At 37.9% G+C, this 72,089-nt stretch overlaps 1 protein-coding gene across 1 annotated transcript; it reads right to left on the bottom strand.

The window, feature by feature from the left end:
* Nucleotides 1-5,871: 5,871 nt before the first annotated feature.
* Nucleotides 5,872-56,219, bottom strand: LOC146003114 (homeobox protein MSX-1-like). The gene is made up of 2 exons (XM_083141290.1): nt 55,615-56,219; nt 5,872-7,615 (listed from the first exon to the last, which is right to left on the bottom strand). Exons 1-2 carry the CDS (start codon nt 56,120-56,122, stop codon nt 7,170-7,172), a joined length of 954 nt encoding a protein of 317 aa, XP_082997416.1. The 5' UTR covers nt 56,123-56,219; the 3' UTR covers nt 5,872-7,169.
* Between the last annotated feature and the right edge of the window lie 15,870 nt (nt 56,220-72,089).

Raw genomic sequence — 72,089 nt, forward strand, 5'->3', positions numbered from 1 at the left:
AAACGCTGAGTTAAAACATGCCTGCAAAAAGTTGTCGGAGGTCGCAATTCTATAATAGCGTCCAAGGCCGAAACTAACCACCTCTTTCTCTTGCGAATTGGCGCCGCAACCTTTGGCCTTGACAGATAACCAGTTCCAAAAGCTTCTGCCAGGCTGCAGCACCCGGGAGCGGTGATAACTCCAAAACCCATATTTAAACCTTCGCCCTTAGACCTTCTCCTCTAGTAATTGACCATTGAGAAGATACAAATGTGTATCCAACTTATTGCAAAACAATACCGCAATAAAACCAATGGTATATACATGGGCGTATATATAGTTCACGTAAGGGGGGGGGGGGTTGGAGTATAATCACATTTTGGTATCATTAGGGTTGCTATATTTCATAAGTGAAAACCCGACACACTGCTGACCGGAAGCTTGTTAGGGAGCGCGGGGGCGGAGTTGGACCCGACAAAGTTGTATTATGTACAATATAATTATTGTGTACATTTGTACAGTCCCTTTATCATATTTTTTAAACTTCAAGCACTGACTATTTACAGTAAGCAGCTGACTATGCAATGGAACAGACGGCGGCGTCATCGCGACGTCAAATATCTTTTTGCAGCATCTTCTTGTAACTCGAAAACTCTTGTATTATCGAGAGGGACCAGTTCAATGTACAGTTAGATTGTTTTGTAAAATGAGCAATTTAATATAACGCATTTAAATATACATAAAGTTCAGGAAAGTACAGTCTTAATCATTCTTCTTTCCCACCCGATTCCAGGACATTTGTGCATCCTGAAGAAACTATTCGGGACACCAGGACAAATAATATCATTCCGTGATTGTCCCGGAAAATTCGTGACGTATAACAGGTCTAGGTATGATGAGGCTATCAAAATCCAATCTATCAACCACGCCATCCAACATTTTGACTCACTGTTTCATTGAATGAGGGATAGCCATTTCAATTTTTTATAATATGTTATTGCAATTTTGCGATGTGTTGACTGTGTTAACAGAAACGGGAGTTTAATTCTACTACAAGTCGGTCCCCGTGGCGGAGTGGGTAGCACATCGCGCTACGACGCCAGGGGTCCCGGGTTCGAATCCCGGCCTGGGAATGGATGTTTGTGAGTGTCCATTCATCAATTTCATCACTCATCCTAATCTTCGGAAATTAGGCGAAAGTGGCACAAAAGCAAAGTAAAATAAAGCAAATTAATCAATCGAATCAGTTCTTCTACAAAATGCTTAAAAAATGAACGATAATGGTTTACTTTGTAATATTCTTATGTGCTCTCAGCTGGTGCATTATTCATCCTATTTGACGGCTGGGTGTTCTAGGTCTCTTCATTTCTTCATCATATACCGGGTGGTCCAAAAGTTCCGGAACGGTCACATATCGTGAGAAATACTCATCGAATCGGAAAACGAAAAAATACGTGTTTAATAAGTGAAAAAAAGCTATTCAATGATATCACACTTGATTCCCCACCCCCGCGCCCTGCGGATTGGTCGGGGGGCAACTGTGAAATTTTAAATGGAAACCCCCATTTTGTATTATAGAATCGGAAAGAGGACTTCATTCCGAGTCCAATGAGCTATCAACCATCCTCCGAGCTCAATTAGGAACGGAGATATGGCGATTTTAAATTTTCGCAAGGAGGAAAAAAAACAAAGAAAAAAAAAACGAAAATTTCATAAAACCCCCAAAAAAATTCAAAGGGATGCTCTGCCCCTAATTGAGCTATAGTGAAAGCGATTGTAGATTCGGAATCTGCATGTGATCGTAGACTCCCCCCCTTTCCATATACTCTATTGAAAGGTCTTGACGTGCAGATTCGGAATCTGCAATCTCTTTCACTCTAGCTCAATTAGGGGGCAGAGCGTCCCTTTCAATTTTTTTGGGGGTTTTATGAAATTTTCGTTTTTTTTTCTTTGTTTTTTTTCCTCCTTGCGAAAATTTAAAATCGCCATATCTCCGTTCCTAATTGAGCTCGGAGGATGGTTGATAGCTCATTGGACTCGGAATGAAGTCCTCTTTCCGATTCTATAATACAAAATGGGGGTTTCCATTTAAAATTTCACAGTTGCCCCCCGACCAATCCGCAGGGCGCGGGGGTGGGGAATCAAGTGTGATATCATTGAATAGCTTTTTTTCACTTATTAAACACGTATTTTTTCGTTTTCCGATTCGATGAGTATTTCTCACGATATGAGACCGTTCCGGAACTTTTGGACCACCCTGTATATACGTAATATCTAAGTAGTTTCTCTGCTTTGGAGTAAATTAAGTGAAAGTTCTCTGAACTTTCTCTTAGGTTTTTTTTTTAAATATATCTTTTAGAATACTGACATGTTCACAATACTGAACAGTCCACCTTTTGAAGTGCCCAAAATAGTTTGGAAACAATTTGGTTAGAACAAGTGGAGATATTTCAAACTCCCCCCACTTAAGAAACTGAAGAGCTTGCTGAAATGTTTCTTTTGTACTGGTTAATTTTAAAGTCTGTAAAGTTTCTACATTTCACGCTACTTATAATTGAAACTTTTCTGTCCATCTTGTGTCGAACAACTTGAGAATGTTACGGTGTTTCGCGGGAATTCTTGCACTGAGTTTATTTAAAACCACATTCCTTTGAGAAGACTACACTCAGAGGCTTGAGTCAGTGGCGCACGCACAGACATGTCGTTTGGGGGGAACACGTCCTGTTCTATTGCTCATATGATAATAGTGCAGTTATTTTCTTGTTCCTAACATGCCTGCCATTATTCCCATGTGTATTTTGACAATGTCCTGTACTTTGTTGTCCAGTGAGGGTGGTGGGAGGGGTTTTATTTTTCAGAAATTTTGGAATTTTCCGGTTCCTCCCCTCCCCCCGCATCCATATATACACTCAATGTGCATAAAATCTATGTAGTCCGAATCTATGGTTCATTCTGCGTATAACGGTACTCCATTCGTCCGTCTAGGGCAATTAGCCTCCGATCTACAGTCATCTAAATGAAACTCTGCATTTTGCTAAAAATTGGTCCGGTCCCGGAGGGCTTACATGACAAAATGGACTCGGTAATCAATAACCAGATGCAATTAATTACATTTTCAACAGAAATTAATCAAATCTGAAAGGATTTCACTGTCAATAATTAGAATTGAGGAATAGCGTTACTTAATTGTTGAATGATAATACAACATATCGGGAACTTACAATGAATTGGTATTATTCGTGCTAAAATTTCACAAAGAACTGCTTAGGGCAGAAATTACATGTGAAATTATAGAATTTGTGAAACATCACAAATTTTCTGAGCATTTTCAAGAGAAATTCCAAAACGATCACTTGTGTGTGGAATTTATTTCTTCCCCATCTGTATCCCGTCCTATACGTCTCTAATTTAGAAGAACAACATAAGTTCGAAGAAGTTCTTATGAACAAGCGGATAAAACAAGTAATCTGGTAATTTTACTAAACCTAAAAGGGTGGAGTGGGAGTTGGATCCTTTGAACCCCCATTAGATGCGCCCATTGGTATATAGTGTTGTGTAATGTGGCTACGCTAACATTTTTAATTATTCATTATCATGAGGTTGATTTATGATCAGATGAAAGACAACACAGTGCCTGGTTGAGACTCAAATCCACAATATACAAAGACAAGATAACCTAATTCAGGAGTCAATGTGCCCAGCATTGTTCAATCACATAAATTTCAACAATGATGAGTGGTTGTCGCCGCTCCCTCATAAGAAAAAGAAAACAGGTTAATGAATAAAGAGCTGAGTAGTTCATAGCAAAGAAAAAGTTTTTTAAGATCCTTAAAAAAGGGCGAAAAGACTCATCCCACACTATTTTCTGGTTTTGTAGAAAATTTTTGGCAGTAAACTTTCTCTTTCACTGCAAATCTGTTTTTGAAGTTAAAAACTTAAAGTAATATATAATACAATAGTGTATAGGTGCTGTAAAAACAGTGGCAGGTAACCAAAGTAATCGGACACCCTCCAGCCATTCGTATAAATACAAAATTCAAATATAAAATATATTTTGGTTGAGTCATATTTATTAAAAATATCTTTATCTTTCAGATAAACATCACAAGTAATCTACTCAATTTTTTTCACATTAGCACAAATGTTTCATTGTTGGTAGATCATAATTGTTACTGATAAAGGATTATTACAGTCCGAGCCCGGCTGTAGGTGTTTTATTAGTGAAAAAATTAAACTACTGGCTCCCTCTTATAATAACTTATTGTTCAAGGTTGTCTTTATAAACAGCGTTAAAAATGTACGTTCTCACTAAGCACAATATTTGTACTCGTACAACTAATATTTATAAGCATATGTGTTTGACGCCAGCGGACACACGTTTCAATTTTCCCGTAATTTCACGCACAGATTTTATTATCACTAACGCACATTTGCAACATGTTATGAAACACTAACAATATACAGTAAACCCTCGTTAACACAAATCCCAAGGGACCGAAAAATCAAGAGTTCGTGTTAAAAAAATTCGTGCTAACCGGTGATTTTCAGTTTTATTTGCAGATCTATGCCTGTCTGCTTCCTCTTCTCCATGACTCCCGTCTTACTGCTTGCAATTTGATGTTACTCGTACTGGCTATGTTAAAAAAAAATAGAAAAACACATCTGAACACACAACTGAATTTTTTGGTTAAATATGTATAAGCTCATTGTTGACACGATGATCGCTATCGTTGAGCAATTGCACCCAAGTTTTGATCTTGATGTTACTCGTACTGGCTATGTTTTAAAGAATAGAAAAGCACATTTGAACACATTGTTGATCTGAATCTGTTGGTTACAATACTGTATAAGTTGATTGTTGACAAGATGATAGGGATTGTTGAACAATTTCTTACAGAGGAACGACAAAGGAACAACAGAAAAAAAAATATGAAAAACTTTGAAAGTTCGTGTTAAATGAGATCTAATGACGCAACGGACTAAAAAGCAGTTAACCGATAAAACTTTCTATAAGATATAATACATCCCTGCCGGGACCAACATGTTCATGTTAACCGAGTGTTCGTCTTAAGCAAGTTTGTGTTAACGAGGGTTTACTGTAAGGTGTTCTAAAGTCAATCCGAAATGTTATTTTCTGTATTTCAAAATTTTCAGCATTTATAAAAACAAACTTTTTACATTTTGCGTTTGTGTCATGCTCAATATATATATTTTTTATCTTGTATCGAACCTATAGATTAAATTAAATTATCGCAGAATATGATTATTTGTATTATGTGTCCAACACATTCTCTGAAAAACCAAGGTCAGAGCAGGCTGAAGATTGATAATTCAATACAGGCTACTATTCAAGGGATAGCTTAACGAAGGCCGTAACTCCGAAAGCACAGTTTGGAGATAATGAACGAGAACTATTTGCACCCTTGCTCTTGCTGGAATATGACAATATCCATGTGTATTGTAGACAAATATACATGAATATCGTCATACTCCAGGAAGAGATGCAGGATCCAATTAGTTTTCGTTTATTAACTCCAAACTATATTTTCTGTTATGCCCTTCTTCCAACTATTCCTTCAAATCCATACAACAAAGAGAATAAAACTAAAACTTCCATGAGTAACGTTGCTCCAGAATACTCTAGTTACGGAATATTCCCTATGTTTACCTTGTCATTTTTCAAATACCTTATTTTCTTGTACGTCTTCGTGTTTGCACTTGTACATCTCAAATCTATCACTCAATTGGTATAATGTACTTCGGAAGAAAACATTGCATAAATTTCAAACAATTTTATTTACAACATTTCCATTCTGACAGATATCCATACATGCTCTGAGATAAAACAATCATTTGTACATATTTTATTTTTTCTATGTAAGAATGAACACACACACACACACACACACACACACACTCGCGTACACACACGTGAAGTTTACATACGCAGACATAAATGCTCACGTTCATTCATCCAAACACAATAATTTGGTGATTTTTTTTTTACAAGAAATGTCAACACTGCTTGAATGTGTGTATTTTTCATCGTAGTAGTTCACGCATTTTAATCAAATTATTCTTGAATTAATGCTGGGTGTTTTGTTTTTAATCTATGTGATAAGAAATGTCATGTTTAACACAGAAGTAAGTGATTTGACTGCACTATACTCCTTGTGTATTTGTGACATTTTCTGCCACAGTATTTTTAAGTTTTGGTTATAATGTTTACCATTTTTCCCTACATCATATGATGTAAGCAGATGTGCTAGAAAGAATGTCACATGGTGTGTTTTAGGCTCAAGTGTACATGAAGAAGGTACGAAAGTAACAAGTACATGGTGCCTTAAGGGTCACAAATGTAGTGAGAAGCAGATATTATTGTGCAAGTGTAGAGCCTTTTCACATCTGACTGCACTTTCCTTCGATCCATAAAGCACCACAGGACTGTGGAAGGCTGCTTGATGTGATGTTAAGAATGTGAGCACTGGTTACTCTTAATAAGCCTAAAGCTGCACGTCTGTCTTTGATAAACAAGCTGATACAAATAAATACAAGAGCAGTGGACATTTCATCTCGACAAGTATACATCACGCGAACTGATATCTTCTAGAAATATTTACAACTAAAACTTCATACAACATAGTCCCTGTAGTCTTTTTTGCTTCGAAACGCCAGAACTATACACTCCGAAATGTCTGGAGAACATTTTGGCACTTTCCTATGTACACGATCACTGATAGATGGCACTGGTGTGGAATTATTCTATCTGAACCCTAACCTGTTGCACTAGTGTCTTGCTAGCAGAGAGGTAGGTCTCTGAAGTAACTTTGGCACAGAGTATATGCAGTTGAGAGCTGGGGCACGGCAACTCTAGACTTAGTTCTTGGTTTTAAGCAGATCATATCGGCTATCTTCGGGTTTTTGTAGACGTGGCCTCTTCACCAAGCGGATTGGTTGTTGCGTTCGTGGCGCTCGGAGTAGTTGATTTCCTGGTTTTGGATTGGTTTACTACAACAATATGGCCAGTGCACTGCTGCGGCGTAGAACGACAGCAACATCGGGATTGATCGACAGTTTCCGTCAACAATCACGAGGATTAACGGAAATGCCCGAAGGAGTCTGCTTAAAAGCTCGTACAAGGTATAGTCCAGTCAGGATTCCAGTTGATGCTGGATGAGCACTAAGTTTTGTTACGAGAGTCCAAGGCTCGAAGATGGCGCTGACGACGAGGGGTGCGGGGGGTGGCAAAGGCTCGCGAAGGGGTTGATCATAGCCCCCAGCTGGGAATGTCTCTGCAAGGGGACCAGATGGTGAGGGCCGAGAAGCGGATGACCCGGGAGGAGACCGAACGTGGGTGGGTAGAGGGGTCTGGTGGCCATCTTCAGCTTCTCCAGCTCTGCCTCCTGGAGCCTCTTGGCCTTGGCCCTCCTGTTCTGGAACCAGATCTTGACCTGCGTCTCCGTGAGATGAAGGGAAGAGGAGAATTCTGCCCTCTCTGCGATGGAGAGGTACTGCTTCTCCCGGAACTTCTTCTCCAGCGCCAGAAGCTGCTGCGTCGTGAACGGTGTCCGGGGCTTCCGGTTCGGTTTATGTTTTCTTAGGTTGCACTTCAGCTTTGGTGGCTCGTTATTGGAATCTGAAAAGAAAAATATGAAAAATCCATCATACACACCGTATATATCTCACAGAGTACAATAGCATTGCATATAAACATGTAAGGGTTCCTTGTAATGGCATTGCATTATAATAAGTGACATCCTCTCTTTAGAATCTGCAGGTGAACGGTTGGTCAGCAGTCTCTCAGATTGCTGGATTTCAATCACATGATATATTCCTTTAAATAATAAATGTATCAATAAAATTTAAAGAATAAAGCAAGGAAAATAAGTAATAAAGAAGGCAAATAACGTCCTAGTTTATTTATTAAACCACTAGGACATACGTGGCACCAGTTTGGCGGCTGGTTGTAGATTTACACCAATAAGCATCATGTAAGGGTGAATCGCACGTAAGAGAAAGTATTTTAAGGGCAAAGATGACGTAGACTGCTGAAACTACACCAAGAATGGAGCATCTCACGTTAATCCTAAACTATGTTGAGAATGAATTATGCTCTATGAAATGTATTAAGCAAATTGTTAATGATGCAGAGTGTGAAAGCTATAGGAAAATTATGATTTTAGTAGAAACAGTTAGAGAAATGCAACACAGTGACAAGAATATAGAACCACTAGCACAGTTCCTCCGTAAATTGGAAGATACGATAAGCAAAGAAGGTAGAGGTGGAATATTTGAAGTGAGTAGGGAGACAAGTAAATGGTGAGTGGCAAGAACAGTACAATTTTAGTGCAGGGTGCACGGGACTTGAGCAGAGCAATCTAAGGGGGTTGAGCACTGGGAAGAATTCCAAAGTTCTCCAATATAGAGAAATGTGGGAGGTCACCTCTCTTCGCTCAGGGAGTGTAGTGAAGCTGTAAGTTGCTTTCGAGAAAGTCATCTAGCGCTACTATTGTTGCCAGATGCGATAACTTGTAGACTACCACCACACTTCCATGTTTCAAACTCGTAGAAATGCCCACATCAACGAAATCGGGAATGGAGTATGTTGCATTAGCTCGAAACAAGACCGAGAATGAAATACAATGCATTAGATCCAAAGTGAACGAATCTAAGAGTATCAACCCAAAATTAGACAGTGAAAAAGTGTTGCTTGAGATGAAACCGAGAACTAAGCAGATGTGTGTTAGTACAGTCACGAACAGTTCTGGATTGTTACGATCCCAATGACTTTCAAACGGATAGTTACAATCCAGTTTCAGTTACTTTACAAGATGAGAACAAGACTTCGTTTAGTTGCCATATTAGCTAGACATTTGTGATGTATGTGGACACATTATTGCTACAAATCGATATCTTCCATTACACGATATATGAATAGAGTGTGTCACGTACAATGCAAGCGATTCAAGCATATCTACAAGTAAAGAAGTCAAAACTTCAAATTACTCCCACAGTAAAAAAAACTTTGCTAATAATAGAAAATATTCAGGCAAAAAATCGTGAATCCACTTAGATAAATCTTAAGAATGCTCTAAATATATTTCATCAGTTCTAATACTTCAGGACCCAGAATATCTTGGAAACAACATAGGGATGATGTACGACTTAAGAGAGAGATAGAAATGCTATATTTAAACACGACAGAGAAGCAGGACATGACACAGAGTGGGATGAGGCTAAGCAGATAGGAAGGGAGAAGATAATACTAGTGAGAAAATCGAAGGAGGCCAAGGAAATAGAGAAGAAAGGCGAAGAAGACACAATGAACTGGAATGGGGGACTGAAGATAAACAATGAATGGAAGAAGGTGTTAGAAAGAGTGGAAAGGACAAGAGAGAAAGAGAAGAGAAGAAGGAAGAGGAATGAGGAAACAAAAGATAAGTAAAAAGAGTGTGAGTAACCACTTTCCAGAAAGGAAATGTCTAGCTAAATTGCCTGTGAGGTGAAAGTACAGTTAACAAGGGAAGGCCACCTGCTAGAATGTTCCAGAGAAAAAACAACCTTTCTAATAATCCTGTGTCTGGAAGGAAATTATTTTTGTGTATATATATCTTTCTGTTTTGTACCTTGTTTCATTTGTACTTGGTACAGAGTCTGAAGAAAACCTTGCTAGAAGGTTGAAATGTTACGTTTAGTTTATGTTTTATAATAAAATTAATTTCTGCCTTGGTCAGCATATTGAGTTTTCATATCATGGAAAGAAGGCTTAATGGTGTTATACTTGAAAACATATTTTTTCTGAAAAAATTGTTTCCAACATAGATAAGAATCGAATGACGGTTCGGTAACTATTACCTGGCAGAGTTCCCGTTAAGAAATGTATATTTCAATATGTGATGTCGAACACATTTTGCAATACCTAGTCCAGAGTCTCAGTGGAGTTTTGTCTGAATGATCTATTAATAACCATAAAATGTTTTGAAATTCGTTGAACATTTTCAACCCCGTAGCTAGATATTTTGCCGCCCTAGGCAGGATTGTGGTTTGGCGCCCCCCCCCCTTACACACACACATTGCCATCCATGCCATCCACAAACATTTTAAAATTTGTTCTTATGTCATGGTTTATATTTACATTATACAAATTTTGAAATGAAGAAAGAAAGAAAAAAAAACATTAAACGTTTCTTCTTCATCACCTCTTTCTTTCTCTGTTTCTATATCTTTCTTCCTTCCCCTGTATCTTTTTCTGTTTCTATATCTTTCTTTCTTTTTCTGTACCTCTTTCTTTCTCTCCTTCTATATCTCCATTTCTTGCTCTGTACCTCTTTCCTTCTCTGTTTCTGTATCTTCCCTTCTTCCTCTGTACATCTTTCCTTCTCTGTTTCGATATTTTCATTTCTTTCTTCCCTTGTACTTCTTTCTGTTTCTATATCTTTCTTTCTTCTTCTGTGCCTCTTTATTTCTCTGTTTCTATATCTCCCTTTCTTCCTCTGTACCCCTTTCCTTCTCTGTTTCTGTATCTTACTTTCTTCCCCTGTACCTCTTTCCTTCTCTGTTTCCATATCTTTCTTTCTTCCTCTGTCCCACTTTCCTTCTCTGTTTCTATATCTTTCTTTCTTCCTCTGTACTATTATTAGGTTATTAATGCGTTATATGTTCAAAGATTTGTAGTTTGGATTCCTGATTTTTTTTAAAAAAAAGTTTAGCATATTTAAGAATGTTTCAGTCATGTCTTAGGGGAGAGGGCCCTGGGTTCGAATCCCGGCCTGGGCATGGATGCTTGTGAGTGGCCCTTCATCATATCATCACTCTTCCTCATCCTTGCAAATTAGCCAAAAGTGGCACAAAAAGCGAAGTAAAATAAAGCAAATCAATCTTAGGAGAGTGAGAGAAACTTTAAAAACGTAGGGACTATTAACACTACTTTTGTAAAGAGAAAATTCCAGCAGTGTTTTACCAGAGTGACTCTGCATATTCTTTAATGTCATTATTTAAAAAAAAAAATAAAAAAAATTGAATGGCGCCTCTGTGCAAGGCGCTCTACACTTAAGTTCCCCTAGCCTACACTCAGAGAACTAAATGCATCATATCGATTGATGCACCAGAATGCATCGATTGATGCACTAAAGTGTGTTTTATGGCTTCTTCAAAGAATCAGATTCACATTTGATGCATTTGTGTTCATTTTTGTATGTGGTGAAAGAAACACCAAATTGAATCATTTGATTCAAGTGAGGATTCCTTTCAGTCGAGATTCACTTCAATGCATCAATTGATGTTCCTTGATGCAGCTTCCTGCATCTCTTTGAATGATGCACTTAAACGTTTGGTCTGAGCTACAGAGTTTATGTAGCTCAGACGAAACGTTTAAGTGCATCATCAAAGAAGATGCAGGAAGGTGCATCAAAACTGATCAACTGATGCATTGAAGTGTATCTCGACTGAAATAAATTCTCACTTGAATCAAATGATGCACTTTGGTGTTTCTTTCACCAAATACAAAAATGCACCCAAATGCATCAAATGTGAATCTGATTCTTTGAAGAAGCCATAAAACACACTTTAGTGCATCAATAGATATGATGCATTTAGTTTTCTGTGTGTACGGGCTTGAACGTTTTCAATTGTTTTAACATTAAATTGGAGTGTCTCGCACAATATGTTCGAATTCATTAATTGATTAATGTTAATAGTATTGGAAATATTGGTCTATTTTTTTTATTACGATTGGACTTGTTAGAATTGTACACTTTTCTCCTGGTTACTGGAGTAAAAATCAACATCGTAGCTTATTTCCTCAAAAAAACATGGAAGTTCCTGAACATTACATAAAGTCCAGCAAAAGAGAAAAAGAAAGCTGTAAATCTTCAAGCAATAGAAAGTGTAGAGAAAGAGGTTATCGGGAGAAAATGCTTCTCTGTTGCTACACAGTCACCTCTGCACCCAGGCGATAATTGTGAGGAACCTTGGTTATTATTCTTCAAGTTCCCTGGCCGACATTTTCGTGTCGGAGTAGTTGGGATTCCCAGTTAAGAACCAGGTGGCAGGTTGTTAGCACATCATACTAGAAAATATGGAACGTTTAAATAATAATGCCACGTTCCTTTATATCTGCCGAATGGTTTGCCACTCGTCTCAAGCTAATGCAGCCCAATTCGTTTTCTATCTTGTAATGCGCTTGATTCCTTTTGGTTATTTTACTTCGCTTTTATGCCACGTTTATCTAATCTTGAAGATGAGGATGAAAGATGATAAGATGAGAACAATCACTGAAGATAATAGTGGCCGAGGGTTCAGACGCCACAGCCTCGTCAGTCTACAAAATATAGTCGTCCAGGGTGTACTGCGTTGAATACAGCACCGTTAAGCACCTATACCCTTGTGCAGGGTCAACGAAGTTAGTAATAAGATGTGTTTTATACAGCGTATATTGATACACGTGTAGGTTTAATTGTATCGTCTGCAAATATACTGTATAAAGAAACAAACTGCCGGAGTACTTGTTGAGGCCAGTGTACAACACACTGTAGTTTAATATATCCGTGATATGTATAGTTATTTCAGAGTTTATTACTTCGAAATATATAAATTATTTAGAAAGAAGATCTGTTATATAAAAAAGTTGAACTTTCTTTTTCAAAATAAGCTAAGTGAAACGGGAATACACGCGGGCAGCAAATAGGTCAGGCTGCAACCCACCAGAAGAGCTACAGCTCTACCAAGGTGAGAAAACCCCTAGCAAACTACGAACAAATGTGGACAGTCATTTGTTTTCTTCTCTCGCTTGTGCCCGAGTGCCCCCATGTTACCATATTTATAACCTCCCTCTCTTGTGAAAATATTTAAAAGGTGCAGTTCTCTCCTTCATGATGATACAAGCACTTGGCTGGCATCGCAGGGGCAGAAATGCATGGCAAGCTACTGTTGCCCATGCTCCCTCCGCTCTCATTTGATAGAGCTGCACAGAAACGGAGGAAGAAAATAGAAAAATAGGTATAAATAAAAAGAAAGATATAGAAGCAGAGAAGGAAAGAGGTACAGAGGAAGAAAGGAAGATATAGAAACAAAGAAAGAAAGAGGTACAGAAGAAGAGAGGAAGGTATAGAAACAGGGAAGGAGAGAGGCACAGAGGAAGAAAGGAAGATATAGAAACAGAGAAGGAAGGAGGTGAAGAGGAAGAAAGGAAGATATAGAAACAGAGAAAGAAAGAGGCACAGAGGAACAAAGGAAGATATAGAAACAGAGAAGGAAGGAGGTACAGAGGAAGAAAGGAAGATATAGAAACAGAGAAAGCAAGAGGTACAGAGTAAGAAAGGAAGGTACAGAAACAGAGAAGGAAAGAGGTACAGAAGAGAGGAATATATAGAAACAGAGAAATAAAGGGGTACAGAGGAAGTAAGGAAGATATAGAAACAGATAAATAAAGAGGTACAGAGGAAGAAAGGAAGATATAGAAGCAGAGAAAGAAAGAGATACAGATGAAGAAAGGAAGATATAGAAACAGAGATAGGAAGAGGTACAGAGGAAGAAAGAAAGGAAAATATAGAAAGAGAGAAAGAGGGAGAAGAGCTGAAAAGATAGGAAGAGGAAGCAACAGATAGGCAAGGGCATAGGTGACTATATCTTAGTATTCAAGACTACGAAAGCACCCCATCAGAAAATATTTCTTCCACCCTTGAACACACTCCCAAAGAAATTCTCCCTCGATCCCACGCTTCTTGCTTCAGTAGCGCCTCTGCCGAGTACACGGGCATTTCCAATCTAATTCCTCTATTTCTGTGGTTACAACACCGCATTTAGGTGTACATGGCACGAACCCCCTCTCAAACCACAGCCCCCACATCCGTCAAGCCAATGAAGTGACGTAATGACTAAGATAGCTGCTGAAACCAAGCTTGACGCTTTACAGAACTGTCACGATGAGGATATTGGAAGCTTGTTTGCAGATGACACGCGTTTCCCTCTTGAGGGAATGACAGCGTGGTAAATCAGGCTTCAAAAGGGGTTTCCAACCGCCATATCTGCAAACACTGTTTCTTTTCCAGCACCCTCGGAAATCAATTGAGTTTAACTCCGCCCCTCCGCGCTCCAAAATATTATCTCCACAGTTGTGCGATTGAACCCGGTCCCGAAAGTGAAGATAAGACAGATTATTCGCACCGTCAGGTGAAACGGGAGAAATTTCCAAAAATCGGTCGCCATGGAAACGCGATAACAACTTAACAATCGACTTCGGTAATTATCTACCTAGTCGGTGTCGTCTCCTGGAATCCCATCCCCCTCCTCCAGTTCCAAAGCCTCCAGCAACATGAATTTGCATCAATTGTGGAGAGACAGGATTTGGAAGGCGCCTTTTCCAGGACCCACAGATCAAAGGAGAGACTTATCTGGGCGTTTGCAAGGCTTCTGTGATGAATGGTATCGTGCTGTCGGAAATTATTAGTTAAGAACACGGCCCCCGGGAGCTCGAAAGCTAGACAACAGGTGGCTGTCAGATGGGGGATGGTAAACGCCGCAGAAGCAAGCGATAATGGGAGAAGGGGGCGCCTGATAGGGTTTGTCGAAGAGCGATGTGCCACCAGGAAATTAAATAATAGATCTCGAGAGGTGGGTCTCTGTGACAAACTGGGATGGCGCTATCAAATCACACAGTTCCGTGAAGGCTTCGTTTGCCACTATCTCGCTGAATCTAGCCAAGGTATCGAAAAAGAGAACAGAGTATATCGAGCGAACCGAGAAATACAGACTCCAAAAATGAGACATCGGGTTTTACCCCGCTGGTATGACAATTATTTAGTGGTCTGTGAGATATTTGTCCTTTGAGACATGTAGTTATAAATGCTACTAGTACCTAGGTTTCAGAACAGTATTAAAACACGAAACTCATCATGAACGGTCGACACAGCACGGCTCGGCTCGACTCAGCCAGCCACGGCACAGCACAGCACAGCACGGCTCGACTCGGCTCCACTCAGCCAGGCACGGCACTGCACTGCACCCGTCCAGCCGTCGCAATGGAAAGCTCATCAGAAAAGAAGTTTATGGTAGTTGCAGCTATGGAGAGGACTAGAGGCAGGGACAAGAGGAATGGTACTTCTGTAAAACGTCCCTCTTCGGTATTCCTGCTCATTTCCTCACACACATCACAAGAATGTTTACAATAAACAGGAATCTGCATCAGTGTGACCTAGGTGGTCTGGGACGATGGCCCAGGACCGTTTTTAATCCTTCGGTAGGCATTCTGGCCGTTCTGCTCATGTACCATCTGAAGCCAAGTGTACGTTTCACTTAGTAGTGTCGTCATACTCTCCTTTGAACAGAATTTTGTTCTAGGGGGCAGTTCGATCAACATTGTTCGATTGTTTTTAAATATAATTTTCTATTAATTCGTGTAATTAGCCTTCAATTCTTCTTAGTGAAAGTGAAAACCAAATTTACCAATGTTTGTCTGTGCTGTACTCAACTGTGTCAAGCTGACCGTTCATGACGTGCTTAAGGCTTTGCATTTCGCTTGAGGAATGAACTGCTTATTGATATAGCCACTGCCAGAGTATTACGACTGATACGGTCCAGATATTAAGCGTATCTTTATCAACGACCGTACTCCATCCTTCTTCCTACCGAAGCCACAGGGGTGCTACTGTAGAAAATGCAAGGGGTTGCCACATCTCGTTCTTGGCTGTCGGCACAATTATACAGAAGTGGAAGAATTGTGACGTCAATCAATTCTGGACTGTCCTTGCTAAAGCAGTCTGAATTGGGAGGACCAAAGAAGTGCACGCTGCTGTAAACGGCTGGTCGCGTTGCACCCTCCAAGCAATCCCTTTCTCTGTCGCGCGTTCATTGGTCCATCACCGCTCGAGTCAATACTTACGCAGAGAACTCTGATTCATTTAACTGCTTATAAAGCTTATTGTTTTTCTACAGGTAAGTAGCCTTGGTGTGGACATGGCTGATTCTTTGTGTCATTTCAGCAATTTCGTCTAATAATTGTCGTCACGATTGGAATAAAGATTCAAATACAAAAATGCACAGGGTGCAACTATACTTTTATTCATAGTCCGAAGGTCGAACCAAAATCTCTAACGATGAAGAGTTTTTCTCCGACGTAGGTTAAGTCGATATCAATTCGTGTACAAAGCCCCCTTTTTTCCTTACGTATCTCCCCCCACAGGAAATTCTCGAAAACTGTGCACATTATAAATACATTGTTTGTTGATACGAGGCCCATGGCGTGGTTGTTATCATTTACAGGCATGTAGCGACATCTAGCTTTTTCTGCAGAAATACAAATGAGCGTAGCGTGTCACGGGACATTAAGAAATGCAAGAGCAACGTGTGATACATCTGGACGCCCATGCAGCGTATCCACGATAAGAACACACACACATATACAAATAATTCTAATCACACGTCCGCCATCTTCATGTGGTTCCTACATAAATGACACTACACTGTGCAAGGTTGCCAGCTGCATAGAAATAATTGTGGATATTAAATATTGTCGGGCACAAACTATTCTGTCAAGATGTAGCTTCTAACTGGGACCGGAATTACAATTGAGTGTCCGAAGTACTGAAATACAATCTGAAATACTGGCGTCTGTAGGGGAGAGCTAGTGGGGCTACGGCTCCATCCGAAAATGTGAGAAAATCTAAATTTTAAAAGGAATCAAGAGAGAACTCGGAAAATCCAAATTGGTAAATGCAATCCCCCCACCCACATAAAATGACGCCCAATTACCATTTTTGTCTTTGTACAACTTTTAGAATAAGGCTTAGAAATGACAATTACGAATTATTTTAGTGTGTGTCTTGCTCCTCTTGATGATGTACGTTTGAGAACGTTTTATTGGAATTCATGCTGGAACAGGGTTGCCAGACACACTTTATTTTTCGCAAGAGCATCTTATTCAGCCTGTTTGGCCATCGTCTCGTATTTCGATAATAAATAATTATTTTTTCAATCTTCAATTCAAGCAATACATGCTACGTTAATCGGAATTGCTTCTCTCGGTGAATTGTTGTTTTAACATCTTGTAAAAACTTTGTAAAAATCTACAAGTAACTCAAAACTATGGATGGAGGTTTCAAGAAGGTGCAAGCATGAAGTTGTGAGTTTGAATTTTTAATTCAAGCCTAAGTTAATAATTAGTACATTTGTGCTTGAAGGAATTTTACAGATCTAAGTTTTGACGTTTAAAAAGTTTTATCGAAAGTCAAAAATTTGGTATAGTAAATATTAAAACTAAAAATACAAAGAAATGTGGCTTAAAATAGCACATGACGTATCTAGTTTACTAAATTTTACTATTCTGCGTTGGGTCTGGTGCGGGGCATATCCAGCTGCTACCAAACGCTGAAACTAATTGCTAAGAGCTCTAACCTGGCCTTCGTAACCTAACAAATCTAACATAATTCCGATTAGGTTTAATAATGCATAGGGTTTCTGTGTGAAACTGGCAACATTGGTTTTGTTCCCGCCTTGTTGATGACATTTGCAAGCGGTGTCTATTTCGTTTATTTCTCATGGGAAAATCGCGTAAATCTGGAAGGCTTTTGTGATTTTCAAGATTTCTGCTCAATTCTAAGCTGGTAGGTTAAGGAATATGGTTTCATGTTTCTCCTGTTCTTTATTGTTGTAATGAAATTATTGCACATGGTTTTTGTTTAACGGTTGGTTAGCTAAACCCTAAAGGAAGTGCATTGACGTCCCATTGCCAACAAATTGTTTAATCGCTGCACGCTTTCAAGGGTGTCAATAATTGGTATTGCTAATGTACATGATGCCCATTTACTTGGCACAAGGGCCAATAACTCGCAATTTGGTAGAAATAGGCCTTTCATGTTTTCAACACTACCATGGTGCTATTGAAAACATAAGAATGACGATGTGAGCGTTCTGACTTTGATAGCTTTATGTTAACCAGTAGTTGCCACCAGTGCCAAATACCAGCATTCAGACTGACAACTATTGGTACAGACTTTCGGTATTTAAACCATTTCACTGATTTACTTTTCCGAGTTCTTTCATAATTTTCATTAGGCATATTCCTATTTGAATTGTTTTATAACTACGATATAGGCTTAGCTACTACGTAACCTACAATAACTGTGAATGTTAGAGGCTTAGCACATTGTAAATATGGAGTGCCAACAACTAGACATTATCAGGTTCTGAATAAAAAATTAAATAATTATATAACTGCTTTCTGTTTTTACTATGTCTCAATCGATTTCACTTCAGAATAGGTGTCAAAGTTTATAAAATACTGAAACACAAAAGATGTACTGATACAATATGTGTAATTAATTTTTTTCCAACTAGTTCCTCTTAAAGTGCCAATAACTGGTATGCTTACCCTCTGTGTTTAGGTTAGGAGATCTTGGTAGCAGCTGATTGTGACTCGCACTATACCATTCTGCGTAATAAATTTATTTATTGTTTCTTTATTTGCATAAAATGAGAGAATTGATGTATGATAATACCTTTAGATGTTCATCTAAATCATTTATTCAATTTATCTATCTTAATAAACAATATATCCTCGTAGTTTAAGAGATAAAAATATCTTATGGCCTTTCGTATAATATCAGAAATGTAATCCTAATAGTCATCTCAATCCGCAGACAAATTACAGCATAATTGTTTAATACAATCGAAATAATCCGCTTCTGTCGCTCATTACTTACTCATTTTGAAACAATACCTTTTGTTTCCCTCTATTGGCCATTACTGAAACTACTTTCTACCCTAAGTCTGTGCAAAACGATTTTTTTAAAAAAAGAATGATTTTCGTCGTAGACCTGGCAACGCTGCCCAAATGAGGATCGGTAGGCTTACAATCTGCAGGGGACTCGTAGGTATGGCCTAATGAAAAGAAATCACGCAACAACGAAAGGAACATGTTGAGAGCAATGATTTATTGAAAGTGATAACATGTCCTTTTCTCTTTTCCGCGTGCAGTTTTAACAGCAGCGGCGAAGCTTCTAGTTGCATTGTGTGCACAGTGGCGACATCAAGTGAGGTAGTCCTGAATTATTGTGGCTACTTCTCTACAACGATTACGTTGACATGGGAGAATGAACTAAATTTGCATACTGCATTAATATAAGTAAGATTTTCGAACTGCAAGTGTGGCACGGTAACCAATCGGGACCTTATATTTCGTATTTCAACAGTTTCCTAAGCGTTACGTAAGATCGGCCCACAAGGAATTTCCCAGAAATCAACCAGAACCTTAAAAAATAGCGCAGGAACAGTGGCGGCTATTAGGGGCACGTCCTTGCCCCCAAGTCTTGGCACCCAATCGGCGCTACTGCAAAGGAATGATGAAAACCTTGAAAGACTGCGAAATTAATATACTTGCATATTTAGGTGAGCTTTTCTACATATTTACATATTTCGAATGTTCTGGTCAGGGGCAGCTCAAGATAAAATTTATACCGTGCCCCCCCCCCCCTCCCTGGTCCTGATACTTTCCACTTTCCTCCAATAAAAAACATGACCATGTTATGTATTTGCGGTTTTAATTAAAAATAATAGCCTTATTTCTAAAAAAAACTTTAAGTGTTACTGTTTATTGTAGATATGTGTTTATTTAATACCTACATGATGGCATCAAAATAACAGTAATGTCTTAGCTTAAGTTCCTACATGATTTTGCAATATTCTTATTATGTTATGCAGCAGTAACTTCAATAAATTCTTGTCAATAAATCCAAATCCTTTTAAAACAAATAGCCATGCTTTGTAATCAGAAATAAAGTTTCGGCGCTAATCAAGAGGGCGACCCCCTATAGGAGGGCCCCCCTAGTCCCTGAGAGTCACCCGGTTCACAGACCTTAAACAACCTCTGTTTCTGAATTCGCAAAACTCCGGACCTTAGTTAAGACTAGTGGCCTACCTTGGAATATCGTGACAGGATGATATTTCATTTACGTAGAAATTCCAACGAAAAGTGAATGCTCTACCAGAACTCTTAACCCGAAAATCTGACATCCAACTGAGCTACCGAGCCGCCACCTTTTGTTTTGCCTGATTTTTCGCTCTTGCTGTTTAATCTGCGTGGAATTGTCTGTCAATGCTCCTGCCACGCGATCTTTGCCTTTGAAACACAGATGGCGCTTCATTGCACTTATACATTTAACATGATTAGCTTCATTGCAAATACAAACGTACGTATACAAAAGGCCCATTTGATTTGAGTCTTTAAAAGTTTGTCAGAAGGAAGTAGCGAAATCTCTTTTCAAATGGGAAGTTAAAGGAATGGCGTGTTGGTCTTTGCCCGACTACCGAGGTAGAATACTATGAAATTTGACTAATAGTGGAACTATATTATGCGGCGCAAGGAGCTGTTGTTGTTGTTTTAGTTAAGCCACGATTTCACGAAAACAGAACCAGTGAAAATACTTTACTATTCCCTCGTACGGTCAAAACTAGAATATGCGTCAGTAATCTGGAATCCCACTCAAATAGACTTAATTCATAAACTAGAACGTATTCAGTCAAAGTTTCTTAGATATCTAAAATTCAAAGCCTGTGGAGAATCTCCAACATTCGATTCATACGATAATCTAGTCTCAGAGACCAACTTCAGCAAATTAGCACTCCGACGACAAGTAAATGACTTGTTCTTTCTGTATAAAGCAATTAACGGTATAATAGACTATTCCAACTTATTGTCGTATCATTTAATGTTCCCATTTCCAAAACACGTCCCAAGCACAAAATCTTTCATTGCCAGAGAGCGAAAACTTCAATTCTTTCTACCTCTCCGGTGTGGAGAGCGTGCAACTCTTCAACACAATTTCATGTGTAAATAACACAATTGAAAATGTTGCAATGAGTTTATACAATTTTAAAAATACTATTACTGGAACACTGAATCTATTGTAGTAATATTATGTAATTAGTGCCCGACCCTGTGGCCGAGTGGTTAGCACATCCCGCTGCGACGCCAAGGGTCCCGGGTTTGAATCCCGGTCGGGCTTGGTTGTTTGTGAATGTCCATTCATCAATTTCATCATTTCATCACTCATCCCCATCTTCGCAAATTAGCCAAGAGGCACAAAACGCGAAGTAAAATAAACTAAATCAAATAAAATAAATAAACAAATATTATGTAATTAGAGTACTGTAATTGGGCTTGGCCTGTTGAGCTCTATCAATAAATATATAAATAAATAAAATAAATAAATACGTTGCAATCTCAGGATGAATTTTCGGGTCGTATTTTATAACGGGCTTTCACTATAGTTGCAAAATATGTTCTTCACACGGACATTATATGCATAAATACTTTGAACTATCATTAAGCACTTTAATGCAGGGATTCTATACTTTATCTCGGGCATCTCTGGAGCGAGCGAACGAAAAAGTCCCTGCGCAAGTATCGTGACTCGATAGAGAGCGACCAATGACGCCTCAGGGGGCAAGTGAGCACATGAAGAGCAAAATGCGGCTGCAGCTATCACTTGTTAGCAGCGGCGCGTACTACTTTGCTCCGCCCACTCGCTTGCTCCCCTTCTCTACCGTTATGCGTGTCCTTGGCTCCACAGCTTTCCGGGACAATGCGAATGGATGGTATTCAATTCAACGTCACCACGCAGTGTGCTCTGTTAGGGGCTTGTTGACGAGTCGGAAACGGCAAAAACAAAATTCGGACCATCATCCAGGCCATTCTTTAAAAAAGGGTTTGAGAAGCCTTCACAGCGAGAAAATTTGCATTTCACCATTTTACACACTTTTCACTGTTTCTATGGCTTCAGGAAAGGTAAAAAGTACACATTACTCATACGGCAAATACCATATGCAAGAGCTTACCCGCCATGCAGGCACATATCTAGAAATATATTTCGGGGGTAGGGGGTGATTCGAGATAAGTTTCTCATAATAATAATAATGTTTAAATTAAAATAATTGTAATTACATTAAATTTATAAAAATAGTAGCTATTAATTAAAATATTCAAATTAATTAGTATATTTTATTACATGAATAGGTAGAAATACTACATAAGGATAGTGATATAGTCGACGCGCTAGCTACGTTAACGACCAGCTGGTTTTGAAGTCCACGGAGCGCGCCCACCAGCTGCAACATACACCCTCAATCCACAGTGTTGCCACACATCTACTCTACGGCACCTTGTTCCTCCGCCTTCCCACGGTCTCCACATTGAAGTTGCAAAGCACGGCAACAGCCTATCCGCAGTCATGTGACTGAGACTTCACGTGGAGTCCATTGGCGGAAGGTTGAGTGTGGCCCGCTGTTTATCCCCACCCACGTTCGTGGCGGCAGCTCTCTTCAGATCTTGGACGTTAACCAAGTAAACACGTCATCTATATCCCAGCACGTATTCATTATCTACATTACGTATAGTTAAGGTTGGCAAAATTTATAAAAAAACAACTGCCGTGGCAAGGAAATTAATGTCAATTATATAACGAATTTAATATTTATTGAATATAAAAAAAGAGGGTCTTAGATCCAGTTGACGAAAAGTTACTATGCATGTTATTATAAGTAGTGATAATAATAGATATTGTATAATAAATCTTCTTTGCTACTGTCAAAGTCGTATAAATCCAATAATATCCTTGTCGTCCAATAAGTTCGGCGCAAATAACCCTCGGGTATATTTTCATTATTTAATTTTAGTTATTTCATTATTTTCATTATTTAATTTAAGAATTTGGTAAGTCTTTCGGGGGGTTACGGACCCCTTGGACACCCCTAAATACGTCCTTGCCGCCATGTTTTCAACGCCGGAACTGATCTGTTTGCCAAAAATCTGGCGCAATGAATTGTGGGGAAAGTTCTACGCTGAATATCATACATTGTGGCATTCTGCTCGTATGTACGGCACTGCAATGTTAGATTGCTAACAAGGAAATCGTGTGTTTCGCTTCTAGTCCTAACACTTGTTCCAGGGACTTGTAGAGTGGGATGCATAAGTATTACCAAGCAAAGTGTCCACCACTACGTTCATTATCTTTGTTTTACGCAAACAGTGTTTCAGGAATTGAATCAAAACAGGAAACAAGCTGTCGACAACCTCTGAAACAGCATATAAATAAAATCCCATTCTCTAAAAATAGATAGGATGAAAGAATGAAATTCTAAAAATAGTTGTGGACAATTTGCCGAGCAATACTATATATCTCATAAAGGCATTTTTGTGCAACTTTTTAAATTATTACCCGCGATTTATCTTCACAGTGATATTTGCACAAACCCCAATGACAAAAAAGACATTAAAATTCAGGGTAGCCGTTCGCTCACAAATCGGCAGAAACACAAAAGATGTTCTTTTCGGATTTAAACGGTAAAATTATTCTGAAACAAGCTGCTAATTTAGCAATTCATATTCTGTTTACGCCCAAGTGAGCTTATGTCTTGTCTTTCTTCAAAGGAACTAGAACGCCTTTTGAAAAAATCCATAATAATTAGTAGATATTACGGAATTTATTACAAAAAATCAACCCATTGTCTTAAATTTTTGTACTAGTTATTGTCTGTTAAATATATAAATTAATTATCATGAGATTTCCTTGTGCTTTATGATCACTTAACTGAGAAGAACCTGTTTCAAAACTAGTATTTTTCACAGAAATGAGCCTCTTGACTCATGCATTATTTACAGCAAACTATCTCATTAAAGTACTACAGATTAGATACCATTAATTTGAATAATTATTTTTTGTCGTTTTTCAATTTATTCACTTTGATGATTCGAGCAGAGCAGGATAAGTTTACAACTTCTATGTAACTTACATAAAAATTCAATTGTTACTTCATATACAACATAATATACAAGGTACACCTTTATCTGCATTACTTTATAGTTTATTCAACTGTTTAAATTAACAATAAAATAAACTCTGAATATTCTATTATGACTCTTTAACGATTTCAAAAAAATAATTATTACAAACTACAAATTAAGGTGAAATTATTTTTGTTATGGAAATTATTCATGTAACCATGAATGCTGCGTTTGAACTTTTAGTAATTCAATTTCCCTCCAAGGATTTTTTTTTCGGTATCGGTGTGTCGAAATATCTGGAGCCGCACATCTACAAGAAATTAGAGGCCAAAATCAATCATTTTTCACTTATTTTTCGTTATAAGAAATTTTCTAATGGAATGAATATATCCAAAACCCACCATCTTGCACACAAAATAAGTGAAAAAAGGATTTCAATTATAATTTCTTGAAAATCCCGATCACTATCCCGGGTTTTCAGCTTAATTTTTTTTCGTTATAACACACAGAGAAGTCGGCTATTTACAACACTTCTATAAATAGATCACTGCTTTTTGTTGAAATAAGAAAAAAATCTTTCCATCTACAGGCAAGAAATGGAGAACATTACGTTTTAAATATTACAATGCAACACAAACGGACAATGGAAGCTAATTCTTTTCATGCATTGCCTAGGTATTCTTATTTTTAATGCTTTCGAAGATATTATAGATGTACAGCTCCGGACAGATCCTTATTCCGTGATGCAGAACAGTTGGGAAATTTCGAATTGTCCTGTATTGGGAGTACTTCTCATTTTTCTTCAATATGAAAATTGGAAAATTTGTTGGGAATGATTGTCCATTCTAGAAATACGAAAACAATTTAAAGAAGGAGAAATGGTATGTATAATTTCTAGATTTCCATGTGCGTACATGTACGTATATGTCAGGTATGTTACATTAATTGCCTGTCCATGACCAAACCCCTCCCGAATTCTTTTCTGGGCAGGCCCCTGTTGTTGCGTGCGTTCTAGTAAAATCACCACCATCGCATGGTTTCTTCTTTTGTCGTGATTGGGAGAAAATAGTTGCGTTTTCACAATTGTAGGATATTTGCAGCCTCGGATGTCAAATTAATCACATTTCGAGCAAATTGCGTGCTTTGCTCTTTCTTATTTAGAAGAATTCATGCTCCGAATATTTGAATAGGGACATGCCTTCCTCCCTTTGTGATTGGAGCGCTAAGAACACGTGACACTCGTCTATTTCTTTCTCCAAATTCACGATATTCCAATATTAGCGAAGGGCATTCCAGAAATGTCTACCCCATGCACTGAGATTTATGTCTAGACCTCTTCAACAAATTTGATGTATTGGTAGGCCGAAAGATCTTCGAGCGATACTCTGTGGACATATTAAAACCTTCCTTGATAAAACGTAGATGGGAAGGGAGATTTGTGGCACAGGCGAGGAATTTATTTGGATTTTATTGAAATTGATCGCTGGAGGGAGAAATTGAGAGAGAGAGAGAGATAGGAAAACTTAGCAGAAATATGGAATTCTTTCTTTTCCTCATTAAAATACAGGTAGAATTTCCTTTTGCCTCCACAGGGTGTTTTGGATTTCCGAGAATTATATTACAGATAGTTCCGGAACGAAAATCGAGACTAGACTCACTAGCGCCGCCAGACGGTTGGAAAACAAGTTTGAGTTCCACAATATTGGATTTACTAGGTCTTGCGATTAGACCGCGACCTATAGTGAGCAACACATAAAATGATTGTACCTGGAGATCTGTAAGTATATTCAATGAATGTACGCTTTCAGGTATTGAATATATATTACATTTTGTGCATTACTGTGTTTTAGTTACATTCAATCTTCTCCCAGAAGGATGAATTAAGTATCATTTCTCTGTGTTACAGTGTGGTACAACTAATAAAATTACAAAGGTGCAGTTGTGATTTTGTTCCTGCATTGCTTTGACTGTCTCGAGGTGGTGCATTGCATTGTACATTCTGCAGAATGATATAATACTTGGTGTGAACTTAGGAAATCGTTAGTTAGATAAATAAAATCTGGTAAAGCTTAGAGTGAGAAAATAAATTTTCTCTTACATATTAGTTTAATGTTTCTTTCCTGTAAAAGTGTAAATCTATTTAATTTGTTCAAGCGAAACCTAGGTTACAGAAACTTCCACTACTGATACCATTTTTTATGTAAATTGGTCAGAGGTTGTGCAAGCGTTATAAAAGCGGATGCTTAATTACAATACAAGCAGAAAGAACATTTCAGTAAGATTTTAAATGTTATTTATTGCTTTCTCCTTCTTCAAGAATTCTACGAAACCGGAAATTGTCCCATCATTTAGCAAATTTTATTAGAAATTGGGATATTTTCTACGTTTCTCGTTTGCAGAATTCAAAATAGGTACCAAGATTTTAATGTGTCCTTTTTTATTTGTTTATCGTCGGATAATAATAAAGTAGAGATTCACTTTTCGAGTATGAAGCTAAGAATAGATCCCTGGTTGAGAGAGTTGCGTTCCTTCCACTAGATGGCTCTGCTTCTTCTGATATGTAATCTGTGATTCTACAAGACAAGGAAGATATTTTCGCATAAGTATATTGGAGAATAAATTGGCCAAAAATTAGCCGAAACAAGGCGAAAGGCCAACAAATAAGAAGAAGAAGAAGAATAATTTGGAAACGCTAGTTGTCCCATCATGGAATAGTTAACATTTGGAGACAGTCTAACAAAATGTCGTCAGAATCACAAACTATAAGAAGGAAAAAGAAATCGAATGTGCTTAATGCCAATCCCGAGAAATGATCCTGCTCGAGAAATATTTAAATAATGATCAATGTATTATGTTAATGTGGTGTGTAATTCTTAGATCACATTAATTGAAGTGGCTTATGGAATGTTGATTATCAGTAACTCAATATGCTGACCAAGGCAGATTTTTTTTTTATTATAAAACATAAACTAAACATAACGTTTCAACCTTCTAGCAAGGTCTTCTTCAGACTCTGCACCAAGCACAAATGTAACAAGGTACAAAAAAGGACGATATATATACACAAACATTACTCCCCTCCAGACTATTAGAAAGTTGTTCTGGAACATTCTAGCAGGTGGCTTTCCCTTGTCAACTATACTTTCACCTAAAAGGCTGAACATATCATATTTTCTTTCATCTAGAATGTGGTTGGACTCTTTATCTCACGCTCTTTTTCCTTCATTCTTCTCTCCTCTTTCTCTCTTGTGGTGTTAGAAAGAGTGGAAAGGACAAGAGAGAAAGAGGAGAGAAGAAGGAAGAAGAATGAAGGAAAAAGAACGTGAGATAAAGAGTCCAACCACATTCTAAATGGAAGAAAATATGATATGTTCAACCTTTTAGGTGAAAGTATAGTTGACAAGGAAAAGCCACCTGCTAGAATGTTCCAGAACAACTTTCTAATAGTCTGGAGGGGAGTAATGTTTGTGTATATTGTATTTTTTTTTGTACCTTGTTACATTTGTACTTGGTGCAGAGTCTGAAGAAGACCTTGCTAGAAGGTTAAAACGTTACGTTTCGTTTATGTTTTATAATAAAATAAATTTCTGCCTTGGTCAGCATAGTGAGTTTTTCATATCATGGAAACAAGGCTTAATGGTGTTATAATTATTATCAGTGCACGGAATTCCGAAATGAAAGATCGGACAAAAATATTTTTCAAACATTTATATTATCCCAGATTGTTTCACTTCCGTATTATTATAGAAAAATAGAATTTTCCCTCTCTCTCTCTCTCTCTCTCTCTCTCTCTCTCTCTCTCCAGCTTATGAATTGATTCTTTAACGTCGCTCCTCAACCTACGAGCAATGGCGGAACATTGTTGGGTTGACGGTCTGGATATAACCGGGTTCTTTTCGAGACCTGCCAGTTCGGTATCAAACTCCAAAGAGAGCGTATAAATCACACTCATGCAGACACCCCACCCCAGTTGCTGCATGTTTTAAAATTTATTGCTCCCTCCTTCTTCAAGAATGAAAGGGTTTCTCTTGGCGGCGGCGGAGGGGAGGGCAAGATCGATCATCGTCTGCCATGGCCACAATGCAGCCTACAAATCAATTTCTAAACGGTATCAATAGCCAATAGTTGCCTACTTCCGGTATGGATTTTTTTTAAGGTTGCGTTGGTTCTCGTGGAAACTTGTGAAGGAAATTTCCATGGAAAAGAAAGAGAAATTGGTCTGCTTCTGAATTTTATATTGGCAATACGGTAGTTTTATCTCGTTTCGAAATTACTTTCGCGTTCTTTATCAGAAGTTTTTTTTATTTTTTATCTGCCTCACACACGCATATTAGACGAGTCTCTCTCCACGAATATTTACAATTAACTGTCTGGGACTTCAGATGCATACAATATAGCACTTAAAATATTTTTAAAAAATGCTCTGAAGTTGTCGAAATGTTCACTGAACTAACTTTGGCAGTGCAACAATCTTTTGAGTACTAAGCCCTGCCAACCGCATGCATGATCAGAGCACGAGGTCCACTGCTAGACAAGATTTTTGACACCTACAAAATATTGAACTTGCAGCAAATAGAGGAAACTTTAAAATTAGTAGGATATGGTGTAGTTTCCATTCTGTGTATATCCGGTGGAGGCACATAGTGGTTCGGATCCCACTTTAAACTGTAGGTCCAGACCCGATTAGCCTTTCTGTGCACAAAGTGGACTTAAAACACCAACTCAATCAATCAATCCATTCTGTGTATATGTTTGGAATTTTTGTAATGCATCTCCTGAAGCTAGTTTAGTAGTGAAATTATATTCATTATTGTCGAACTTTGGGATGAAAATGGAGGACTCTTCAAAATACGATCTTAATTCGTAGAATTTGTGCATGTAGGTTCACGCGCGCGCACACACACATTAACATCAAGTGTAGAACTTCATCATGCTGGTCTAAATATGTTGAAATGACTTTGTCTGTTGGAAGAACATTAATATTAAAAAATTGCATTCATGGGAAAACACTGCCTTATACAGACAGCTAACATGTAACGGACACTTTTCGACTAGGTTCCTTTCAACAGAGTGTATTGTTCTGAGTTGGGTGAAATGGTTTTCATTGGTGGTCACAAGCTGAAACAAGATAAGATAATTCATAATTTATGTATTTATATATTTCTTATTAAATGAAAAAAATTATGTCTTCATATATTTCTTATTAAATGAAAATAATGAAATTGTGTAATTGAATTTACACATCTGAATCACTATTGAACCTTTTAACAGGGTAACTAACCCCCCTCCCCAACCCCCCCCTCTGTTCATATCCAACATGAATCAGCCTTCATATTGATATAAAAGTAGTTTCTGCATCATGGTACACAATGCCTGTTGAGAAATAGTATTAATGATTCTTGTTTCTGTTACTAAAAGAATAAAGGTTTGAAAATTAATAACAATATAGCCTTATCCGTCAAAATATTGTCAACAATCAGCCAATAATTGCAATGAGAATTCCTCTCGCAATGTTTTTATGCAAATTGTAACTTGTTTCCGTTTAAGTTTAAATTAATTCCAGAAGAGGGAGCAAATATTTCAAAAATTCTGAATCGACAACAATTGAAGTAATGTAGTATAAGAGTCTATTAACGAATAATGAATATAAAAGTAATAATATTTACAAATATAATGGAATATTACAAAATAGTGAATTCTGTGAATATACAACTTCATTCAACCTAGACCTCCCATTCCTCCTATTATTGCATTTTATCTGTTGATGTATTTTCAAAACACACAAAAGACGCATTCAAATTCTTAATAGATTGTTTTAAACATTTGAATAAGTAAATTGTAACGGACACTTTAATATGAATCCCTGAAAAAATAGCCTACCGTCTATTGAATGTTGCAGAAAACTGCTTAACTTAGTTAAAAATTAGGTGTGGAACGGTTATATTCAGAGATTTCCGTTTAATAGGCTTGTGTAAGTCCCAAGTTTTAGTACCATCAGAAGTATACTTATCATGTTCACATAGAACACGAAGTCACGTTGTAATGTACTCCGAAAGAAACTAATGCCTTCTTTTTATTAACGTAGTGCGTAAATAAATTCCTCTCACATGCTCTTTCAAATAGGACAATAATACACGCACAATTATCGCACATCGTGTGCGTGAGATGTAAACTATGCATCAGGCAAGACTACTTAAATATTTATAGCAATAAAAATGTTTCTCATGAGATATTAAACGGTCATAAATGTTAGGAAAATAACTGTTTTTTTAATCAGACCTTCGTCGTATCAATTGACTTTGTTGTATCTTGGATTAACCCTTGGGGCAACGAGTTCAAAGCAACAAACGATAACAGAACGAATTGGTCAACGAAGAGACTAAAAAGAAAGAAATAATGAAGAGCAGGCGATAAGAAACATATAAGTTAAATCTAATAAACAAATTCTTAATGACGTGTACAGTAGTTGACGCATATCTTTTTATAGCCTTGATGTGATTAGTGCATAATTACTGATTATGTCACTCTTGGTAGAACCGATTTAAAATATACCGACTTGTATTTAGCTTATGGAGATGAATTAATAGGGTTTTTGGCAATGATACTTGAAATTCGGCCATAACCGTATCTGGTTTTATGGTTTGCTATTCGTAGAAGTGGCTATAAAAATTTGTCGGCAAGTTTATTAAAGGGTTTTTATTACTTCGGCAGTGTTTCTTGAATGATTAGTACTTATTATGTATTATGGGGAAATGGCGTGTTATGTAACAGGATATGAAAATTCATATCGAGCTGTGTTAACTGAAATATTAAAAGCAACAATGGTATGAAATAAGGCAACAATGCTGATTTAAATGTGAATATGTCAAAGCAAGGTTCAATCGGGACAAAACCTACAGTTTATAGTGATAACCGAGCCACTGTGCTTTGTGCCTCCCCACTATACTACGCCTTGTGCATCATTGCAGTTTTAAGTGAGATTATTTATGCATATATTTAATTACATAAATCCTAAAATTATTTATTTAATTTGATATCTTAGTATGGTTTTCGCTTTTTTTGTCAAAATAAAATTCTAGCTCTTCTTCGCACATAAGTTTATCGGGACGTTGCGGTGGTTATAATGGGCAGTTAATAAAAGGCAGATAACAGAATACACGCACACACACACACACACTGGGGTTTACACCCCAGGAGCCCAGCAAAACTTGTGCCAACAGCAAGATCACGGATTCACTAGACTACGAATTTGTCCACTGAGAACAAATAGTACAAATAGTAGAGAAAAGTGAAGAATGTGTGCTGTTCCTCTAATATGAAAGAAAAATATAAAATACAGGTTTATTGCACCTATATATACATGTATGAAATTAACTAACAAAGAAGATAATAAATGTTTGTCAGCTGGAATTTTAATGCAAAAAATATATGATCTAGTCGTTTTCGAAATCAGGAATAAATTGACATTTAATTAAACTAATTTTGTTTCAGTATTATTGTACAAATTACAGTTTATTCGTCTATTAAATGTTATTATAATTTCTTCATTTCATTTACATATCATTTATTATAACTCAATGCACTGAAGGCCTCCCCAATGGGGTAGTGGAAACATCGTCACCTTTTAATCAAGAGTATCGGATTCGATTCCTGGTGGAGGCACGTAATGGTTCGGATCCCACTTTAAACTGTAGGTCCAATCCCGATTAGCCTTCCTGTGCATAAAGTGGACTTAAAATCATAAACTCACTCAAAGTATCGAGCCTTGGCTAATTGTGACGATGAAAATAAATTATAAACGAATGAGTTGATGAGGAAACTTACAAAATTAAACCTTGGAACTTCCGGTTTCCAGATCATTAGTTAATGCATTTCGTCATCAATTCGGCTACTGATGAACTTTCTGCTCGAACAACTATTACAATGATGAACTCTTAATATCTTATGTGCCACAGAGCATTATTTAAGAACATAATAATATCGCGGCTGGATAACAAATTCCTTGAGATTAAGAAGTCTGTAGTGACGTGATTTTGATCTCATGTACCGCCATATTCAATGTAGCCAATAATTACATTCCCCCGTGCAAGAATTCTTTACCGCAATGGTATTCAAACTGTGAAATGAAGTTTTGCAAGGGAGGCACGAGAGCTTCTGAAAAATATTTCTTTCTTTCTGAAAATGTAAAATGTCTTCATAGAAACGTGTCAATATCTTATTATTATAGCAAATCACGTTTTTGTCCATCAGCAATGCCATCTCCCGTGTTTTCAATTGACGTGAGACAGGTACAAGAAAATACGTCTGAAACTTTCATTGATAATGCTTCTTTTTAGAAGTTGTAATAACGTTTTTTTTTATATTTTACACAAACTAAATGTTCTAAACAGGAACGTATCTAGAAATATGTTTCGGGGCGAGGTGTCCGAACCAAGTGTCTCAGGAATAATAATAATAATGTTTAAATTAAAATATTTATATTAAATCCAATTAATACTAATTACAATACATACATTAATATTATATTAGTATTACACGAATAGGTAAAAAGACTGTATAATATCTTATAAGATATACGTAACAGCGTATATTCATTACGTAACTAGTTAAGATCGGAATAATTTACATAGAAACAAGTGCCCTGGCATTGAAATTGATGTCAAATAGATCAATAATTGAATATTTATCGAATAACAAAAATGATGTAGCTACATGTAGTTGGAGAGAAGTAAGTTTCTGATTAATATTTTATGCATATTATTTTGAGTAGTAGTGCACATAAATCTTCATTGTAATGTAATTCAAAGCCGTATGGTCCCAATACAATCCTTGCCTTCTAAAAAGTTCAGAGCAAATTAATAACTACCGATTTTGCAACAAATGCTAATATACTTAATTTTAGTACTTGATAAATCTTTCGGGGGGTTCCGGACCCCCTGCCCCCCTAAATACGTCCTTGGTTCTGAATACATCTCTACAAGATAGAAGGGAATCCCATAAATATAAAAGGCGTTATCCTTCAATAGGAAGTTGCTGCTTTGCTTGGAAAAGATTGAAGATGAAAGCATTGGTACATCGCACATTGACAGGACTACACTTAAAATGAAGAAATCCAAATATTGCTGTTCTCATTAGCTTACTGTTAGCTATTTAGACCTTTGCTATCCCTTTTATCTCATGAATATCGTATGGCCGAATGAATGACACCAGCTTATTAATATTTTTTTAAAAAAATGTACACAATCTGTATTAATCACACACATTATAGGTTATTTTCACTACTTGTATGTGTAACAAGAGTAAGTAAACAAATGAAGTCATATTGTGTTGGCACGTCGCGCTACGACGCCAGGGGTCCCGGGTTCGAATCCCGGCCTGGGTATGGATGTTTGTGAGTGCCCATTCAACAATTTCATCATATCATCACTCATCCCCATCTTCGCAAATTAGTCAAAAGTGGCACAAGAAGCGAATTAAAATAAATCAAATCAATCAATCATGTTCACATCTCATATGTTTATCTATTATTTTTTAGGGGAGGCCCGTGCAGATTTTGGCAGTAGAGGGAAGCCACGACATCAAAAAGTTTGAAAATCCCTGCAGCTTAAGAAAGGTAGGTAAATCTTCAACTGTGAAAACTGTTTTTCTTCAAACAGTACAAAGTAACTTTTTTATAATTTTTGCATGTTTAGTGTACTTTCAATCAGTAGAACGGCTTTTGTTTTTTTCCCAAGTCCTTTGTTGTTCGAAATTCGATCATGGGAAAAGACGTAATTCTACGCATCCGTTGAAATATTTATTCATTGTTCTGCTTCCATTAAATCTAATAATATCATCAATACACAGGTAATATTTCGACAACAATTGTATAGGTTGCGACAACTAAACCAAAGTTTCTTTTCAGAATGATAAGCCACTAAATAGGTAATATGGATAGTCATTAAAATTGCTGAAAGTCAATTGCCTTATGAAAATTTTTCTCGTTATGAAAAAGCACTATTACAGAATATGTACTTCCATTTCTTCCAGTGACTGACTGACTGACTCTTTATTTGACCATTTGTTCCGTGAAGTGTCGCCTTTATTAGGCCTGGCTTCTATCATAAGCCTGTTTTCCATCACAGATACCTAGTTCATTATAAAAATTTTTAACAGATGTAATATTTTCATTTTTGGAATATGGTAAAGGGTTTATCAAAAAGGACTTAATTTCGAAAATTCTTTTCTGAAACAGGTTAAGAATCAAGCGACATCTTACGAGACGATTTCACAAATTTGCAGCGAAATGTATCTTCGAATAGCAAAAGTGGGCATGCATTTTAAATTGTTGTCCCTTTTATAATGAATACCATTCGTATCATTTTTCGCAAATTTAATTTCAATTTTCATACATCGTATTTCGTGGAAATGAAATTGTATTGTTTATCTTAGATTTCATTGGTTTGAGATCACTCCAGATTGGTCAAGCATACAATCAACATTCTGAAAGTTTGTGCTTAGGTAGTTGGTACCCTTGCAAGAATACTGTGTGATAAATGTATTTTTGCTTCATGGTTTTGAAAGTCTCTAGTGCCCTTTTGTTAAACAAAAATTACTAAAGTGTTTGAAGTACATTTTCACATAATTTGTATCTAGTACTTCATTGTCTTTTTCGATTTGTGTAAGATTGATTCATAACCTTTAACCTATATCAAAGTATATAACATTGTAAGACATTTAATTCGAATTCTCAACAGCATGAAGAAAATTTACTTGCAGGAGCTGGCTACGCTGTTCTATGTAGGCTATGTTAACAACAATACAAAACCGGGAAAATTTTTGCTGTATATTCAACATTTTGTGCTGTTATATGTTGATGCTACAAGTTCATGCATCAGTTTCTGAAATTTGCTTGCTTGCTTATGTGAATCTACAGATTTGGTGCAATGTGCAATGTGTCTCGGTGAATAGTCCTTCATGAACACATCTTAATTATATTCTAATAGAAGTCTTAATGAACATAGAAACAGCTAATTACCTGTAACCTAATTCTTCACACTGAAAGAGAATACGGTGTGAATTGGGTTATAAATATTCCACGCTATTTTCTACATGTTCGTGTGTGCATTTGAGAACATAATTATCCGCGTTCTTTTCGGATGCGTGAAAAAAATCCTTGAAACAAATGACAATCGCAGCTCTGTTAGTCATTTTTTTTATCTACAAACTTCTTACGTCACATAATTAGAGGCAAACCTTTCATATTCGCCTCTCGAAGATCGCGTTTGTTAGTGAGCAGCGGTAATTAAGATGGCAGCACCTGTCCTGAGGGGCTGCTTAAGTGCAGTGGGGCCAGATCGTTTCGCCGAGTTTCCCCGAACCGCTCACTGGAAGGCAACTAAATAATATAAGCCGTGAGCAAATTAAAGAGTAGCGACAGGTGATTATTCATGCTGTCTGACGTTTGTATGACGTAATTATTCGAGAGTAGACGGTTTTTAATGTTGAAAGATAAGCATCACACATATTCAGCGTTGCCAATCGTAGCTGTGTTTTACTAAATAGAGAACATGATCGTGTCAGCCGGCCCCCGTGTCGGAGTGGTTAGCAAAGCGTGCTAAGACGCCAGGGATCCCGGGTTCGAATCCCGACATGGGCATGCTTCTTTGCGAGTGTACAGTGGCGGCGATTGTGTTCCAAAACTTAGGGGGCAATTTTAGCAAAGTGCTGTGGTAAAAGTAGCAAAAAGTGGGGGAGAACTGATACCCCCACGTTCCCCATCGCCGCCACTGATTTCTGCAAAACATTGTGACCTTGCAATAAACGTATGCGTCAAATTTAAATATTTTACTTTTAATATTGTGCAAATTCATGTAAAATTTCGAGCATTATACTGTTTTAAAAATATTTCATTTGTTTGAGTGTAATGTATGTTTAAGAAAACAAACAAACAGAAGAAATCGTTTGCAAATGAAATTTTAGAAGTTCGTTTCTAAGTCAACTCTATGGCCACAGTTTAAATCTCCATTGGGAATCGAACACGAAACATTTTGAATGCATATCTGAGCCTATAAACTGTATGAAGAAAGAAGCTTGCAATGAACTACCACCTAACAATAAAATAATAAAATGCCCATTCCATGGTTGTGTAATTTCGAGAGAGTTGGCAACACTGTCCCTTGCTTGCTCTTTGAGTTATACCGATACGTGTCTGTGCATGTGTGTGTGTGGTTAAATGTTTTTTTTTCTCTACCCCGTTCTATGCCCCGAGGAAAATAAAGAGACAGGTTTGATAAATGATTAGAGTGTTGTAATTATTTGTCCATTCTATCTTCATCGCTTGCCGACGGTAGCTACGGGTTATCTCAAGATTTGGTCTAAAAACCACTTAGGAGATGGGTTGTAGAGAAAAGAACGTTTTTTTACGTTGTGTATACCTTGCAATTCACCCTATCTGCAAGGGTTAATCGAATCAACGTGCTTTGAAGCTCGTATACGAGCCTGGAAACTGCATAGAAATCTTGATTTCTTTGTACAAGGTCAACGAATTTAGTAATACATGCATTTAGTATTCTGCGTTATAGATACAGGCATATTAGACAATATGGATTGAGGTGGAGCCAGCCAGGATGAATCATCAAGGGGTGCTGAGGGGGTGCACAATGAAATTTTGGGGGTGCCACAACTTTCAGTTTGGTTGATTCGTTTTGCACCCATTCTAACTTTTAGAAAAGTTTGGAACTTACTTAATTTTTGCTTGCTTTAACCACAACAACCAGACGCCTTGAAATTTGAAACGAACAAAGCAGACCAATAACATTGTATATTGTGTGTTACAAAAGAAGAATACATTTTTAACAATGTAAATAGCGATAGAAATACAAGAGCCGCTGAAGAGACTGCCTGTTTTTCTTTCAGATTAGGATGAATGGCGTGTCTGTTGTAGGCCTATACAATATCAGTGGTCTCACTTCAACACTATACCCTATCTCAGCTAACTGTGGAGCTGGGCCGCGCATAGCGTAAGAGGAGGAGGGAAAACCAGTGGTGAAAGTGCAGCGTTTCCATCCGTACAGTCCAGACCTTAGTCCGTACGCTAAATGCACGGCTTATCAAAATTCCCACTTGTTGTTTTATCCCTAATATTTCCCTACGAAATTCTTAAACCAAGCGTACGGTCCTGGAGACAAAAATACGGTCCGTTTGCCATGTGCAAACGGTATTATCCTTTCAAAAGTTTGCAACGTTTCCGAAGCAGGGAAATCGGGTAACTCCCGTCGCCCATTACGCAATCTCGTTTCTCTCACCGTTCATTGGTGGAGCCATCTCGCGTCACTACTTGCGCAGAGACTTGTTCTCGTTCGCCTGGTCTACACTTAGCTGGTGCATGGTATTCGCGCTCAATATGACGACATAGTTTTAGTAAGTCACAAGCCCTGGCGCTGCCCTGGATGGAGCATAATATATGCACTTCAATATGTTACTGGAGTGAACAGAAATGTGCATCTAAAAAACCCGGTGTTCAAGAGAGTATGAATTTCTCCCCGTGTTGCAAGTGGGAGCGGTTTTTTTTTTTTTAAAGTTAATTATTAAGTTACGCACAGAACCCAAAACGTGTCAATTGACACATATATATATTTTGATTTCAGTAACACGTTAACGTGCATAAACTGCAAATAATGCGCCTTTTAGTGTGTCAAAATACACATAGGAATGTATTAAAGGGTATTTTTATGAGATGAAGTTCCATGTGATGCACTAAAATGCATCAATTGACACAGCTAAACGTGTAATTTTGTTATCTTCGAAATGATCTTGTCTGATCTTCCAAATTGATGCATTTTAGTGCATCACACGGAACTTCATCTCATAAAAATACCCTTTAATACATTCCTATGTGTATTTTGATACATTTGCAGTTTATGCACGTTAACGTGTTATTGAAATCGAAATATATGTGGCAATTGACACGTTTTGGGTTCTGTGTGTAGATACGATGTTTGAAAAATATCGTGAATAAGACTCTTCAGGATCTCATATATTCCTTATGGGGAAAAAACCGCAACAACTTCAAGTTTACGGATGATCAAATGGAAGCATTAACTTTTCCGCCTTCAACTAAATCTTTAACCTGTCCTCTTTCCGTTCATGTGTTTTTCTACGCCATCTCTTCACCAAGAGAACAAATGAAATAATACTCCCATAAGCGTAATGCTAAGTTTTCTCCTCCTACAATCATCCAGCTCACCGCGAGGAAAGATCATTCGGGAAAGAGCTGTTACGGGTCCTCGCGTCTGTCTGGACACAAACCGTTCCTCCTGCCCTTAAACTGTAGCTCCCGATTAGTCTATCCGTGCATAAAAGTGGACTTTAAAAAAACAACAAGAACTCGAATCACGTCAAGGAGCACACCGAAACCAGAACAATTTGAACTCTGTTCCGTTTTTACTTTCCCCTGGTAAATGCCAAATTGTCCTCCAAGAGACAAGAGGAGTGGGGAGGCTTTTGAGGTCCATGAACCCTTTTTTTTCTTAAGACCCCTTAATGCAATTCAGATCGTAATTACCTGCATGCCCCCTCCCCCCCCCTTTCTTGAGAGTCCCTAATTGAGTGGCAGAATTTATATTGGCGTTAAGCCGTGTTCGTGTACTCGCATATTATAACAGCCTCTTTCGCAATTTATTTCGTCTTCCGTTTGATGTTGCAAAATAAATAACAAACAGGAACAGTTCTTTCTCCGGGCTTAATTAGGAAGGATGGGAAACAGATTCAAGTAACAAATGAGCTTATAGGAGCGCCTGGGATGTTTACTTCAAACCGACATAAAGGAGGTGATTATAATGGTGAAAGAACAAACTTGTACTACTAGTAAGCTATTTTCTTACGTTTGCGATAATGAGATCTTATGCATTTCCGATTTACATGCAACTTGAGTAAAAAGTAACAATGTTATTGCAACATCATTGATCGCGCTGTGAAAAGAAAGAAAAGGTGTATGGACTGCCGGAGCGTGGTGCTGTACACATCACCTCCAAAAATTTTATAGATATGCTGCATAACAATAAATATATTGAAAAATCATTGCACAGTGGCAGTTGCGGATCCAGAAGTTTCAGCTGGGAGAGGCGAATTCTAACCTACATTTGTAATGATTATTATATTTTATTTTTGTTATGTAGGGTCGTTTTTCTGCCCCTTTTGCGTGATCGCGACGATGAGGATGAGAGATGAAGAAACCTCTGAAGAGACACTCGCAAAGAACACCCATTCCCATACCGGGATTCATACCCGTGACTTGGAATGTTTTTATGTGAACAATATAGAATACTATAAAGAGGAAATAACCCGACTTCCATGCTCTAGAGTTTCAGGACATTGGTGTGCAAAAATGGGGTTCAGGTCTGGAATAGATGGTCATTATTGAATGTCGTTATCATAATTCCCCGACACGGTAAAAGTCCCGATTAGCCTATATGTATATAAACTGGATTTAAAACAACAGTTCAACAACAACAACAACAACATCGTTTGCTTTGCAATTGGGAAAACAATCACATTGTTTAACGGAACTGGCTGAGTCAATATGACGAAACATATCAAGAAATATTGCCAGTTGACGCGATGGAAAGAATTACACGCAGATAAGAAAATGCAGTACTGAAAAAAAATGCATAGTCTGTAGCTCGGACCTAATATTAAGCGTGTCATCGAGAAAGATGCATCTCGCTTGCATAATTTTATTGCCGACATAATCATCATAACAGTTTTGTTTTCATGGTACTTCAATTCCACTAATTCCATGCTTTGTATTAATAACATTTGTAGCCAAGGGGTACTTAGGCCAGCTGCTGTTCTCTGTGATGCATCAAGTTACTAGTTCAGACACGATCATTACGAAGAGAGCGAAATTACACGTTCAACTGTGTCAATTGATGCACTGAAATACATTAACCTTGACTGGATGCATTTTCAAGTTGTCTCTATCCACCAATTTAGATCAAATAATCCGAAAATTATAATAACAGATGGAGACACAATTTGTCTTCTCAGACTCGTTTCCTTAGATTAGGCTCGTTTGGACAAAATATAAAAATTGTAATTGTAGTTATTAGGATATATATTGAAGAATTATGTATTGTAGAATCTTCATAAGTTGTATTCATTCTTTAATAGTTATTGAAGAATGAATATACCTCACATGTATCTATAGTTCTTGAGTCTAAATATGTAGAATGATCAAATTCAGAAATGTACGGCTTCAGATACATGGCTCTTGCATTTGTACATTACGAATGTGGTTTGATAGTTTTAATAATTCATTTATGTTTTAGGCATTTCACGTTTATGATTATTCGCGATGCCGTTAATTTTAACCAAAAAGTATGGACATTAATTGATAAATTCAAATTATGGATAAATACAATAAAAGATGCGGGCATCCCCGATGGTTCAGTGATAGCGTCGACAACTTGTAATCAAGGTGTCCCGGGTTCAATACCCGGTGGACATAGTTGTTCGGATTGCACTTTAAACTGTAGGTCCAGTCCTAATTAGCCTTACTGCGTATAAAGTGGGCTTAAAACTTCAAATCAATCAATAAAAGATACTACCATGCGATCTCTAAATCATGTACTATATGGCAACGCTGAATGCTTTGGCAGATACTAATTTTTTTTAATTCTATCTTCGACTGAGAAAAAGTCTGCTTCTCATACAGTTGTTCGAAGCTAACCGTTACTCTCCGTTAGTTTCGCCAAGGGGTCCAGGGTTCGATACCCGGTGGAGGCACATAGTGGTTCGCATCTAGACTCATGGGAAGGGGTCCTGGGGCAGACTACTCTAGTGCCCCCCCCAGTTACTGCTATTATAGTGGCAAGATCTACGAACAACAAAGATGCGTAATTTTAGTCAGTGGCGGCGATTAGAAATGACATTCATCTGCTCCAAGACTACGTTGAACAAAATCAATAATAAAATGAAACTGAAAGATGATATGATCCATATTTTTATGTGACGTCACAACTTTAAACTATGTCACTGATATATTATACTTTTATGAAAGAACACGTAAATGTTGTGTTATTATATGTAATATTGCACCTTGTTTGTAATGTATATCTTTTGTTTAATGTTTATTGTATTTTATGCTCTATTATGAGTAGTTTAATGTATCTTCATGTTTGTGAGAGTGCACTATGTAAATTTGTATTTCTAAACATGTGTAGGTGTCAGTATTGTTGATAGTATCCTTTTGTAGATAGTGAGTGATTCATCTGTACTTGAGTCTGTGTTCTCGAAAATAGTATAAAAGCGAGGATATCGCGTAAGAAATTACACACTTTCGCCACGGATGGACGAAGCTTTTAAACTTAAAAAGAACTCCTGGGTGTTGTGCATACATCTTGGTGTGGTAGTTCGGGGCGCAAGCTAGGCCTATGCGACGATAGGTACGCCGATAGCCATGCATTGATGCTATGCACAATACTGCAACCATTCTACGTTAAATAATAAAGCTAGCCTAAGGATTGATTTGGAAATAAAAGGCTAAAGAGCAAATATTGGCTCAGTTATTATTGCATATCTCTTGGTGTGGTAGTCCGGGGCGCAAGCTAGGTCTATGTGATCATAGACATGCCGATAGCCACGCATTGAGTTTTTGCGTTTTTAGTTGAGTCAATTCATCGACAAAGCGAAATCCTCGCCTTCGTCTCAAGTATATTTGCATTATAATTGCCATAAATAAAGAATAAAACGTTTTTAGTTTATCTACTGCAGTAATGTGGTTTTATTTCTCTGTGCTGTGAATATTGTCTTTGCCTAACACTATCCCTGTACCTGAGAGGAGTCTGTGTACTTCACCGAGTCTCATCGTTCACCGCTGAATATTATTAAGTTATTATTAATAAATATAATAATACGTTTAATAGTATAATAATACAGGCATGAACGTATCAAATATTAAATTTTCCCCTTAAGGCAATAGCCCCACTTCTATCATTGGCTTCCTGCTTGTTAACATTACATAAGAAAAAAATTCAATACATCAAAAATTTTCTCCTTAAGAGCATACACAACTTCTTATCTTCCTGCCCGTCGTGTTGAGTTCGGCTTAGTGCTTGTTCAAGATTTTTAACTCTTTGCCATAGCAAAATACTCTTCCCGAAGAACTTATATTATAGACATTCTGAACTGTTAAAAAAAAATTAAAAACGACTCTTTCCCGGTTACTTTTTACTATTAAGAACCAAATTTAAATTATGACTATTTGACAATTTTGAGGTACAAGTTGTTGAGTTCATTTTTGTACGTATACAGATTTTCCCCGCCAGCGTTGCATCATTACTTAATTGTGTTCAAACATCCATAATTTTACCCCACTAGCATTATTAGCTTAGCATAGTGGGAAATGGTGGCTTAATTACTGCATTTGTGCAACTACGAAACCACTAGCTTTGGGCCTCACACGCCACTATAATCTGTTTGCAGCGGGCAAGTCTAACAGAACGTAAGTCATGAATCTGAAGTGACGCATGCGTCAATTGTGGGAAAAGAATTATTACTTTCTTTCACTTCAGATCCAAGAAATGTAATATAAGCTTAGTTGAGCGTTCTCGTGTAAAATAAATACTTCTCCTATATGAAGAAATTAGAATGTAGAAATGCTCATTAATGTCGTCGCAGAGCAAGTTGTCCTTTTTCCCACAATTGACGCATGCGCTGCATTTCCGTTTATTTGCTCACTAAAATCAGAACTGATGAATTTCTTTGCTAGAAGAAAATTAATTGGTTACAAGCGAAGAAAGGTGGCTTTTGTTTTTCCTTAAACCTCTTCGTGACTAACAATGATATGAGAATATGCATTGCGTGTGTGCCTGTCTATTGAACATAGTTACGCCTTATTTAGCTTGTGACTTTTTGTGAAACGTAAACGTTTAGGTGTTACTTTCGGAAAACATAAATTAAAGTAACACGTTACTTTTTTTTTTAACTTCCACAACACTGGATAAGGGCAATTTGGTAGACATAGAAGATATCTGTTTCAAATTCAGACATCAGTCAGTTATCTTTTATTTACGAAGGCTGGGAGAAACAAGTATCCACTGTTTCGGTAATGCCTTGAATGTTCTGGATTGAACTTCGGGCAAGGACATAAAATGTGCTCATATTTCACCATTGTATTACACCAGCCAGCATGATCTTGAATGACTCGCAAGCATTTTTACACATCACGTCTAATTTTTTCTTAAAACAGCAATATATTAACTGCCTTAATTTCAGAATAAAATGTGTAGTTCCATTATTCTCCCAATAGATGGCTCTGACAAAATGATAATAAAATATTGGTTCTCTACAATATAAATCCTCCAATTTAGAAATACAAATGCACATAAAGTAGTAAGCATTTAATTCACCTTCTATCCTTACAAGACCCGTTGGCATAAAAATTGTAAACTTTGATTACGTAAGTTTCATTTTTGAAATCCCTCACAAGAATTTCCTTCAGAAAGTGTCCAAAAGTCAATGTTATAACATGTTGGGTTGATTGAACTTAATGACGTGGAGAAACATCCTGACATGATGGCATGAAATTTATGTCATATCCATCGTCAGCATTCAAAATTCTTCTAGAATCACCTATTGGTTTGTAAACAACTGAAATTTCTCTTGCTTAAACTTATTTTGTTGCGTGCTGTAATAGGTGTAATGGGATGGTGAGTATGAGAATTTTGATTGTAAAATTGTGAAGAATCCTGACATGATGGGGAAAAATGGATGTCATTTCCGTGATCAGTAGGGCTATGATTTTCATGACTTGGCATATATTTTTTTTCTAAGGGTGATGTGTTCCCTGAATATATAGAAATTCATATTGTTAAGAAACTAATCGAATTAAGGTGCTTTTTAAGGGCATATTTTGGAATATTTGGCCATTTCTACGTGATAAAGCATATTTTCATGGATTTTAGGTCATATTCAGCATATTTTCGCTTTTTCAAGAAATATACAGTCATTTTCCAAATGGATTCGTTCTTACTCTCATGTTCATTCGAGGATTTTTTTTTTTTGACTGCAGCAAAATATTTTTCATTTTTCATTGAAAATTTACAGAAAGTATTCATTGTGCATTGTACTCATCAGGGCTCATAAAGTGAACTAAAATATATGAAAATATTTCAGCATAAGTTAGCTATTGATGTTTGAAACAGTCTAGTTATAAGGGCATATTTTTCAAATTATAGTGCATATTTTATAAACTTTTAGGTCATAAGAGCATATTTTATTTTGCATATATTGGTGATTATTAGGTCATAAAAATCCTAGCCCAGCATTCAAAATACTTCCAGAATCACCTATCGATTGGAAATCATCCAGGGGCGGCGCCAGAAAATTTTGACCGGGTGGGCAGAAGCTTTATATTGATAAATTAGGGTGGGCAGTACAAACGTAAGGCAATATGTGAGTTTGACTAACATATATCCCCCCCTCTCTCTGTCTTTATCTCTCTCTCTCGCCTTGTGTAGAAAGCGATTTGAAAGCAAGGAATTCATCAAACATAATCATCGTATCCCGTAATTCGTATCTTTTTCACAGTGCTGTAAGTGTGACCTTTTAGAACACACTCAAATGTCAACTTCCCTCCTGAATAGTACACCCTGGAAACTGTAATCTTGTAGGCAAATAAGTCTCTGGTGCCTGTAACCGCAGTCAAGATATTCCTTTTGGTGTTTTGTCCCAGTGCTTGTTTGTGTCCGTCCCTTCATGAGGTTCGTATAATTACCATTCAACCTCTCACCGTCACCAATGGTCAAAACTAGCAGAAACTCGACGTGAAATATAACAATGAGTCAAATCAGTATTGATTACTTTCCACAAATAGAGTATCAACAGTTCATAGCACTTCGAAAGTTGAGGTAGTAATTTCAACTCCACAATGCTTCACAGATATCTTCGCGAACAACGACATTGCTTTATACAAGTCTCAAATATTTTTGTCCGTACGTGAAAGAAATAGTTTAAATCTCAGGCCAATCCATGGGCATCCGGAAGGGGGAGAAAGTGACAGGGGGGACGCCCCTCCCATGGAAAATGGATCTTACCATAAACTTATACATTATACACATATATTGCATTTCATTCACAGTAATTTATGTTAATTATCTGAAGGGTGGGTGTTGTAGGAACATGAGAGCTTCAATTTTAATCAGTGTCTCTTTGAGGGGCATCACTATTAAGGGGGAAAATATGTCTCGTTGCCCCCCCCCCCCCCCCTGCTTGCTCCTCCTTTGGAAAACATTATGTGGACTACGTCCATGGGCCAATCATAATTATAGTGTAATCCACCTCTTAAATAGACGCATCTTATGTTATGATAAAATGATATGGTTGACGGAGTTATTTCTGTATATCGTCTCTACGATCGAATAACGCTCTCGCCTTATATTTAAGTGGTCCTGGGTTCGATTTCCAGTGGAAGGCCAATGCACACTCGTCTGGACTACAGTTTAAAATGGAGATCTAGTGACAATTAGTTTATTTGAGCATGTGGACATAAATAAAATCACTACTGGATTATTTGCAATTTTTTCTTTAATTTGGCTGCCTCATTATAGGTCTCTGAGTCCCTTGAATCAAGCTTTCTTTCCACCCCTTTCTTCCTCTTCTTTGAAATTCATGCAAGTTAATCATTAGAACTGCATAACTGATAGTGAAAATTTATATGTTGTAAGAGAACTTGTAAATAGTGCTAGCCACTAATAATATCGATTCAGTAATTCGATATATTTTTTCCAAACCTACAAAACTGTTACATTAAAATATGGTCACCTCGGTATGGTAGTGATTGTGAATACTCGTTATTAATTAGAACAAATTAAAAAATTGTTATTTTAGATACATTGCATTATTTGAATGTGATACAATAAAGAAAGTGGCACATCAAATTATCTGCGGAGTGGTTATTGCAGTGCCCTATGATGCAGGGGTCCTGGGTTTGAATCACGGTCTGAGAATGTGTTTTTGTGAGTGTCACTTTCATCATATCATAATTAAGATTAGCCAAAAGTGAAGAAAAGCGAAGTATTATTTTTTAAAAAATTAATCAATCAAACATAAAATTCTGAATGTCTTCTTTCCTGGTATTGCAGTGTGGACCCAATTAAAAAGGTCGAAATAATTTCATACGTATCTGGAGGAAGCAAGGCGAAGAAGATGTTTTATTTTTTATTGTTTATTACTTTGATTACACCCTCTGATGGCACTTAAATGCTATGATCCGAATTTATGTGGAGGGCCGGTGCTGACAACATCAAGAATTCACTTCCATTTATGCACAGTTTCAGTTAGTCTATTACAACCTTTAGCCCAAGTCATGTCAGATGGTTAGTTATAAATATTTTTTAGTATTTTTCCACATTCCAAATATCTTTTTTCTTCAATTTATGGCTGCTTTCAAATCAATTTTTCCCCATTGAAGGCTGGGAGCTGCAACCCTCCAAATCCTCCTAAATTCTGATTAACTCTTGATCATAAACCTTATAATTGTGAGTATCTCATAAAACTTACTAAGCTTATTGATTGCTTCTAATCATAGCAGTGTTAAGCCGGACCCTGTGGCCGAGTGGTTAGCATATCGCGCTGCGACGCCAAGGGTCCCGGCTTCGAATCCCGCTCGGGCTTGGTTGTTTGTGAATGTCCATTCATCAATTTCATCATTTCATCACTCATCCCCATCTTCGCTAATTAGCCAAGAGGCTCAAAACGCGAAGTAAAATAAACTATTAATCAATCAATCATAGCAGTGTTAATTAGATCACATTTTAACAAAGAGTTCTGATAGTAGCTACCTTTAGCTTCCAATGACAAAATTAAGAAAGAAGAAAGAAAAGCTTAAATTGATTTCATTCAACAGGATATTTGCTCAAATTTTTCGTAAACTTACTTACTAGACAAAAGTTTCACCACATGACATCAAAGCTTGTTATGGGATGAAGCTTGTGAACTTTCTAGAATCGGCAATATTCACAAGTAAAATATGAATGGAGTGAGAACCAGCCTATACTTACAGAACCATTTACATTTCCTAATTGTATATGAGGCGTTGCGGATACGAAGGGCGAACTTAACAAACGTACATTGTGAGGGAAATGAGTTTCAAGTTGTCAGGCACAGTGCGAACTCCACAAAAAACTTGGGAAATCACGCATGAAACAGTCCGATCTACTGTTACCAAGTTTTTGTGGAGTTCGCACTGTGCCTGACAACTTGAAACTCATTTCCCTCACAATGTACGTTTGTTGAGTTCGCCCTTCGTATCCGCAACGCCTCATATATTTATTGAATTTGATTGGGTGGGCAATCGGGTGGGCACAGGAATTTTTGGGTGGGCGCTTGCCCACCCGTGCCCACCCCTGTCGCCGTCCCTGAAATCATCCGAATATTTTTCGCCCCAAAATACAGGGCTGTATTATTCACCCTCATCAAAGTTTTATTTCTTTTTAAGTCCACTTTATACTCAGTTCGTAAGGCGACCTACAGTGGCGGCGATTGGGTTCCAAAACCGGGGGGGGGGGGGGGGAAGGTGCCAAAACTGCGGGGGGGGACAAAGACAGTATATTTCCCTTTATAGATAAGGTTTAGCATAGTGCGGGGGCAAAAGTTGCAAAACGTGGGGGGAACTGCCCCCCTCTGAACCCCTAATCGCCGCCACTGGGTGACCATATTTTTAAAACAACAAAGCGGGACATTTTTCATGTTTTCCTGAAGAAAAAAAGGGGCTGCAAAATGTACACATTTTAATATAACGTCATAAATACTTATGTTTGAAAACTAACGAAATAAATATAAGGAATATACTTGTTTACTGATGTGTAATATGATTTTCTTTATTAGAAGTCATCCATTGATATTTTGCCAATGAATGGATCTTCAGTGCATTCTTGTTTTCAAATAACTTTTCGTACAAGTTTTCACACTGTGATTAAGTTCACTTTATTAATCAACATAGCTTTCAAAGTTTGTACTGAAGGAGCGTTCATGTCACTTGTCCACAATCCTTCATGTATGAAAACACCCGTTCAGTGGGGGCATTACTTCCAGGTAAACAGAGAAGAAGCTGCAATGTTTTAAGAAATCAGGAAAATGGCACATTGTTGACAGTGGAATGTAAAATAATTTCTACCTAACAATGTAATTGTTCATAGTAATAGTAGAGAAGGTTTATTGCAGTGATTCTATGCCGATGTGTCTTTGTTACAAAAAAGGGACATTTTGGTGTCCCGTTTTAAGTTAAAAGAAATCGGGATAGGCTCAAAAGAGGGACTGTCCCGGCTAATACGGGAGTCTGTCCCCCCCTTGATTTATTACATATATGTGATTTATTTCCTCAGAACATAAGATATGATTGCGATCATACAACCTTGCGTTGACAGTGCGTGCGAAAATTCATTCGTATCACAACTACGCTTAAAAATAATGATAAGTTACTTTACTCATCATAAGCTGGACCTAACCACCTTTTTGGTATTTAATAAAAACCCATTTAAAAAATGGAATTTAATTTCTTTAGTAGGACAGCAGTTTTTATGCACCCGGTAATTGAACCCACGTAACGCGCTGGTGAGCCAGAAGTTGTGGTTTCGAGACACGGATAAGCTACGCTAAGCCACTTTCATAAGCTGATAATTCATCCTAATCATTGCCTAATCCTGCACCCAGAACTTGAAATGCATCTCCCGGGTTCTTTGTGAGTGTCCCTTCATCGATTTCATCATATCATCACTCATCCTCATCTTCGCGATTAGTCAAAAGTGGAAGAAATACGAAATAAACCAAATCAATCTATGAAGGCCAGTGAGGAAGAACTCGGGTACCTCGCCCCCGAGACCCCGCGCTTAACGGGGCCCTGCGCCAGATAAAATATGATTTGTGTGTGATTTGTTATGAGTTTATAAGACTCTGGTTACTTCATAGATTTTGACATACTAAAAAATATAAAATATTAGTATTACAGTAAAACCTCGTTAAGCCGGACTTCGCTTAATCCGGACAAGCAAAAGGCAAAAAAGCAAGGTTTTAAATGTGGCTAGGAGTTAGCAATCGCACATCATCATAATACGGGTATCGCGTATGTACGTACTGCATTGTATCTACAGTATTGCTTTACATTGTACTGTACTGTATAGTGTATTTAGGCCTATGTCCTTTAAATACACCATAATAAACGTGTTTTGTTGCTATAATCGGAGTTTTAATGCACTTTCTACTGTTCTTTTAGGTTATTTCAGTTGATCCGGACTTTCGTTAAACCGGTCAACTTATCCCCCCATTAGTCCGAATTAACGAGGTTTTACTGTATGACTGAAATCATATTAAACAAAGCATTGCATAATCGAAATAGTTACCATGAAGTGAAAAGTAAACAAAAGATCATTGTGATAGAGAACATTATTGAATTGATTAAGAAATGCCACTTTGATATTGAACATACCCAGTTTTGTAATTAAATGTAATTGTAATTCCAGTTCTACGTCGAAATGGGAAAAGAAACACTGATTTGGAAACTTTTATGAGCCTCCCATAGTTCCTCATAGTTCTTGCTCTTAGATAATGATACGAAAAATATAAATTAATTGTTTATTAATTGTAATAATATTTAAATTGTGATCATATAGAACCTTGTATTTTAGACTAAGGAACGAAAACCTCTGATTTTGCTAGACTTTTCAAAAATTTGGTTTTTGGTCCCGCGTATATTGTATGCCCCCGGCCCCGCACCCACCTAGGGCCGGACCTGATTAATGCACTATGTGCATTTTGGCTTTTGTCAAGGAACATGTTTATAGTTTAATGCATTTTTTGCATATCGATTGTAAAAGTAATTGCAAGTGAGTAGGTATTTCTGTCGACCTGTACTTTAATGCATTTTTGATGTACCTTTGTACATCTTTCCCGATGATGCATTTTCGTTTCAGATGACGCATGTGTGTGTGAATTTGATCTGATATGAATTGGTGCATTTTAGTGCATCACACGGAGCAGCCAGCTGACAAAAGTACACTGTGATGCATTTCTGTATGTATTATGATGCATCAGAAGTGCATCATTTACAGTTTATGCATTTCAGTGTGTTGCTGGAATCAACACATTTATGTCAATTGACACATTTTAGTTACTGGTTGTAATCTAAATTGGTAGTAAAGTGGCATTATCAATAGGAAAAAGAAATCGAGAATGAATTACTTCAAATTCACTTCCCCGTACACGTGCCCCTCCCGGTAAATCCGCCAGTGCCCTGCAGAGACGTGCGCAGACCCTCTGATTAGGGTGGCAAGAGCCTTGATGAAAGCCCTCATTCCATGTCACTGTTGTATTGCAAGGTTATTTGGTGATGATCGTTCAAACGTATGCCACCATATTATCTTACTTTAATCCCCGCTCACCTAACACATATTAAATGCAGCAACTTAGAGGCATCATAACTGACGAATAAACAAAGCAACCATGTGAGTGTGTTAATAACAAGAAATTTGCTAGAGAACGAAGCAGGATAGTTCAATTACACAGGAAATAATTTTTAATCGGCTTGAAAATACATAATTATTTTTAAAGACGTTTAATAGCGGCATTAAGATTGCTCTACACGAAATTTATAGGTGAAAGTATAATAATATAGGGGCGTGGACGTCAGGAAGTGGGGGGGGGGGGGGGCAAGGATGGCCAAGTCTCCCCTCCGGAAAATGAATGTCAATCTAAAAGTATTATTTGTCACATGTATAGTTTGATTTCGGTCACAGTAATTTCCATCAATTTTATTATAATGTGGATGCAGGAATGTAACAATTTCAAACTCAATTAGTGTTTTCTGAAGAGGCAGCACTATTATGGTGGGTAATATGTCTCGTTTACCCCCTAGAAATAATACCTTGTTTGTCCCTCCCTGGAATAAAATCTGCGGACGACCATGATTATGGGGGGCAATTGCCACCCCTTGCCCGCCCCGTGCGCACGCCTATGGTGCGCTGTTCATACCAGGAGAAATGCAGCAAAAGGTGTATAATCCATTATTCCGAAAATACATTAGTTTCGCAGAACAAACAAAACAATACGAAAATTCAATATTTAGCTATATTAATTCATGTAGCAAAAGTTCTTTGTTGACGAAGTAGCATTCAAATATTGTCCAATTCGTGGTGCATACATTCATAAGTCCATTAACATATTTGCAAGTTTAAACATGCATACAAATCATAGGAAGGAATGTTGATTAAGTAATCACACGCAAGGTGGCAGCAAAATACGTAAGTGGTAAATTGAAGGCAATGTATTAAAGTTTGTGCAGCATTTTTTTCTGAATAGAAATTTTTGCTACGATATAAGAATATTGATTTATTTTTTCAACGTCAGTAAGTAGCATAAGTAATGTATTGTTTCTAACTAACTAATATTCTTTAGCCCGAGTGTAAATTTATCTACTAATTGTCTTATATTAACTCGGATTCTTTACAACAAAAGTTGACAATATTTGGATACAAAGATGTCGCATGTTCATTTTGTTCTTATTAATTGTCCTTTAAAATATTATGTTGATAGATATGGGAAAACTGTTGTTGCTCTTATCCCAATAAACATAAATTAGCTAAAACGGACAGTAAGCAACGTAAAATAAACCAACGTAGCAAATATAAACCAAAGCTCATTATCTATTTCTTCATAACTATTTTTCACATGAAAGCATAATTTGAAACAACACTTTATGTACCAGTATTACAATTACATTCCAAACAATCTCAGCTTCTGTGTGTTAATTTTTAAAAATATAATTCAACACGAAGGACAAGATTTCGTAACATTGTATAGAGTATATATTTGTACCAATAAAATAATTTTAAAAAAGGATTTACTTAGTAATGTTTTAAATATATTCTCAACTGCGTAAGGAAATGTATAGTTATGAACAACAATGGATGCTCTTGCCAGTAAACTGATTTGTCAACTTTAACAAAATATAGAAATAGTAGCAAATTTGTATAAATGAAGTTCAAGTTAATGCATAGAAATTATTCAGTTCTATAGGCATCTATGTGTGTTTTCTTTAAACCTGCGCCGCTTGTTGTATAACACCATTAGAACGGTGAGGATGGGTAATGATGATCTAATGAAATATATACAGAGAAACATATAATTCATATATTATTCGAACCTTGGATGTAGAAGACAGATTGAATAGCAACAAACACACACACACACAGCTTAAAGTGTAAAAACTAACATAAAGATACCATGCTTTGGACTCAGTAACATGAAATAGTAAAATGCTGGTGGTAGCTATAGTGAGGTGCATTGAAATAAATTTCAGGTGCACCACACAGAAAACTAAATGCATCATATCGATTGATGCACCAGAATGCATCGATTGATGCACAAAAGTGTGTTTTATGGCTTCTTCAAAGAATCAGATTCACATTTGATGCATTTGGGTGCATTTTTGTATGTCGTGAAAGAAACACCAAAGTGCATCATTTTATTCAAGTGAGGATTCCTTTCAGTCGAGATGCACTTCAATGCTTTAGTTGATGTTCTTTGATGCACCTTTCTGCACATCTTTGGATGATGAACTTAAACGTTTGGTCTGAGCTACAGAGTTTATGTAGCTCAGACGAAACGTTTAAGTGCATCATCAAAGAAGATGCAGGAAGGTGCATCAAAACGCATCAAAGTGCATCAAAACACATCAACTGATGCATTGAAGTGCATCTCGGAATCCTCACTTGAATCAAATGATGCACTTTGGTGTTTCATTCACGACATACAAAAATGCACCAAAATGCAGCAAATGTGAATCTGATTCTTTGAAGAAGCCATAAAACACACTTTAGTGCATCAATCGATGCATTCTGGTACATCAATCGATATGATGCATTTAGTTCTCTGGGTGGGAAGAAATAGGTATATACAGGGTTTCATTTTAATAGCGCCCTCGGACCACGAAAACGTATACAGGACATCAAAACAAACAAATTTTCTCAGTAACATTTTTCTCGTTGGTGCATCGTTTCGGTGCTACAGTCGTTCAAAAAAGCCCGTTTTGTCGCCTGAATGCTGGCAACCGCACATAACATTTAATTGCATTTGTGACGTCATATCCCATCGTGAAGCGATGCGTTCCAGGGTTGTCAGGAACACATATTCTGTGAAAAATGAGATAGCTGCAATCAGCCACATTATGTACCGTAAAACAAAACGAGAAAACACGTTCTGTAACCTAACAGGAAGTAAAGAAACGATACGAAAAATGGTAGAAAGAAATAATGTGGTTGATAGTTTGTCATTTTTCACAAAGTTTGTGTGTTCCTTGCAACACTACCGTGCGCTGTTTCGCCGCAGGAAATGACGTCACATATACAATCAAATGTTGTGTTGGGTTGCCAGCATCCAGGCGGCAAAACGGTCTTTTTTGAACGGCTCTAGTGTCTAATTGACGCACCAACGAGAAAAATGTTACTGAGAAAAGTTGTTTGTTTTGATGTCCTCTATAGGAATCTGTGGTCCGTGGGCGCCATTAAAATGACACCCTGTATATAAAGAAATGTACATTTTTAACTACTGTATTGTACTTCAGCAAAATGCATTGTCTGCATTAATACATTTCGAGTTGTCTGTACATACCGGTTCAGTTAACTGAGCTTCAATGGCACGTGCCATGCACGATGTAAGTGATGAAACGAATTTTGTTGTACTCCAGTATATGAATCTGACGTGTGATAACGGGTTGGAAGAAAGTTACACGTAACGTTAAAAGTACATTAACATGTTACATTGGGAGTAAAGTAACAACATGCTATATCGGTTTAGTTGGGCATGAAAAATTGAGACAAGTAATAAGCTTTGCTTATTAGTAAACGTAGAATTATAAATTACTAAATATTGTTATATAGTATTTCAAATCAAGGTGCGAAATCCTGGGGGGACAGGGGGATTTTCCCCCACCAACAGGTTTCGCCACAAGAATCCCCCTCCCCAAATTTCTTTGTTATAACAAAAAAATATAAGCAATTAGTTTTGACTGCAAATATACTTTACTTGTAAAATACACAAAAGAAAACAAAAAATACTACGAACCAGAAATGTTTGTCTAGTTCGAGTTTTGGAAGCCAGGGCGAGTACGGAGCGTCCGGATATGCCAAATCGCATCCCAGCCTACCTAACCTTTCCACAACACTTCTAACATACGTCATCTAAACCACTGCTCTTGACTCCAGAATGTTTTCAAAAATGGGTAACTCAGCACTAAATTAAATTCCAATAGACGCATAATTGCAACAGCACTCTTATAAATATTCATCTTTACTATTATCTCAATATAATATATTAAGACTTACAAACTTTACGCAGAAGGCTTGTTCTGGGCACCAGAATGGGTCTACACTTTGTGCAGTTTCTATCACCTTCTTATTATGTATATATATGTTTTATTTGTTTGTATATTATATGTATTTGTATATTATAATTAATTAATAAATAAATATGAAAATAAAAAGGCGGGAAAACCGATCAAATTCAAACAACTGACGTCCTGGTTTATTTAAAGGCACCAGGACTTTGGCGCATACCCTCCAATGTATGCGGGAGGAGGCGGGCTTTCTTCGGGGGTTACTTCCCCCCTTTTCACTCTTTTTTTTTTTAAAAAAAATACTCTAGTAAGGATAATATCGAAAGCACACACAAAGTAGTGTGTGCTTTCTCTCTCTCTCTCTCTCTCTCCACCAATAAAAATATACGCCGAATGAAAATAAAACAAGAATAGGTCTAACTATGAAAGCAAAAACTGAACCAAAACTTAAACATGGTGAAACTATTTCAACTCATTCGTAATTTAACGCTTTTAACCACTTAGTAAAGTAGTTGGTTTGCTACTTTTCATGAATATCTGATATACTATGTAAAGGTAACAAATTAATTCCTTTTTGTGTATTTAATAATGTATTGTTTAAATATTTAGTAATTTACTTTTATATTGAATAACTTTTAACATCTGTACATCGTATAATAATTCATATATTTATGTGTTTCGGCCTGGCCTCCTCGCGTCATTAATTTCATTCATACCATAACTCCTTATCGTGACTAGCGAGAAATGGCAGAAAAGCTAGGCTAAATAACAAAAAAATCAAATCAGATCAAATGAATAATGATTGCCCAGAACTCGAACACTTCAAGACGGGAAATAGATTCTTTGAGTAATATGACACCATCACTGAATCTTTGGATTAGATAATTCTAGGGTATTCGGGGAAAAAGCACTTCAGTCCAAAAATGAAATTTTACAGGAGGCCGTTACTTGTGTTAATTCTGTGAATAGGAAACATTACAGGTAACAACATGCTATGCCTGTTTGGTTGGGCATGAAAAATTGAGACAGGTATTAAGCTTTGGTTATTAGTAAACGTAGAATTGTAAATTATAAATTACAGTGTTATTGAGAAAATTATAAATTACTAAATACTGTCCGACTGTTCAGTCACTTCTGCGGCGACTGTAAATGTTGGACCATCACTGTTAAGAATCTTTATACATGCCCAATATAAAATTATACTACTTATAATGTTTTATTTTATTGATTCAGTGTTAGTTAAACGAAAGCAACAGCCTCATCGATAACGTAGTGGTAACGTCGTCAAGGGCTCCCGGGATGGATACCCGGTGGAGGCACATAGAGGTTCGGATTCTAATTTAAACTGTAGATCCAGTCCCGATTAGCCTTCTGTGCACAAAAGTGGACTTGAAACTCCAATCAAATCAAACCGTACGAAAGCAAGTTTGTGGCTTACGTGCTTTTTCCGCTACGCCTGACATTTGGTAGTTTAGAGATAAAAAATGAGGCTTACCTGACGCTGTGAGACCGGGTGGGAATCCCCCGGGACCGGCGAAAGCGGTGTAGTGGTTGAGCGCCGTCCAGCCGCCCGGTTGAACGCCAGCGTACGCCGCTGCTAGGGAGAACGGTGTCGGCCTGACGGGCGTCACGGGACCAAGAAACGGATTGCGTGGTCCCGGCTGGAACTGCAGGGCTGGCGGTGAGGTGCTTTCCGGCGGTGTGGCTACACTCCCCGGCCGTTCTGGGGTACCCAAGACGCTCACTTCACTGTCCGAACCTACCGGAGAAGACGCTGGCGACGGTCTTAGGTTCTGCGGCGACGAAGATGAAGAAGTTGATGACCATAGCGATGGTAAGTCCTTGGTCTGCGAGGGCCTCGTATCGGCCAACAGCGCGGCAACGCTGAAGGATATGTAACTAGACTTTGCAGGCTTCGTATCACCATTATCCTCCGCACCCGAAGAGTCCATTGTTGCCTCTGGTTTATTGTTGTGTACTACAGTCATTGCTGGTCTCAGCATGGACTATCCGAACTGCAACAATCGCGAGACCATCCGCGTGGCAACAATAGTGAAAAATCTCTTTTTTCCGCTCTGAAGGAACCGAAATTGTTCCTGCTCCGGACGTTACAGAGCCCGACTGAGGGAAAAGCGTGGACCGAGCTCCGTGCTGTAGGGGGTGGAGCGTTGCGTCCGATGCACGCCCCTCCGCCCGGGAGCTGTCGGCTTCCTCCAATGGCGCGGGACTTACGGTCGTGACGTCACTGCCTCGCAACACAGAACGCCCTCCTTTTTCTCTGGGCTTCCTCTCCCCATAAATCAGCCTAAAGCGACTGCCCCCCCGGAATGTTTGTTTCTGGCAGGGTTGCCAGCGAGCTCGATGTTATCGGTGTCGGTGGAAATATTGTGCGGATGTTGCTTTCATCTCAGTTTGGAGACGATGCTGGTTGTCTAAAGGGAATGTTCATTTCATAATGAAACTTAGTGAAATATGTGCTTGATGAATCCAGAATAGCTAATATTTGGATCATAAACCTTTTCGCTGCCATATACATTTAAAAAAATTATACAAACATATCAATAAACGCAGCAGAGAATTTGAAACATGATACAATTGCAAGAACTCAATTCAACTTTTCATCTTTAAGTTAATTTGCATATTTTTTCTCAATAGCGCTGTAATTTTTTTATCCGTTATTCTATTTATTGCATGTTACTTTCCTTACTTTCATCGAATATCTACAGTGTGCCCTCTAGTGATAACTACGTGAAAGTCTATATGGATATTGAATCACCACAGATTGTTGTAGACACAGAAAATAAAACGCACCGAGTTTATTTTATGTGCATCAAATACGTCAATTCATAAAGCCGTGCATGTAATTATTGGTTTCTTGTTTTGATACATTTTCCATGAAGCATTAAGATTGATCAGAATTTAATGCAGTTCCTTTAATTTTATGCATTTCATTGAATTATATTAGTTCACGTCACTTTTTTTTAACTTTCCATGCATTTTATTTTTGCTTTCATTAACATTATTATTGTTAATTTCTTGGTAACTATCTGAAGAAAGTTAACCGGAACAGCAAGTTGAAAATGATACGATATTTATTAATGTTTCTGATACAAATCCCTGGGCTGCGGGTATCCTACAATATTGTTATATAACAATTGTATGTTGTATAAACATACAGCCCATTGATCATACATTTAGAAACATTTAGAAAAGGATACAAATATATATGTATAAATGTCAATATGTCCCTCTTCTAACATTTGAGATTGTTCACTATAACTATCTTCACAACTATGCGCTACATGCTCGACCAATGCCTGAGCCAATGTTCCGTACCCTTCGCACTTTCACTGACTCCTCGCAGCATTTTCCTGCGCTCCCTCCAAACTGTATGTAAATAGGAGCCCAGGGCTTTGATGTTTGCATCCGTTAAATTACCCCTCTCCTCCCTACATACAGCCTGGATTGTCTGCTCAGTGCAGTCCCTTGCACACTGTCCTCTCCATTTGCGTTGTCTGAGGGGCGCCGATCAAAGACACTTAATGTACGATGTGAGCTCTCGTCTCTTGAGTTTGTGTTGCCTCCATCCCCCTAGCAGCAACCAGGCGAGTCCACTTCTTTGCTGGTACGTATACACGTATCGTATCCTCCCCCATTCCACCCACACCCCTGGCGGTTGTGCTGCGGCGAGCGTTACCTTCTCCCTACATTCTGCCATGATGTCTTGCCTGCTACTGTCCACCAACCTCTCCCTTATAATTTGCAACATTCCAGTTTCGCACCTCCCGCCCCTCACGTCTTCCCACAATTCCCCCTGACCCATTCTGTAGAAATGAATAATATGTTATGTAGTGTTGCCCACGAGACGAGACTTTGTCCTGTCTCGTCTCGTTGAAATGCTGTGATATGCTGTCTCGTCTCGAAAATATTCGTTTGTCTCGGGACACATGATCAATCTCGTCTCGTCTCGAATTTTTAAAAGCCTGTCCCGTCTCGTCCCGTGGGCAACACTAATGTTATGCAACGTATGCGCTGCATCCCCCCAAAATACATTATTCTAAATATCAGAATAAAGCAATTATACTTTATTATTTTTATTTTTTTATTTTTTTTTTATTTTCCCTAAAGTTTCAGATACAGTACTAAATGACCATTTCACACTGAAACAGTAACAGCAGGAAAATAACAATAACAACAACAAAATAGAGTACAAATCAAAATTATACATTGGTTACATCGTTAACAATTTTCTAAAACTTTGTTCTGGCAAGAATATGTCCACATTCGGAGGCAGGTTATTGTATGAGCGAGGAATTCTGTAGAAAAGAGACCGCTGTAGAAGGGAAAGCCTTGTGGTGGTATTGTGAAAGAGCTTTACGTTGCAGGTTGGCCGTGAGGGGTCTCGAAGATAACATTTGTTGAGCAGAAATTTGCATTTAAGTTTGCCATCCATGATTTTGTGCAAAAAATTCATGTCTGCTAATTGGCGACGAGTATGTGGTGGTTGGATATTGAAGACAGACATAATATCTGTTTTGTGAAGGTGCCTCAGAGAAGGTATTAGAATTAAAATAAGTTTATTTTGATTGGAAGTACGCCTATAAAATATTTGAAACATTTTAGCAAACAATTTACAAAACTGGATACATTTCAGTCCCTATTCAATTTAGAGGGTGAACCATTTTTGCGTTAATTAATGCATTTACTTTTCCTTGTGTCTCTATATCAATTATTCCAGCACTGTAATGAACCTTTCATTTTCGTTTCTTTTGCATTTTATTATAATTCAAACGCATTATATTAGCTATACACAACGGCGTACAAGAACTCTTCCTCTACAATGAGTAACAAAATGTTTATTTTGCAGTAACAAATATGCTGTAGCCATGGCACCGGACAATTCACTACCTTCACAAAGTGTATCTAGTTTCTTATTTGTCGGGCTTTTCAGATCGCTTAGAGGTAACGCCATCGCTTTGAAATCAAGAGATCCCGTATTCGATACCCAGAGGTGGTGGTTTAAACTTTAAATCAGCTAAAATGATCCCACTTTAAACTGTAGGTCCGGTCCCGATTACCCCCGGGTTCGATACCTGGTGAAGGCACATAGTGGTTAGGATCCCACTTTAAACTGTAGGCCCAGTCCTGATTACCCTTTCTGTGAATAAAGCGGTTTTAAGGACAAACTCAAACGAACAATGACATGATTCTTGAAGCATTCCTGGAGGCGAATGAAAAGAGGTTTTCTCGGTTTGATCACACCTGGTTGATATTCAGAGGAACCTTTTTTATCACACAAACAAATCCAATCCCCGTGGTGGAGTGTGGTTATCACAACACACTACGACGCCAGGGGTCCCGGGTTCGAATCCCGACCTTGGTATTCCTTGTTAGTGTCCCTTCGTCAATTACATCATATCATCAGTCTCGCGAATAGCTACAAGTGGCAGAAAATCGACGCCATATAAGGAAAACGAATTGTGCAATTGTTTGTTCATCATTGAAAATAGATAGATATATTAGAAGGCATTTTCCAGCCTTGTCCCTGCATAAAGTGGCTCTGGGGCTCACCCAGCCTGAAATAAATGGGTACACACAGAACCCAAAACGTGTCAATTGACACATATATTTTGATTTCAATAACACATTAACGTGCATAAACTGCAAATGATGCACTGATTTGGAAGATCAGACAAGATCATTTCGAAGATAACAAAATTACACATTTAGCTGTGTCAATTGATGCATTCAAAGTGAAAGTTTGTTATCTTTGAAATGATCTTGTTTGATCTTCCAAAATTGATGCATTTTAGTGCATCACACGGAACTTCATCTCATAAAAATACCCTTTAATACATTCCTATGTGTATTTTGACACACTAAAAGGTGCATCATTTGCAGTTTATGCACGTTAACATGTTATTGAAATCAAAATATATGTGTCAATTGACACGTCTTGGGTTCTGTGTGAACCTGGGGGCAACTCTGAGGGGTAAAGGCTAGCGGAGCTTGCTGCTGATCACATCACTTCCGAAATTCCACCACTACAAGTCTATTCAAATGGATGTCTCAGTTTTTAAAGCGTCTCGATTGATTGATTTCGTTTATAGCTTTTCTGCCACTTTTGGCTAATCGCAAAGATGATATGATGAAATTGATGAAGAGACGCTCTCAAAGTACACCCATGCACAGACCAGGATTCGAGCCCGGGACCCCGGCGTCGTAGCCCTGTCTGTTAACCACTCCGCCACCTAGGCCGGCTTAGCATTTCCCCTTACACACTAAAAGATATGCAACTGAAAAAAAACTTGTGCTTATACTCAATAGTTACACATAATTGGTGTAACACATCACATAGTCTATAATCGAGTGTTAAAACTTTGCATACACAGTAAATAATGACTGGAGAAATGAGGGCATAAAATATTTCCGCTGTAATGTCGTTAAAAAGACCATTGCCATTCAAAAGTAGCTACCGCAATGAATAATAATGATGCAATTTTTAAAAATATACGAGGGTGACCACAAAACTCATGGCAACTATTTTTTTCCACGATAATATGGGTCAGGCAAGAAATTGTAAAATATACAATTGGAAGGTCACGATATATGCTAACGTTTAATGTGTGAATTTTGAACAACATAGAGATCTGTATCAGGATATAGAGAAGAACACAAAATACGCGCAGTCACAGGTCGTCCTGAACGTAGCATTTGGCAGTTGCTTCTCTTCCAAGCCCGAATGCTGCTGCCCACCTCACAACAGTTCGGTATGGTAGAGCATCACTTCCTAAAGCTTCCAAAAGCTCACTGTGACATTCTCTCCCATTCCTTCAACGGAGAACTGCAATTTTCACATAAGAACGCTATTTAACATCACACTGAAAAACAGTGTCCCAGGAAGTCCACACCCCATTTTGGTCAACTTTTAACCTCAGTGGCGTTGAAATAACACAGAGAGGTGTTTATTGTTACCATTAAATGTGCTATTTCAACACCACTGAGGTTAAACGTTGACCAAAATGGGGTGTGGACTTCCCTCAGTTCAATGTCTTGGCAGCGACTGCCATCTAGTGGCGTCACAATACATTACATATGACGGGGTCTCCACTGTATATTTTAATTTTTTTTGCCTGGCCCGCATTATCGTGAGAAAAAATGGTTGCCATTACTTTTGCTGTAATCCTCGTATTTATGATGCACCAATGTAATTTAATAATTATCTATCCTTATGAGCGATAAAATATTCAAATTGAAATAGGAAACTGTTGGATCAAATTTTTGTAAATTAACAAGCAGACTTATAAATTTTAATGGGAGAATACTGTAAAAAATACGGTAAAATTTGTGTTATTTATGTTACAAAAAGAAAGCAAAGATGGCACAATACCGCATTAACACCAAAAGGAATAAGGCCTACCCGTAGCGTAGTGGTAACCCTACCGGCTTGTATTCAGTGGTTCAGATTACGATTTAAACTGTAGGTCAAATTTCGATTAGTGTATCTGAGGATAAGGTGGAACTATAGAAGATTTATGGCATGACTGACAAAGAGTAGTATTCTGGTACAACAAGTCCTTTTAAGAATATTTTTTTATGTTTTTCTGTAGCAATACTTTTTTATACAGTACCATCGGATATTTTTGTTCGTTGTCACGGATACTACGATTCTCTCTTTTCTTTATCCATCTCCTCTCTCTTTCTCATCTCTGTTTCCCTCTTTTATTATTCCTTTCTCCTTTTCTTCACTTCTGTCTTTCTATTTTTCTATCTTTCTCCTCCTCACTCTTTTCTGTCTCGTCTCCTCTCTTTTTCCCTTTTTCAACCCATCTCTCTTTTCTTTTGTAACTTTCTTTTTATTTCAACCCCTCTCCTTTTTTTCAACCCCCTCTTTTTTAACCCCTCACTCTTTTTTTTCTATCTTTATTTTTTCTTAACCCCTCTCTCTTTTCTTTTCTATCTTTCTTTTTTCAACCCTCTCTCTTTTCTTTCTCTTTTTCAACCCCTCTTTTCTTTTCTTTCTTTTTCAACCCTTTCTCTTTTCTTTCTTCTTTCAACCCTCTCTCTTTTCTTTTTCTTTTTCAACCCCTCTCTCTTCTCTTTTCTATCTTTCTTTTTCAACAATCTCTTTTCTTTCAACCCCTCTCTCTTTTCTTTTCTATCTTTCTTTTCTCAAACCCTCTCTCTTTTCTTTTCTATCTTTCTTTTTCAACCCTCTCTCTTTTCTTTCCTTTTCAACCCTCTCTCTTTTCTTTTCTTTCTCTATTTCAACCCTCTCTCTTTTTTCCCTTTTTCAACCCTTCTCTCTTTTCTTTCTCTTTTCAACCCCTCTCGCTTCTTTTATATCTTTCTTTCTCAACCCCTCTCTCTTTTCTTTTCTATCTTTTATCAACCCCTATCACTTTCTTTAACCCCTCTCTCGCTTTCTATCTTTCTTTTTTTCAACCTCTTCCTTTTTCAACCCCTCTCTCTTTTCTTTTCTTTCTTTCTTTTCAACCCCTCTATCTTTTCTTTTATCTACATTTTTCTACCTTCGTTTCTCTATTTCCTTTCTTCCTTTGTCATTCTCTTTATTTCTTCTATGTTTCTTTCTCTCTCTCTCTCTTCTTTTTTGGCTTCCATCTTTCTGTTTCAGCTTCTCCTTTCTTCTTTCATTCTTTCTCTATAGCTATCTTTCTATCTTTCGATGTCTTCCTTTATCTTTCTATATATTTACTTGTCTCTTGTTTATCTTATTCCCTCTCTCTTCTATAGTTTTATCTCTTTGTTTCTATCTCTCTAATTCTATCATGGTAGGCAGGTGATGAAATCTCTCTCGAAATTTTGAGAAAATCAAAATTTTCAAATGAAAGCAGTAATGAACTCGAGGAAAAACCAAAGCGGGAAATGCAACACCCCATATGGAGTCTAAGTAACTAAGTAGGCGGACTTTCTGCTTTCGACGTTCTAACATTTTAAAGCTTTGTCAAAAGAGAGGCTTTAAATCCATACGAAACTCTCAGAGATTTGTAGAGACGATACCGAGAAGGACCTTTGTAATATCGAAACGATACCGAGACGGTATTCGAAACTTTCGATATCATTCGAGACTTCGTTAAATATTACGTATATGATGCTTCAAAACCATCATTACAATGTTGGGCGACGTATTCAAACATATTTGCACATCTACCTGATCATTTACAGACAAGTCATATATTTTGTTCATATTAATTGCAAATCCATTAGTGGCAATTGTAAACGTGTGCTGCGTGGTTGCATGTATTCAGGATATACAATCTATTTTTCGAGTGTTCGTAGCGTCGAAACGAAACTTTATTGATTGATTTCGTTTGTTTTACGTCGCTGCCACTTTTGGCTAATCGTGAAGATGATGATGAGTGATGATATGATGAAATTGATGAAGGGACCCTCACAAAGAACACCCATGGCCAGGCCGGGAATCGAACACACGACGCCTGGCGTCGTATAGCGTTGTGCTAACCATTCCACCACAGAATGAAAAGAAGCGGTATTAAGAAACGTTGTTGGCTGCAATGATTTATGTGCTTTCCGACATGCTGTATATATCTCAATAGTTGAGACAAGAACCAGGGGGATATTTATTTATACATCGAGAAAATGGTCTACTTCATAGAAGCCTTTCTGTACAACTTTCCATAACATAAAACCAATACTTCCCTTCATTTTCAGACAAGACCAATCTTCACAGCTGCAAAACTCTCACACGAAGACCAGACGAAAATTTTCTCATATCATCGAACCGATTTTCTGCAGAGCTTCACTGGCAACCCTGCTTGCTGATTATTTGTCGGTGCTTCACAAACGAGGCGACGGGTTTTCAGCCGAAGCGTGGAATAGCGATATTCCGGGCTGCTACACCGTGCAACCCTGGAACTGAATGATACGCTTTTTCAACCTTTAGTTGCTGCATTGTCACCAAGAGCTATATGATAAAAAAAAGAGCAGTTCATGCGATTCAACATGAAATTAATAACAAGGGCGGTAATTATCGTTGAACGACTCTATTAGTCTCTATTCATTACAGTGCAGCCACGAGGGTATAAAGTTTCAATAAATATTCACGCATTTTTTAATCTCTCTTTCTCCAACACAATAAAGATAGCTAGAAATGCTTCGAAAAATCACGATATACAAAGTTGGTCATAAATGGCAACTGGAGATTCAGTTTGTAAAACATTACTCAATTCCCTGCTTTTATTGCTTTAACATCTTTGAAGGAACGATTTAATAGTTCTATTTTTCGATTATGAAAAAGTTGTCGCTAGATGGCGCTCATTACACAAGGCAGAGTCAAATGAAAGTTAGCCAGTTTTCGAATGGTTTCGTCCAGTGGGGCAATTCGTGTAAATAGCGCAATAACCTGTAAAGTTCCATTCTACGTTCGAGGTACAGCAGATCCTGCGTTACTGCGTGTTTAAACAAAGGTCGGTATCACAATGGATGTTCCGTGGTGCCGCGTCTCATTGCAGGACAATGCTAGGCCACATACAGCTAATGAAGAAACCCTCCTTACAGTCCGGAATCTATCAACATGTGACTTTCAGGTTTTTGTAAGTAAAGAGTGAGCTTAAAGGTCGCACATTTGCTTTGGATATGGACGTACTGGAGGCTGTCACAGAAATTCTAACCCAGCTATGAGCGTGGAATAATTTAGGCTTGTTTCACAGCGGGACAAAGTGTCTTTGCTGCACACAGCCCAAATCGTGTCAATTGACACCAATAACACATTAGCGTGCATAAACTGCAGACGATGCACTTTTTTGGTTTGTCTAAATACACACAGAAATGCATAAATGATCAACTAATGTTCCGTGTGATCCACTAAAAATGCATCAATGGCGAATATCAGAAAAGATCATTTCAAAGATAACAAATTTTTAATGCATCAATTGACACGTTTTGGATTCTGTAGCGTGTTGCTGACAAATTTGTTTTCCGTCAAAACATTGACTTGGTTCACTTTCGCCCTTTTGATTCCTATTTCATTTTAAAATAAATCGTTATGTTTTCAAGTTTCAAGAGCCTTTGTTACCAAAGGTTCTCGTGTTCGATCCCTCGTCGTCGCCATGTAATCAAGGGGTCCCGGGTTCGATACCCGCTGGAGGCACATATTGGTTCGGATCCCACTTTAAACTGTAGGTCCAGTCCCGATTAGCCTTACTGTGCATAAAGTGGACTTAAAACACCAAATCAATCAATCGTGTTCGATCCCCGGTGGAGGTGGCACACTGCGCTCAAATCAACAACTCAAAGATAATTGCCCTCATAATGATTATGAACCATTTGATCAGTTTGTGCACCACTATATTCCTTTTCCGGAATGTCTGGAGTAAGAGAACGCGAACTCGTCCTGGGCGCACGTTGCGGGTGTGTGCGTCGTCCAATGAACGCGCGGAGGGGAGGTATCGCGCGGGAGGGGGCGACTCGACTAGCCAATCTCACCCTTCTCCACCTAGTCTGGCCCCGCCCACAAGCTTTCGCCTCTGCGCGTCGCTACTCCAGACATTCCGGAAAAGTTGTATAGGTGATTTGATTGATTTTGTTTTTCATTACTTCACTTTTCTGCTACTTTTGGGTAATCGTGAAGATGAGGATGAGTGGCGATAAGATGAGATGGGTGAACGCAATCACAAACATATGCGGACGACACAACACCATCCCCACAGGGGATTATACTAGCTTTGAGCCGAAGGGGAGAAAAAGAATGGGCGGAGCAAAGCAATGTTCTCTGCTGCAAACGGTTGGTCCCCCTCCCCTCTCACACGTTCAATGCTGCCCTCTCGAAGCACCACTTGCGCAGAGCATTTGTTTTCGTTCGCTTGCTGCGCAGACTCCTGGAACAGAGTATAGTATAGAGCAAGGCCCTTTCAACGTTTTTCCTATGGCGAACCATATTCTCATTCATAGATGAGCTTTTACAAATAACTACACGGTTTCTGTTCTTCAACGTACATACAGAAAACTAAATGCATCATACCGATTGATGCACCAAAACGCGTCGATTGATGCACTAAAGTGTGTTTTATGGCATCTGCGAAGAATCAGATTCACATTTGATGCATTTTAGTGCATTTTTGTATGTCATAAAAGAAACACCAAAGTGCATCATGTGATGCAAGTGAGGATTTCTTTAGGTCGAGATGCAATATAATGCATCATTTGATGCATTTTGATGCACCTTCATGCGTTTTGGTGCACCTTCCTGCATCTTTCTCGATAATCCACTTAGACGTTTCATCTGAGCTAAATAAAATCTGTAGCTCAGACGAAACGTTTAAGTGCATCATTGAAAAAGATGCAGGAAGGTGCATAAAACTCATCAAATTATACATTATAATGCATCTCGACTGAAATAAATCCTCGCTTGCATCAGTTGGTGCACTTTCCTGTTTCTTTTACGACATACAAGAAAGCACTAAAATGCATCAAATGTGAATCTGATTCTTCGCAGATGCCATACAACACACTTTAGTGCATCAATCGACGCGTTCTGGTGCATCAATCGGTATGATGCATTTAGTTCTCTGTGTGTACTCTTTTCTTGTGAAAGAATATATCAGCATTGATAAACACCATTAAGCCTTGTTTCCATGATATGAAAAACTAAATATGCTGACCAAGGCAGTAATTTGAATTGTAGTAATTGGAAGAGAAAGAAAAAGAGAGAAGGTTTGGAATGAGGAGTATGGGGAAGACCACAGAAAAGATATGCAAAGTGCTTAGGAAAGCGGGCATTAAAATTTACAGGAAGGGAGGGAGAAGCATCTTAGGAATAGCGAAGAATGCTAACAAGAAAAAGGAGAACAGACAAGAGGAAGAGGAATGTACGAAGTGAAATGTAAAGAATGTCAGAGTGTGTACATAGGAGAAACGAAAAAGAGGCTGAAAGACAGGTTGAAACAACATAGGGATGATGTACGACTTAAAAGAGTGAGAAATGCGATATTTAAACACACGAGAGACAGGACATGACATAGAGTGGGATGAGCCTAAGCAGATAGGAAGGGAGAAGAGAATACTAGTGAGAAAATGGAATGAGACCAAGGAAATAGAAAATAAAGGTGAAGAAGACACAATGAACTAGAATGGGGGACTGAAGTTAAACAAAGAATGGAAGAAGGTGTTAGAAAGAGTGGAAAGGACAAGAGAGAAAGAGGAGAGGAGAAGGAAGAAAAATGAAGGAAAAAGAGCGTGAGATAAAAAGTCCAACCACATTCTATATGGAAGTAAATATGTTTAGCCTTTTAGGTGAAAGTACAGTTGACAAGGGAAAGCCACCTGCTAGAAAGTTCCAGAACAACTTTCTAATAGTCTGGAGGGAGTAATGTTTGTGTATATATAATGCCCTGTTTTTGTATCTTGTTACATTTGTACTTGGTACAGAGTCTGAAGAAGACCTTGCTAGAAGGTTGAAATGTTACGTTTAGTTTATGTTTTTAATAAAAAAAATTAATGCCTTGGTCAGCATATTTAGTTTTTCATATCAGCATTGATAACTATTCCAAATAACACTATCTGAATTGAGGTTAGTTACTGCGACGCAACAAATAAACATAATGAAAAAATGTTGCATTATATTTGTTACAAAAGCACATTAACCATTCATACACAAGAATTGTCATACCCCTTCAATGAGAAAAAATGCTATTTATTTCCTTCACTATAGCGGTTCGGATCCCACTTTAAACTGTAGGTCCAGTCCCGATTAGCCTTACTGTCCTAAAGTGGACTTAAAACACACACTCAATCAATCAATTAATTTTCCTTCACGGGAGGGATAAATATAAAGATACGTACTCTTATAGTTGATATTTAAAGGAGGGCTTGCTATTATTATATATTGGATGTGGTGGCTGACGTGCCTTTTGCTACATAGCTCTATTTTTCCACCAATGATCTTCGAGGATGTGTGGCTCGATGAGTGTCAACAATCTCAGTTGCGAGGTGAAAGATGTAGGGGTAACATCGCTCTCCCATTACGACGTTGCCAAGCGTACGTAGGTTTTTGTTTCTTTTATTTAGCTTGTTTGTACAGGGCAATTCCATTGTGACTGATGTGGCATTCATTTTCAACATATTTTATTAGCACCGAAATATGTAACTCTTTCAATTCATGTAATTTCATTTTCCTTGATGAAAGGTATTCAATTGCAGAATATTGCTTGCTCCCCCATCTTAATTCTCAGCGACAGAAAGTACATATTTTGTACTTGCGAAGGGTGTGACACTCCTGAGACATTTCTTTAGGACCTTTCTCAGTCTTTCAGAAAACTCTGTGAAATATATGGGTTTACTGAAACAATTTCATTATATTTTCACAAAGCAAACTATCCTACTCCACATTTAGATGCTATTAGTTTCTTAAAATATTACTACATACCTTTTTTATAAACATTTTTGAACTGTGATGGGTGTGACATCATACACATGTAGGATTATGGAACAATGTAAACACTAAGTTATTATAAATGGATTCTTGTAACCAAGGTTTGTTTCAGAAATGAAGTATAGGATACTTCAGACAATTTAGAACTAAATTAGAATTATTTTAGTTTTCTGATGGTATGATACTGTATCATAATGACATTAAATTAAGTAGAAATATCAGACATAAATTCCAATTTCTATTATAAAAAGTAATATGTTTGAAACAATATGTTATTTAAAAGCCATGAAACTACTGTTTGTATTAATAATTTCAAATTCTGCATAGTTGTCCCATTATTTTCATACATAATATTTTTAATAAATATGAATTAACCTTGTGTGTCCACTTTCACATGGAATGGCTCTACAGTGTGCTTTGTTTGCTATTGTAGAACTTTTATCCAGTAACAGCGCTGATAGCACGCTTTGTCCTAGTTATACAGTACGTTTGGCAACATGCTGCGTATCTGACGCTCATTTGTTTCGTCCCGCCAGAAACTTTCGGTGTCTCGTGACACGAAAATGCCCGATGTCAGTCGAAGAGAATTCTGATCGCTGAATCGTTGTTTCCCAGCCGCCAGATGAAAATGCGTCCAGTTTAGCATGTCACAGTATCTTCAACTTTAATTCTACATTCTTCATTTAGGAAAAGAGAACAATGAACAGGACATTCTGAATCTCTCACGTATTTTGAGTTCACTGGTTCGCATTTTTCATTCCTTTATTTCATTTCGGGCTTTAGCGAGCAACTAAATTACCACTAGAGGGCACTAGGTTGAAGACTGCTGGTTTAGAGCGACATCTTCATACATACCGAGTGGATAACTACCTGATTATTTGTACATAACTTGTATACTTTATTTACAGTAATTACATGGGGCCAGTTGTGAATCTGTGCTGCATGCTTGTATATATTCTTAGGAAAACCGAAAGTGCTTCGTTAGCAGCTCCTGCATTTTAATATATCATTGAAGTCAACACATATGTGCCAATTATACACTTTAGATTCAGCTTGCTCTGCGACGACATTCATGAGCGTTTCTACATTCTAATTTCTTCATATAGGAGAAGTATTTATTTTACACGAGAGCGCTGAACTAAGCTTATATTACATTTCTTGGATCTGAAGTGACGCATGCGTCAATTGCGGGGAAAGTATTATTACTTTCTTTCACTTCAGTTCCAAGAAATGTAATATAAGCTTAATTGAGCGCTCTCGTGTAAAATAAATACTTCTATATGAAGAAATTAGAATGTAGAAATGATCATGAATGTCGTCGCAGAGCTGTCCTTTTTACCACAATTGACGCATGTGCAGCATTCACCGCATGCGTTCACGAGGCGCCTCTGCTGACGTTACTCTCGTATTAATGAAAATGCAGTGTTTGGAAGTAAATACATACTTGTTAGACAGTTACAAGTAACAGTCGGTTTCTTGAGGAATCGTAACTGTCATTAGGTGGCTGTAAGTGTAACATATATTATGTGCAGAGAATCTCTGGAGCAAGACCGCGCATAACGGGAGAGAAGGGGAGACTGCTAGTTGGCTAAGCGAAGCAGTTCGCGCTTCTCCAAATGGCTGGTCGCCGAACTCACTTCCGCTCTCTCGAGTTCATTGGCCGAGACCTTTCGTTCACTCGCTCCAGAGATTTCCGGGACAGAGTGTAGTTACTTTTTTTCACAATAGAGGGAGCGTTATCACAGTTATGTTACGTCACTACATACACAACTGTGTCTTCTCTGGATGCTATAGTGCAGAAGGCCTTAGAAAGAGCGTTTCGCGGGCTAACAGCAGACGTCGCTCGCACACTATTGCCGATACTCTCGTGTCGTCTGGTCCTCAGCCGAACAAACAGGCCGAGGTAGCAAGAGGCAGAGACCACTCACTTCCAGAAGGGTGCAGCGAGAGCTAGCTGTGGCAACCGGGCTCGCTCATTCGCGGACCTGATTGGTTCTCGCAGACACACCCCCATATTGTTGTCTGCTGTAAGCCCGCGAAGCGAACTTTCTAAGGCCTTCTGCATTATAAGGTGAAAGTATATTCGTTGAATCACGTAAGACAAGGATATGTTCGCTTATTTACTTTTAAACCATTATCATTGCTTGTGTGTAACTTGCTCGCAATAAAAGTTCCGGCAGAAAGTTACTGTAAAAGTAAGTTAGAGTTACATACCAAGTAACAGTTACTGTAACTCAGTTACTGTGAGAATCACCTGACCTAATAATTCTGTCCCAGCTGTCTCTGGAGGAGGCGAACGAAACAAGTATCTGCTTCGCTCTGCCCACTCGATTTCCTCCCTTCTCTGCCGTTATGCGCGGCCCTGCTCCAGAGATAAGTTTGGCAATTTGAGACTCCTTGATCTTACGTCCTGACCAACGGAACGGAACGAAACAACAGGGTGAAAAACAACGAATGTTACTCGATCGCGGGGCAGCTGTTATATAAATGGACTGAGATAAGAGGAAGTGCTTTATGGAATCATAAAGAAGATTTTGGGAGGGGGACACAGTAGCAGGGAGCTAGAAATTCTCCCAGAATGAAAGGAATTAATGAGACAATAAAGAAGCCGTGATGAGACCCCTCTGGTGGCGAAAGCCCGAAATGAGTTTGTGTTTTGTCCCCCGAATGAGTCCCTGGGGGATTGTTTTTACGGTGCCTCTCGTAAAACCGTAATATTTACGGCAAATTCGTAGCTCCTCTACGAGAAATAGACGAGGAAATTAATTTCAACCACTAAAGCTTGGTTTTGTAGGCTTGTTAGCTCTGGATGTTGGGGAAATCATACTTTAGAATTAGTGTTGCCCACGAGACGAGACGTTGGCCTGTCTCGTCTCTGTCTCGTCTCGGAAATATTCGTTTGTCTCGGGACACATGGTCAATCTGGTCTCGTCTCGAATTTTTAAAAGCCTGTCCCGTCTCGTCCCGTGGGCAACACTATTTAGAATATTATTCATAGCCTGTGATGTGTGTGTGTTAGTACCCGTGTGTGTGTATGTGTGTGCATGTATGTTTAGGAATGTCTAGCGGATGCACTACTAGAGAGCGGAAGTTCTAGAGAAAAATTAACTTGCTACAAGTTAAATTTATTTCCCCTTTGAGATTAATGCAGCGCTCTTACTTCACCATAAAATCCCGACATCTATGGAATTTAAATTGAACTACGTATACAGGGTTAGCATAGATATGTTCCCAAATCCCGACAATTTCAAACATAACTACTCACTTTTATAGGAATCCAGGTGCATAAGCAGACATCCGTGGCGGAGTGGTTAATACAGCGCGCTACGACGCGAACGGTCCCAGGTTCGAATCCCGGCTTGGCCATGGGTGTTCATAAATTTTATCGCATCATCGCTCATCTTTGTTGCCGCGTTTAGCCAAAAAGTGACAGAGAAGCTATGCTAAATAACAGAAATTAAATTTAAATCATTTAGATACACTACAATCGTCATTATTCTAAATTGGCACAAAATCGACATGAAATTAAAAATTTAATAATCTCTTCATACAAGTCCGGA

The sequence above is a fragment of the Lepisma saccharinum genome, chromosome 19 (assembly GCF_977018435.1).
Source record: "Lepisma saccharinum chromosome 19, izLepSacc3.1, whole genome shotgun sequence".
Lineage (NCBI taxonomy): Eukaryota > Metazoa > Arthropoda > Insecta > Zygentoma > Lepismatidae > Lepisma > Lepisma saccharinum.

Bases quoted from the DNA above. Each gene is read 5' to 3' on its own strand.
- LOC146003114 (XM_083141290.1), bottom strand. From the start codon at position 56,122: ATGCTGAGACCAGCAATGACTGTAGTACACAACAATAAACCAGAGGCA. The intron at 7,616-55,614 runs GTAAGCCTCATT...TTTTCTTTTCAG, and splicing joins ACCCGGTCTCACAGCGTCAG to ATTCCAATAACGAGCCACCA.